Raw genomic sequence first — 72,089 nt, forward strand, 5'->3', positions numbered from 1 at the left:
TTTCAGAAAAACCAATCAGTTCAGGGATTTAACAAGATATGTTTCTGCATTGGTGTAGCTACAGCTTTCTCAAGGTGTGTTTGCTTCATAATGCATAAAAGCAAAGATACATTTCCTTTAAGGATCAGGCAAAAGGCCAGAATCCAAGCAGAGTATTACAAAATCTCAGCAAAACCAGAAACAGGAGGCAAAGATAATAAGAACCAGCAGGTATATATAGATTGTCCAGTAGAAGAAACTCTTTTGTGACCGGAGCTCAAAAACGAAAAAGACGATCCATGCAGGTTTTCTCCTTATTTGTGCACCAAACACAAGGGATCACTTTCAGGGATAAGTCACCATTCAGACCAGAAACCATCAATATTTTCACTCCTGTCCTAGTCTCCTCCACTCACTGCTTATAAGAGACATATCCAGACATAGGGCCACATTTATCACTTTTGTGCGCCTAAGTGTAGTAGTTGCGCCTAAATTCGGGCGCACTGTTTTGCCAGATTTATCACAAGCTACAACCATCTGTGATAAGTTAATTTCCTGCCTCTTATTAATCACTTTACTTTAAAACAGTTTAGGCGCAGTTTAGGCGCAATATTAGATTCGAACACTTACATGTGATCCTGCTACAAGCTCCTCTCTGCTTCTCCCACAGCCCAGAATGAAGATAATACTCACAGCAGCACCCAGGTGTGTGACACCCAGCACCCAGTGACCTCCTCAGCAGGGGCTTCTCCTGGAGGGGATCCCCCAGTGCTGGTCTCCTGCTGCACCCCTGTAATTCTGGCCAGTATCCCCCTCAGACACTGTGCAGAATTACATGGGGACACTTGTTTGTAGTATCTGCAAGCTTCTGCAAACTTGTGCAAACTTCTCTTGCTCTTGCTGTGAGCTCAGCGTTTTGCAGAATATTTTGTAAATAGAAGGTGATGACCTGTAAATAGTCTGCAGCTCCTGTCTGTAATGTATCTAATTGTATCTATTATATGTTCCATTGTCTGGCTGAGCTCTGCTGCTAGAAATGAGCTCTTCTGCAAAGGGGCTCAGTGCTTTCTTCTCAGATAACGACACCTTCGGGCTGGAGTGTTTTTGCGCCCGTTTTTGCGCCTAAATGCAAAAGTCGCACGTGATGAATATCATTAGGCGCAGCAAAACATCTGGAATTAAATGATAGATGAGGGAAAGGTGGTTATTTTAGCTGCGCAACTAATTTGACGTTTAATCGCAAAACGGGCGCAAAAACGGTGCGCCTAAACGAAAAGGCGCAAAAACAACAGAAAAAACAAGTGATAAATGTGGCCCATAGTGTAGACAGTTTTAAACTTTTAAAACTTTTATTTCCAGTTCTACTCACATATGTAGATAAAAAAATGCGCATATCACAAATGACTCCACGAGGACGCCAATCCTTGCCCGACCCAGGGTTTCGCCTCTGTGCTTCTTCCGAGGCATGTATAGATTGCCTGGATCCACCAGGAGCAGCTCAACCAAAACACTTCCTTAGGACTGCTGAGAAAGGGTACTGAGCTGTCTATCAGTCTTCCACAAAACATTACAACTGAATGTGGTGCTCACCCAGGAAACAGATCCACAGAACCTTGCTCCAGAGGCAAATTGGAGACTTCTAAAATTACCCTATGTCTTTTCCCTTCACACCTGCTCTATGTGGTGGCTAAAGCTGACATATGATTATGTCAATTACTACATGGTCCTGACATCACATAGTCGGTCTTAAAGATCCATTGGTACATTGCATCTACTTTAGATATTGTTTTCCTACAGTTAAAGGAACTGTGATGGTTATGTCATTGCAAGTCCTTCTACCTAAAGAAAAGTATATAAGTTGATGCTTATTCTCACCCACCCTTTGTTACAGCCCTGGTGCTGATACATCATGGGCTTGAGAGCAAATAAAAAATGGAAAGAAAGCAGATGAAATATAAAAGGTCAGCATGTATAAATATGATATTCAGTTAGCTAATGTTTGCTGTAATGGAAACTTGTGTTTGTATTGTATTTTGCTTAATGCCCACAGATACATTGTTCTATACTTTTACTTAAGTTGACATGTCTTAAATTATGGCCTATATTAGATATTTGTAAAAAAAGAAATAAAGAAAATAGGTGTAACACAGAGCTGGAGTTAACACAGACAGAGACAGAGTGCCCTGAGACCACAAGTGCAATACATGAATACAAGATAGAATGGGCAGTTTGCTCTCTTTGTTGTGACCTGGCTCTTGCAACTATTCTTGTCCAAGTATCAAATTGAAATATATAAGGGGTACCAGGAGGCAAGGCAAGGGCTCATCAGATATAAATTCTATGCAGACAGAATACAAGTTAGCTTGGACAAGTGTCAACTATAGCAAGCACTGAGGAAAGGATCTCAAGACCGTTTATGTTATCAAAGCAGGTTAACCGTGTTAAAGATATTACACTGGACTCGGACGCCATCTTACGTATTGTCGGACATTTTAAAGATTCAGCATTATTTCACATAACTTTGTGAAATAATAACTAAGTTTGGGTGTTTCCCTCCTGTGAACAAAGGCTTAGTGCTCACTAGCAGCACCTAGTGGAAGGTATCCAGGCGAGCACCTGGGAAGTTTCAGTATTTGCATGTAGCCAATAGTATTACATTCCTTTGTGTGCTTACATCCAATAGTGTTACATTTCCTGGGTGAGAACACCCAATTATAGTTGCTGCTTTCCTAATTACACGCCTTATGTAAAGTGCCTTATGGTTTTCTATAAATGTGTCAGTCCCACAATAAAGTGTTAGTCTTGTTGCTAACTTCCTGCAAGGACAGGTCTTGTCTTTTCATTCAAGTTAGTCAATTCCAGCGCTGGACACAGACTCATTTAATTTGAAAGTCACCTTACAATGATTAGGGGTTTGAGCCCCAGATATAAATCTATAAGAATTGGCGTCTTCCTGGGTGGCCATACTTTTTATGGACATCTAACCATCGAGGTGACCTCCGCAAGAGTCCAGGCGGCCAGTGACCAGAACTGACAATGAGCGCTCGTCGGGGTAAGTCAAGTCTATTTTTGTCTGCCTTGACTGTAGTTCTGTTTCACTGGCTGAAAGGGACTGGGTAAGGTCATCTCCTTGTGTGATATTATGTACTTTGCCTTACATGTCCATATATAATAGTATGTGCTCGATGATTCCGGCAAAGGATCAGTTGTACGGTGACCGACAGAGACTGGACGTGACAATGTATGTTGTAGAAAAAGGTCTGCAGTGCCCTCTTGTGGATTGTTGATGTAGTTCAGAAAGTTTGTGATGGTGGAGATTTTGTTCATGTAAGCGCGGATAGAATCTGGAAGTTTGCAGAGACAAATTCTGGCCAAATTTACGTATCATTCCTTCGGGATTGATGCGGCCCCGTGATGCGGAAGGACAATGGAGGCAGGAAGGACACTGACAGGAATTTTACAGTTGAGGGTTCTCCTTGATTTCTGAAATATTGTGTGAAGGTCTCTAATTTGTACTTACTGATAGTTAGCGGGGTAGTCTGGAGCTGTATGTACGGAGGATATCTATAGCCCTTGAACAAAATCAGGTATTCCACAGATTCCACAAAATGGGTAGTGAGCAAAGTAAGACTGTAGCTGGACACTGCAGACCTAAAAAGACGACTGACATAGTGTCACACAGGAAAGGTAAAGAGTGGGTAAAAGGAAGTTATGAGGTATTGAAGTTTTTGGGTATGTTAGATGATTCCCTGAGTGTGCAGGGGTGGGAGACAGCACTTGATGAAAATGGTGGCTGGCTCAAAGACAAAAAGTGGCACACCCAGGCAGAAGGTTGTTTTGATGTAAGTAGAGAGTTAATGACAAAGGAAAGTGGATGGGGTTGATTACTGGAGACTTAGACCAGTGCCTACGGACGGACCAATGGCAGAGGGACAGGAATCCTAGAGAGTGCTCATTAAAAAAAAAAAAAAAAAAAAAATCTTTTGGAATGCAGAAGAGCACCCTCTTAGACTCCACCCCCGTATCTGGGGGTTAGAGAAGTGGCGGCCATCTTAAGACAGTATATTGTTTTCAAGTCCCTGAAAGTTAATTGCCTATAACTCTACACTGTAGGCTGGTTGTAGGATAGCAGCCGAGTCACCCTTGAGGCATCCTGGCGGATGTTTGAAATATAAATAAAATGCCGGCAGGTAAATATTTTTACCAATTTCAAACATTTGCTAAGAGTCTTGAGTGTGCAACGCTGTTTGTTTATTTTGTTTATTTTATTTTTAAACTTATTTGATTCTGACAATTGCAGAAAAATTAGTAGAAAAAGTGCTGCAATGTCTCTGGTACCTGCTTTCTGGAGTTGAAAGAGTTAATCAGGGGGAGATCTCTGTGCAGCTGGGCTTTGTCTTATCTATGTCTGTGAGAAGTGGCCTTGAAGCACACAGAAAGCATCTGTGTTGAGTGGGGGAAACAGAGCTGACAATCTAAAAGACTTAAAGGAATTTGCTTGTGATAAGAATACAAAGAGACACAGTCTAGGAAGCGTAGACGGCCCCAACAGGGCGGGACAAGGGGGGTGGTAATGGACAAGGATGTCAGCAAGAACAGTCCCCCTCTTCTGAAAGCCCCCCCCCCCCCAAATGGAGTTAGTGCCTTTCATTGTAGAACTCTTCCCTGTTGGCAAATGTTTTCCTCTCTGTGCCCCTACATGAGGATTGCCAGGACCTATTTGCCTTTACCAGTGTAGTATTCCAGTATATCTGATGCAGATTCCCACAAGGGGGGTAAAACTCCCCCAGCCAGTACTCCATACTACACGGCCCTACAGGGAGTAGACTGGCAGACTAGCCCCTTACTGGATGTTCTCCTTTTCAGTATGCGGAGGACCTACTGTTGTTGTTTGCCAGGATGCATTTATTGACCTTATGTGTTTTCTGTTCCAGAAGGGTTGCAAAGTTTCCTGAGACAAACTCCGGTACTGCCAGGAGAAGGTGGTCTTCCTAGGCCACTGCTTCTCAACCACAGGCAGATACCTGACAGAGGGAAGAAAGCTGGCAGTCCAGAATATGCCCCTGCCCTGAGGCCCTAAGCCTCTTTACATGTTTCTAGGACTGGCCAGCTCCTGCAGCCTGGGATAAGGTCTGCTGCCTCCAGCCTGATGTTGCCCCTTGATAATTGAATTGCCTCTTCTCCATTTGCCCTTAGTCAGGAGGCAATTGATGTATTCTATAGCTTTAAGCTGACAAATTCTGTCTGCCCCGGCCCTAGGCACATCCCACTGGATCAAACTTATGTTTTATTTTGCACTGAGTATCTAGGCCACGCCACAGGTGTCTAGTCCAGGAACGTGGTGGCCTCCCCAGTGGCCCACTATTAAGCCCGGTTAGACTCAGTCGTGAGGGGAGCCCCTCATGTGTCAGTAGCTGCAGCAGCAAGGCCAGTGAGTTGACCCTAGATCACTCAGTTACAGTGCAAACCCCACATACCTTGCACAGTGTCCTCACCCAAGTACAGCCCAAGCATCTGAGCAAAGGCCAGACAGCTCAGACTCCAGTGTGCACTCCTGATCCCCCGTCACACTGATAAGGTGCACAGCTCTGAATCCTTCATTCTATCGCTAGTCTTCCAGGATTCAGAGAGGGGGGAGAGAAGGGTGATTAACCCAGATGTTGAGTTTTTTTCTCATAGATGGCTCCAGGTCTGCAGGAGAAGACAGACGGTTCTACACTGAATATACAGTGGTCAGTGGCGCACATGAGGTAGTACAAGCAGAACCACTCCCTCCACACAGGTCAGCGCAGGAGGTGAAGTGACGGCACTCAGGGAAGCGCTACAGCTGGTGGAAGGTAAAAGGGCAAACATCTATACTCAAGGTATAGTCCTGGGGTCTAAACACGACTATGAACCCATATGGAAGGCTAAAGATTTCCTCACCTCTGCAGGGACCCCCGTTAAGCATGGCACGCTGGTTATAGTGCTCATGGATGCTCTCTTACTTCCACAAGAGGTGAGGATAGTAAAAGTTAAAGCATACACAATTTGGTAACTCCACAAGCCAAGGGCAAGTATGTGGCTGACGGGATGGTGAAGGCAGCTGCACAGATGGAGCCCGGAGACTGTCCTGAAGTCTCAGCGGTGAGTTCTGAGCTAGAAGTTTGATCCACAGGTGTTCCAGTCCCTGGTGGCCCGAGAGTCATCAGAAGTGAAGGGAGTGTGGAGGAAAGCTGGAGCCCAGATGCAAGCTAATGGGACCTGGATGCTGGGAGAGGGTGTGCCTGCCCGGAGCCCTGCACCCGACAGTAAGTCAAGTAGCCTGTGGACACATACACATCCAAAATGGCCATGCTAGTGCTCATAAACCATAAGTGGTTTGCCCGGGCATTACTACCCCTGTCACTAGACTAGTGAAAGCCTTTATAGTCTGTACCCGCCACAACCCGGGTAAGGTGGTAAAGACCCCACAGAAGGTGACACCCAAGCCGCTGTATCCCTTCCAGAGACTGCAGAGATGGATTTTATCCAGCTACCAAAAAGTGGTACGTAGGAGTACGTGCTTGTGTGCATTGATCTCTTTCCAGGGTGGCCAGAAGCTTCTCCCATGACCAAGGCTACTGCCAGAGCTGCAGCCAAGAAGTTGGTGAGTGAGATTTTTCTGCAGGTTTGGACTTCCAGAGACCATAGAGTCTGGTCGCAGAACCCACTTCACTGGACAGGTAAAGACCTAAAGCCTTGTCCCTCCTGGGTGTAGAAGAGGCCCTGCACACCCCTTACCCTTCCCGAATTAGTTGTGGGTTTGAGAGAATAAATGGCACTCTTAAGTTAGAGATCCATGAGGCCATGGAAGCAGGGAAACCATGGAGCGAATGCTTTCCTGCTGCCCACTATTCAGTTGGGACCACCCCCAACAGAAAGATGGGATTGTCCCCCTTTGAAGTATTTTTTGGCTATGCACCCAGACTAGGCCCCTACTTCCCATAGACCCTATAGCTGATGGCAGGAAACCAGGTGGAATATGCCATACAGTTGAGCCAGGCCTTGGAAAAGGTCCGCAAAGTGTTTCTGATTACTTTTTCAGATCCAGACAGAGACCTCAGGACGCATAACCTGAAGCCTGGAGACTACGATGGTCCTTTCCAAGTCCTGCTGACCAGTGCTTCGTCTGTGAAGCTAGAGGGAAGTCAGCACGCTTCCACGCTTACTGTTGCAAACTTACTGATTCTTCTTGCTAGCTGGTTTCTTCTGAGTGACTGTATGCTCAGGGACACCCCAACCATGACTATCACTGTATCTATAGGGGTGACCCGAATATACCCAGGGTAGGAGACTTTACCTACGGTTGGTGCAATAAGACAATGACCTTCTATAACAATGACAGCACAGGTAACCCTGTATTAGCAGTGTCTGATGTGTACCGGATTTGTGGGGATAGGAGAGTCAGGTCAGGCCTAGAGGCTGGGAAGGTGAGTGTACGGTGATAACACTTGTGTATTCCTTCCTCGTGATCCCCAGGGATAAGGTTGATCAGACACATAAAGTAAAGGTGGAGAATCCCAAAGCATTCTGGAGGTCTGAGAGAAGCACCTAGATGACAACGTTTATATGGATACAGTGGGAGCACCAAGGGGGGTCCCAGATGAGTACAAGGCCCACAATCAGATATGGGCAGGTCTAGAGTCCATTATTCCCCAGAGAGCTATGAGTAAAGATGTTGATTGGGTAACTGTTTTTATTGTAATCAACAGAGATTTGTGATTGTATCCGAGATGCTTCCCAGAACCGCACGGCTTTGGACATGATCCTTGCTGAGAAGGGAGGAGTCTGTAAGATGGTGGGAGTGCTTGTCGCATGTACATCCCAGATGACATCGCCCCCTATGGATCCATTACCCATGCACTTGAAGAGATTGAAGGACTGTCCAGGGAACTCAAGAGAAACTCTGGGGTGGACACTTTGTCCTTCACTTTGTAGTTGGGGGATTGGAAGGGTTTCCTTTAAGTGGGGGTGATATTGGGGATTGTGATTTTGCTCTCGTCACTTATTGCGAGCTGTGTGGTCCCCCTCATCAAGTCTACCATGTCCCAGATGGCCGTCCAGGTGGTAAGAACCATGACAGGAGAAGTCCCGGTGTGGAGGATACCGTCTTGTTGAAGAACCAGCTTGTTAATAAACCTATGAACTATGGAAACACAATTATGTAATTTGAGTATGCAGGCCTGTAACCCCCGAGTAGATATTTAAGAAGACTTGGCACTCCTATTGGTTGCGTTTGAAAATTAGTGAGTTTTATTTCACAAGTGTGTAGGCGTGGCAATCCCAAAATTTTACAACGTTTCGGTCTACATACGGACCTTCGTCAGGTACTATATACAGAAAACAAAGTGGATACAAATCAATAACAGTGGAATGGAAATATATACATAATATATACATAATATACATGAAAGTCGGAGATACATATAAGACGATAATGATGCGTTGTTGCCACCTGGCACATGATTGAGGTGAATCTTGTCAAAATTGTGCTCTCCTGGAGTTTCTTGCCAAGGTCAGCGAGCATGAACTACAGCTCCTGGATATGTGGGATAAACCTCATGAGTCTACATTTAAAGACCTAGGGATAGGTCCTACCCAACGGTGACCCGGTTGCTGTGGGTACTTGGGTATGGCCCATCATGTGGTATATACATAGCAGTATACTGGAGGGTACAGTCTAAAGTGGGCACAGCGGTATGCAATATAATGATACATATTAGATATACAGAACGGTTAGGCTCAGGCATTGAATACTCTCTAGGTCAATTAAGCTCAGGTTCTCTATACTTACCGGATTGCATGGTATACAAAGAAGAAAGTGGATAGTTTTAGGCTTTGCGGCACTATGGCCGCTGCAGCGCTGGAGAGGGGGTAGCGGAGGTCCGCTGTGGAGAAAAGCGCTGGCGTTCTGGGGCGATCGCTGTGGTATATAAAGCAGCGGACCGGAAACCGGAAGTGACGTTCCGGCTTCAGCTGTCGGTCGCTTGCGTTCCAGAGTGGAACGCGGAAGATTATCTAGACAAATCAGCGATCGCACGGGGAACGGAGCTGGAGGTAAAGAAAGAAGGTATGGGCTATGTAAATGTATGTTGTGTAAAGAGGAACTGTGTATAGAGTGTAGATAGTGTGTCTGTGAATGACATTTAATGTAAATGTAGAAAAGAAGAAGTAGTGTGCTGCATAGATGCTGGAGAGCCAGAGGGAGTGTTCTGCGTGTGGTCAAAGATTATGTTTGTCACCAGTGTATGTATGATGTATATTTCTATGTGTCGAGAGTATGTCCGTGTGTGGTGTATAGAAAGAGGGGGAAGGAGAGGAATATATACCTATTGCAATGCGGTCTTCAAGTATTCAGGGAATCTGAAAAGAAACAAAGTATAATTAGTGAGTGTGAGATCACAGAGATTAATGCATATTTTGTATCTCGTATTCCCTGTTGAGCCCATTGGGAGACATTGCATTGAGGCGATGTATCCAAAAGGCTTCTCGTCTCAATAGTTGCTTGATCCTGTTACCGCCTCGTCTGGGTACAGGTACATGTTCTACCACCTGGAATCTTAGTTGGGAGATCTTGTGTTTAGCTTGGGCGAAATGGTAAGGAAGGGGTAGTAGGAGCTTGTTACACCGTATGTCAGATTTATGCTTGGATATACGGTCCTTTATGTGTTGGACAGTTTCACCTACATATACTAGGCCACATGGGCACTTGATAACGTAGACTACAAATGATGAGTTACAGGTGAAGTAATCTTTAATGGGGTACGTCGTGCCAGTTCTGGGGTGGGATATTTTATCTCCCCTCAGTACATTATTGCATTGTGAGCAATTGAGGCAAGGAAAGGTGCCATATTTGGGTGTAGACAGGAATCGTTGTCCTGTTTTGTTCTTGGAGGAACCTTCGTCCGCTTTCACCAATCTATCTCTTAGATTGGGCAGACGTTTAAAGCAGGGGCGAAATTGTCGCGTGAATTCAGGTATAGAGGGATGACTATTGGAAAGTATTGACCAGTGTTTGCGTATACTCTTGTGTAACTTGAATATTGTAGGGTGGTATTGGTGGATAAAATTGATACATGGTTCCTTCTTAGTTTCCTGTCTCTCCTTGTGTTCCTGTGTTTTTAGTACGTGTTCAGGATAGCCACGTGTTCTGAATTTGTCACGCATCTCTTGGAGACGTGTTTCTCTTTGTGTGGAGTCGGAGACTATCCTGTGGACCCTCTGCATTTGGGAATTCGGTAAGGCTCTTTTACAGGGATTGGAGTGACAGCTAGAGTAGTGTAGTAGGCTGTTCCTGTCTGTGGGTTTGGTGTACAAATCACTCGAAAGTCTGCCTAGTGTGTCTTTGATAATGGTGGTGTCCAAGAAATCAATTTTTTGCTGGCTAAAATTGATAGTAAACTGTAACTCTGGCCATATGGAGTTCAAGTAGGTATGAAAATCATTAAGTGTGTCTAGGGATCCAGTCCATATACATATAATGTCGTCTATAAATCTTTTCCACAAGATGACATGTGTGTGAAAGTTGGCATTGGAATAGACAAACCGCTCTTCAAAGTCTGTCATGTAGCTGTTGGCGTACGGGGGGGCCACATTAGAGCCCATGGCCGTACCCCTTACCTGCAAATAGAACGTGTCCTGGAACATGAAATAGTTTTCATGTAAGACAAGGGAGAGTAGGTCGAGGCATAGTTTTCTAACCTCAGGGGGATGTTGTGATTCTTCCAGTAGTTTATTAACCGCCTGGAGTCCTTTGTGATGTTGTATGCTCGTATATAAGCTCGATCCACACAAAGAGAAACACGTCTCCAAGAGATGCGTGACAAATTCAGAACACGTGGCTATCCTGAACACGTACTAAAAACACAGGAACACAAGGAGAGACAGGAAACTAAGAAGGAACCATGTATCAATTTTATCCACCAATACCACCCTACAATATTCAAGTTACACAAGAGTATACGCAAACACTGGTCAATACTTTCCAATAGTCATCCCTCTATACCTGAATTCACGCGACAATTTCGCCCCTGCTTTAAACGTCTGCCCAATCTAAGAGATAGATTGGTGAAAGCGGACGAAGGTTCCTCCAAGAACAAAACAGGACAACGATTCCTGTCTACACCCAAATATGGCACCTTTCCTTGCCTCAATTGCTCGCAATGCAATAATGTACTGAGGGGAGATAAAATATCCCACCCCAGAACTGGCACGACGTACCCCATTAAAGATTACTTCACCTGTAACTCATCATTTGTAGTCTACGTTATCAAGTGCCCATGTGGCCTAGTATATGTAGGTGAAACTGTCCAACACATAAAGGACCGTATATCCAAGCATAAATCTGACATACGGTGTAACAAGCTCCTACTACCCCTTCCTTACCATTTCGCCCAAGCTAAACACAAGATCTCCCAACTAAGATTCCAGGTGGTAGAACATGTACCTGTACCCAGACGAGGCGGTAACAGGATCAAGCAACTATTGAGACGAGAAGCCTTTTGGATACATCGCCTCAATGCAATGTCTCCCAATGGGCTCAACAGGGAATACGAGATACAAAATATGCATTAATCTCTGTGATCTCACACTCACTAATTATACTTTGTTTCTTTTCAGATTCCCTGAATACTTGAAGACCGCATTGCAATAGGTATATATTCCTCTCCTTCCCCCTCTTTCTATACACCACACACAGACATACTCTCGACACATAGAAATATACATCATACATACACTGGTGACAAACATAATCTTTGACCACACGCAGAACACTCCCTCTGGCTCTCCAGCATCTATGCAGCAGACTACTTCTTCTTTTCTACATTTACATTAAATGTCATTCACAGACACACTATCTACACTCTATACACAGTTCCTCTTTACACAACATACATTTACATAGCCCATACCTTCTTTCTTTACCTCCAGCTCCGTTCCCCGTGCGATCGCTGATTTGTCTAGATAATCTTCCGCGTTCCACTCTGGAACGCAAGCGACCGACAGCTGAAGCCGGAACGTCACTTCCGGTTTCCGGTCCGCTGCTTTATATACCACAGCGATCGCCCCAGAACGCCAGCGCTTTTCTCCACAGCGGACCTCCGCTACCCCCTCTCCAGCGCTGCAGCGGCCATAGTGCCGCAAAGCCTAAAACTATCCACTTTCTTCTTTGTATACTTCTTTGTATACTTCTTCTTTGGTATAGAGAACCTGAGCTTAATTGACCTAGAGAGTATTCAATGCCTGAGCCTAACCGTTCTGTATATCTAATATGTATCATTATATTGCATACCGCTGTGCCCACTTTAGACTGTACCCTCCAGTATACTGCTATGTATATACCACATGATGGGCCATACCCAAGTACCCACAGCAACCGGGTCACCGTTGGGTAGGACCTATCCCTAAGTCTTTAAATGTAGACTCATGAGGTTTATCCCACATATCCAGGAGCTGTAGTTCATGCTCGCTGACCTTGGCAAGAAACTCCAGGAGAGCACAATTTTGACAAGATTCACCTCAATCATGTGCCAGGTGGCAACAACGCATCATTATCGTCTTATATGTATCTCCGACTTTCATGTATATTATGTATATATTATGTATATATTTCCATTCCACTGTTATTGATTTGTATCCACTTTGTTTTCTGTATATAGTACCTGACGAAGGTCCGTATGTAGACCGAAACGTTGTAAAATTTTGGGATTGCCACGCCTACACACTTGTGAAATAAAACTCACTAATTTTCAAACGCAACCAATAGGAGTGCCAAGTCTTCTTAAATATCTATTCGATGGTCTTGTATCCTACTTGAGCACCCGGACAAGACAACAAAGCAGAGAGTGACGTGTATTATCTATAAATAAAAAATGTAACCCCCGAGTGACTGGCCTCCAGGGGATCTGGTGAAGAGTTAACAAGTCCAGCAGGTAAGGGTTTAGCCTACCTGTATGTACCTGGAGTTTGAGGAGGTCACTCTGGACAAAAGTTACAGGCCATGCAAAGCTCAAAAGGGGGGAATTGTTAAAGATATTACACTGGACTCGGACGCCATCTTACGTATTGTCGGACATTTTAAAGATTCAGCATTATTTCACATAACTTTGTGAAATAATAACTAAGTTTGGGTGTTTCCCTCCTGTGAACAAAGGCTTAGTGCTCACTAGCAGCACCTAGTGGAAGGTATCCAGGCGAGCACCTGGGAAGTTTCAGTATTTGCATGTAGCCAATAGTATTACATTCCTTTGTGTGCTTACATCCAATAGTGTTACATTTCCTGGGTGAGAACACCCAATTATAGTTGCTGCTTTCCTAATTACACGCCTTATGTAAAGTGCCTTATGGTTTTCTATAAATGTGTCAGTCCCACAATAAAGTGTTAGTCTTGTTGCTAACTTCCTGCAAGGACAGGTCTTGTCTTTTCATTCAAGTTAGTCAATTCCAGCGCTGGACACAGACTCATTTAATTTGAAAGTCACCTTACAATGATTAGGGGTTTGAGCCCCAGATATAAATCTATAAGAACCGTTAAAAGAACCGAGGCAGCAGAATAATGGTTGTGGTGCTGTTCAATCAACATACCCACCAAACGTAAACCATTGTTCCCATTAGGAATGTCAGAGTAAAACATTGACACAATATAAGTGCATCCTCAACTGCTGAACTAAGGGTACAGCCAACTGTCTATGCTGAACCTGTTTTTCTAGCATTACTCTATGAACAAACAATGGAATTAGAAAGACATAATTTATACAATAGTTGAGAGAATCTTGAAAAAAATGATTCAATGTAAATAGAATTAATTCAATAACCTTTTTCCAATAATTGTGGAACTTCAAATAGTAAATTTTAAAGGGTAGTTCTACAAAAGTAACTTATCCATAAGGTGGCTTGGAAAACAGCTAACTCCACAGATAATTACAACAAACATGTAAATTATGTAATGAATGATCACAAAAATCACAGGGCAATGAAAAAACAGTCTACAGAAAAAACAAGAAAAATCTGTATATAATGGTGCACATTCTCCATTCTTTAGTGTGTCAGGTTGGATGTCGGAGCCCCTTGACACAACGGGCAACATGGCAGCTGCTATGGCTGCTACCACAATACATATGCCCCTGCAATTATCACAATAAACAGGGCTTGGTAGATAGGGCAAGTCTGATAATCACAAAATAAGGTGAATGGCCTAGGACAGGCCTTGGAAAAATCAGAATAAAGAAAAAATCCACGAATACTGCACCTGATGTGAATGAGTAGGGGGAGGGGGACATTACCGGCATGGTTTCAGCATATTGGGTTTTGTTCTTAAATTGTTTTGGTACATCCATATTAATGGACACCAGTGCATTTCAGATTTTTGATGGGGATTAATTACTTTAGGAAAATCTATTCAATTGATGCAATTTAGGTCTAAATAAGGAATAACAGTTTATAGCCAGTATATAGTCAGCCAGCATTTCCCCAGTATATCAAGCCAGAAGCCGGCACACCCAATATTATGGCTGCGATGTCCGGCGTCAGAGCCTATGATGTCACAGTATATGGTTGTTAAATTCCACCTGCACATTGGCCTTTAAATTCTTCGGGCATGCTGATGCCAGTATCAATTGCTGGTGTTACCCAAATGCTGAACCCAAACTTCTGGCTGCGGGTAAAACGTTTTAATATTATGAAATATATGCATAGATTGTGAGTATTAGTGAGTTGTTTAATATCTTACAGGCAGTACCCGGGTTACGTACAAGATTATATAGAGTTTATTTGTAACTAGGATTGTTTGTAAGTCAGATGTTCTTAAGTAGGGGACCACCAGTATCATGTTTACTAACTTAACACCTAACATATATTAAAAAATCTAAACCAAAGACTGCATAACTTTGCATGTCTTCTTCAAATGTTGCTTAAACCTCCAGAGAGTCAAACATAAATCTTGCATATTAATCAGAACAGCAGACAATTCCTTTTTTTGGAAGCAGACCACATAAATATGAAGTAAGAAAACCATGATAAACTAAACATGAGTGGACATATGGTTGTTTAGACAGAAAATTAAAATATGTTACATGTTACACTCAATCAAAATGACATTTCAGTCCTAAATCTTTTTAAAGTACCGTCTCCTGTTTTGAATTTGGTGCAGTGGCCTCTAAAAAAAATTCTGGAATAAAAAAAAAAATCTGGAATTGTAATATTTGTAAAACAGTGATTTGATCAGATACTAGTTTTTGTCAACAAAAATTCTTTATATAAGAACAGAAATGTACTAAATTTACTAGAAATTTACGACTTGTGATGTAGTGGTATTGTCACATGATGGTAGGTGTTTGGAGAGAGCTCATGGGCTGAGCCCTCTCCATAGCCAGTGACGATTTACTGCATATTGCATTCACTGGTGCTAAGTCTGTGATCGCCGCCATCAAAGCGATGTGGCTTCGGTCGTCATCAAGTGGCGATCTGTTACCATGACAGCCTCAAGTCATAAAAAGACTGTCTAGTCTTAACCCTTCTATTACAATGTGTGATTTGCACATTGTAATAGATGATGTAGAAAATTCCCATATGCTGCCATTTTGTAGTATGGCAGTTTATGATAGCATCAATCAGACAACCTAGGGTTAATTAAAAAGTAAAATAATTATTTAAAAAACATAAAAATTCAAGTTACCCCCTTCCCCTAGAACTGATATAACTACAAATTAACAGTAAAAAAAATAATAAACATATTATTAATTGTCATGTCCCAAAATGTCCAATCTATCAAAATATAGTAAAGGTTATTCCAGGCGTTTAACCCCGTAACGGAAAATAGCAGGAAAAAGTCCAAAATTACACTTTTTTTACATTTTGAAAAATATAAAAAGTTTAATAAAAAGTGATCCAAAGGCCGTACAGTCTTCAAAAGGGTAGCATTGAAAACATCATGTCATCCTGCAATAAATGACATCACACACAGACCTGTACACTAAAGTATGAAAAAGGTGTGTTAGTTAGTGCCAGAAGATGAAAAAATTAAGAATTTTGATTTTTTAAAATGTGTAACATTCTAAAACCTATATAAATTTGGTATCCCCCTGATCGTACTGAACCAATTTCACAGTGCACAGGGAAAACCGTAATATCCAAGCCCACAAGTACATAGTGCAATTGCCTCTTTTCTTCAATTTCACTGCATATAGAATTCCACGGCATGGAATATAAAATCCTGTCACTGTGAAGTGCAATTTATTACTCACACAGCTCTTTACTTGAAAAGATGAAAAAGTTATAGATTTTTGAACGTGGGAAATGAAAAATGAAAACTCAAAAATGAAAAAAGGGCCTGATCATTAAGGGGTTCAAAGTTTTTTAAATAGCAAGTGTTAAGCTCAGAGTTTCTGTTGCATTCTCCTTTTTAGGAGAATGTAATGGGAATTAACAACAGAAAATGAACAGAATATTGCTGGTCACCTTTTGTCTCCCACTGACTTCCATATATGGAAGGTTATCTCCCATTACAATTCCCTTATACTGATTTAAAAAAATTAGCTACTGAACTATTTGTCCACTAAGGAAATGTTAACTGAGCATGAAAGCTTGAGGAATTTTACCCCTTAATGACCTGGCACTTTTCCATTTCCATTTTTCCCTTCCCCACCTTCAAAAATCTATAACTTTTTTTCCATGTAGAGAGCTTTGTGATGGCTTGTTTTCTGCGTAACAATTTACACTTCATAGTGACGGTATTTAATATTCCATGCCGTGTACTGGGATGCGGCAAAAAAAACAAATGCAGTGAAATTGTTGAAAAAATGCATTTGAGTCATTTTCTGGTGGGCTTGGATTTTACATCTTTCATTATGCACCCCAAATGACAGATCTCCTTAATTCTTTGGATCGGTGTGATAATGGGGATACATTTACATACATTTACAAAAATTAAAACCTGTACAAAGCAAAATCTTCATTTTGCCATCTTTGGGCACTAATAACTTTTTCAGACTTTAGTGTAGCTGTGGGTGGTGTCATTTTTTGCAACTGACATTTGCAATACTACCATTTTATGGACTGCAGAGTCCTTTGATCACTTTTAATAGAATTTTGTACATTTTTCAAAATGGCAAAAAAGTGGTCGTGAGTGTTACTGATGGGTGTTTGCTGCTTTTACAGATACGTTACACGTTGGTAAGTGGTTAAGTAATTTTGTATATCATAAAAACATCTACACAATTTCTTCTTACTCCTTACATGATCCTTTATTAACTCCTTAACGCTCTGCGCCGTAGCTCTACGGCGCAGAGGTATAAGGGATGTATGAAGAGGGCTCACGGGCTGAGTCCTCTTCATACAAAGGTGGGGGTTTTTGCAAAATGCATAAAACCCCCACCGCTAATAACCGCGGTCGGTGCTAGCACCGATCGCGGCTATTAACCCCCCCGTTGCCGCCGGCAAAGTCGCCGGCGGCATTTAAAAGACGGCGGCGCGCGGGCGCCGCCATCTTTTTTTCGATCGCCACGCCCCCGAACGTCATCGGGGGGCGGCGATCGGTTGCCATGGTAGCCTCGTGTCTTCTTTTGACACGAGGCTATCTGGCAGCTGCAGATTCGTTACAATGAGCCAGTGGCTCATTGTAATGAATGTGCTGCAAAAATGCCATATATTGCAATACAGAAGTATTGCAGTATATGGTAGCAGCGATCTGACCATCTAGGGTTAATGTACCCTAGATGGTCTAAAAGATAGTGAAAAAAAAAAGAAAAAAAAAAGTTTAAAAAATAAAAAAAATTAATAAAATATTAAAAGTTCAAATCACCCCCCTTTCCCTAGAACGGATATAAAACATAATAAACAGTAAAAATCAGAAACATATTAGGTATCGCCGCGTCCCAAAATGCCCGATCTATCAAAATATAAAAACGGTTACGGCCGGCGGTGACCTCCGAGACGGGAAATGGCGCCCAAATGTCCGAAATGCGACTTTTACACCTTTTTACATAACATAAAAAATGAAATAAAAAATGATCAAAATATCGCACAGACCTCAAAATGGAAGAAATGAAAACGTCGCCTCATTTCGCAAAAAATGACACCTCACACATCTCTGTGCGCCAAAGTATGAAAAAGTTATTAGCGTCAGAAGATGGCAAAAAATTTTTTTTCTTTTTTGTACACATTCGTTTAATTTTTGAAAATGTATTAAAACACAATAAAACCTATATAAATTTGGTATCACCGCGATCGCACCGAACCAGAGAATAAAGTAGGCGTGTTATTTGGAGCGAAGAGTGAAAGTCGTAAAAACTGAGCCCACAAGAACGTGACGCACGTGACATTTTTTTTCAATTTTTCCACATTTGGAATTTTTTTTCAGCTACGCAGTACACGGCATGTTAAAATAAATAACATCACGGGAAAGTAAAATTTGTTACGCACAAAATAAGCCCTCACACAGGTCTCTACACGGAAAAATGAAAAAGTTATGGATTTTTGAAGTTGGAGAGCGAGAAATCGGCCGAAAAACCCTGCGTCCTTAAGGGGTTAAAGGACACCTGTCATCAGGCCTATGTCACTATTTCTGTCACCTCTACCTGTTGGAGCAGCTCAAAAGGATTCCATCACAGCCTTTACCTAGTCAATTCATACATTAATCATTATTAAATCATATTTTCTTTATTATGTAAATGAGGCTGGTCACATGGTCAGAGCCAGTGATGTCACCCCTGTTACCCCTTTATACCATTTATACCTTTATACCAGGAGCCATTATACCATTATACCTCACACCATTATACAAGCACTGGGGCAAGCACTGGGGGGTGTGGCTGTGCCTCCCACTCATGAATAAATTGGACAGCTGAATATTCTAATGACTCATTGGACATCTCACAGGTCATTTGCATACAGCTTTTAGAGCTAGGGGGATATTCAGCTCCGATTTAACAGAGACCAACTGACTTCATGTAGAAACACTGTTACTTTGCCTCCTAACTCATTTTCGTAACAAGACAACCTCAATGATAGCCAATGATAGACACACATTGTTTTCCATGCATTTCTTGCTAAAGGAGCTAAGTTCATGATTATCTCTGTTGCTGAATGAGCTAGAAGGTGATTCCCTCATTGCTTAAGTTTACAGTCATGGGAAAATGAAGGGATAGGGGAAATGCTTTCTGATGGCATATATATTTAGCTTCAGGGGTTAATTTGCCTGACAGGTTCTCTTTAAAGTCAACCACCCACATTTCATCCCCCCCCCCCTCCCAAGAATGGATGCCCATAATTTTTTGTCAAAATTGCCCATTTTGTTTCCCACATATTTATTGTCTCATACTCGTATTCTCGTTTCACATTGGTGTTTTTTCACATCAGTGATTTTTTTATTCAACCCATTTTGGCTTTTGGACACATACAGATTAGTTTTCTCTTCCTGGCTTCAGTGATTTTTCACTGATGTCTTACTGACCCATATCTTTCAATATTCTTTTTCACACTTCAGATTTTTTTCACTGATTAGTGACCAATTTAGTACCTGTTCTTTTTGAGTTCACTGACAACTTTTCAGTGAAAAAAGCTGAAGTGTGAAAAATAATTGAAAATAATCGGTCAGTAAGACACCAGTGAAAAATCACTGAAGCCAGGAACAGAAAACCAATCTGTATGTGTCAATAGGCCAAATGGGTTCACTGAAAAATCCCCGTTCTGGAGCCGGCGCCAGAAGCATGACGTACTATTACTGCATTTTGCGGGAACGCACCTCCCGCCATGCAGTAGTAGTACGTCAAATGTCGGGAAGCGGTTAAAAAATCTTTTCCCGCAAAAGCCCATCCCCTTATACCTATTTGCCGCATTCATTTCATTCAACTTGTGTAAGCTGCCCCTTCATATACCATCCCCACGATTCCTTCATAAATTATTTAAAGGTTCCCTTTACACTCAGCACACATATATATATATATATATATATATTTATCGGAAAAAACGGCAGCACTCCAAAGGCTTGTGAATAAAAAAGTGTAGTTTATTCCACAGACTCCGGACCCTGGAGGAAACCAACCAGGAGAGGTGGAAAGCGCCATCAGAGGAGGAGAAAAATCCCCACAAGCAAAGATTCCTGTGACTTCAACCAGAAGCCGCAATCTAAAGAAGAAAACTTAGTTGTCAACATTTCCTCAAGGACGCTCAATGAGGTACAACTCAGGGCTCTTAATAAGGGATTGTCTTTTTGTCCTATGAAACAAACAGATTGGTTCCAGTTAGAACTGGACAACATTAAATGATGTTGGTTTATCCTTAAAAAGCAAATTTTCTCCCACAGTTTCCGAACCAGCTGTGGATGCATTTGTTACTGCCGTCCAGAGAGACCTGGACATTCTTAAATCAGAAAAAAACTGTATATTTAGTCACCCCAATATGAGAACAGAGGAGGTTGAAGCATTGAAGCATCTTACCCATGATGACAGTCTGGTTATCAAACCAGCCGACAAAGGCGGGCGATTGTCATCATGGATAAGGATCTGTACATTAAAGAGATTGAGAGACAGTTGGAGGACAGACACATATACCAGCAAGTGTCGTCTGACCCAAGGTTCTCTATTGAAAAGAAATTAAAGACTATGATTAGTGAAGCTATAGCTGGGGGCATTATAGATGAAGATATGAGGAAATACTTACTGATTGAATCACCAAGAACTCCTGTACTTTATGTTTTACCAAAGATTCATAAATCCCTTGTTAATCCACCCGGTAGACCTATTGTTTCTGGGTCAGGGTCGATATTTTGCAATATCGCTATTTTTTTGGATAAAGTCCTAAGAAGTTTTGCGACGGAAGCAAACTCTTATATACAGGATACCTCCGATTTTTTGTGTAAACTTAAGAATACTGAACTGCCACCCAATACTGACATCATTTTGGCTTCTTTCGATGTTGTGAGTCTCTACACATCAATAGACCACACCCGGGGCATAGCTGCAGTAGAACATTTTTTGACAAATTCCTCCTCCTACTCCAGCAATTGCAATAATTTCATAATTAATTTACTACATGTGATACTTACATGCAACTACTTTCTGTTCAGGGACAGCTACTACATCCAGACCCAAAGGACGGCTATGGGTTCAAATGTTGCTCTAACTTACACAAACATTTACATGCGTTATTTGGAGGATCACCACATCTTTGTATCACGCCACTTTAGACGCGTCCTCAAGTGGTGGCGATACATAGATGATGTGTTTGTGTTGTGGACAGGTAATGTGGAAGCACTGAAGGTATTCTTTGACTTCTTAAACTCTATTGACCCCACTGTCAAATTTACATATGTCTGTTCTAGAATGGAAATGCAATTCCTTGACGTAACAGTACGATTAAGGGAGAAACAGATTGACACTGACTTATTTGTGAAAACAACAGACAGGAACAATCTACTGAGGTTTGAGAGCTGCCACCCGAGACGAATGATCAGATCCCTCCCATATAGCCAGATGCTACGGATCAGGAGGATTGTGGACGATGAGACTTCTCTAGAGAAGAGTCTGGATACCATGGAGGCCAAATTCCGCGACAGGGGATACCCTTCACATATCTTGACACAACACCGAAAGAGAGTTATGGACAAGGAAAAACACGAAATACTGAAGAAGACACCATGTAGGGAAAATAGGGATAGACTGACGTTTGTCTCCACCTACACGGAATCGAGCAATGCCATCTCGAATATTATTAGAAAACACTGGACTATATAAAGAATGGGTTGAAACAACCATCCCTGTTCCAGACCCCTCCCCTCTTTTCATATAGAAGGGTTAAGAATCTTAAAGACGATTTAGTCAGATCAGACCTGAGTCCTACAAAGAAATCCCAACAGACATTCCTTTCTAGAGGTAGGAAGGGGTGTTTTCCATGTCTCAATTGTGTCAATTGCAAAACCATTGTAAAAGGCGACATGTTCACAGACAGACGTACAGATAAAACATACTTCATAAGATACTACCTTACATGTAGTTCTTCGTACGTCATTTACTTGCTGGAATGTCCCTGTGGGTTGTGGTACGTCGGTGAGACAAGCACAGAGCTCAAATTGAGACAAAACAAAATTTTTCAATGCACTTTTTGTATCAATTGTTCTCGGTTTCCAAGATCTCTGTTTGTTGTTATGCAACAGGAAGCTTCATTGTGTTCTTCCTAGATAAACATCAGTCCATGGTCGTGAGATGCCACATAGTGAATGGAATGGTATAACACACAATGGGGCAGATTTACTTACCCGGTCCATTCGCGATCCAGCGGCGCATTCTCTGCCGTGGATTCGGGTCCGGCCAGGATTCACTAAGGCAGTTCCTCCAATGTTGACCAGGTGGCACTGCTGCACTGAAGTTGCCCGGAATGCACTGATCTTCACCAAGCCGGACGGAGTGAAGGTAAGCGCGAGTCCCGCAGCACTTTTTTTTTTTTTTTAATGCGGCGGTTTTTCTGAATCCGCCGGGTTTTCATTCGGCCACGCCCCCCGATTTCTGTCACGGGCATGCCAGCGTTGATGCACCACAATCCGATTGTGTGCGCCAAAATCCTGGGGCAATTCAGGGAAAATTGGCGCAAATCAGAAATATTCGGGTAACATGTCGGGAAAACGTGAATCGGGCCCTTAGTAAATGACCCCCAATGTAATCAAAGCTGTAGGATGCATGACAATGGACCGGTGTTTATCTATAGGAAGTAAACATAAAAGCTTCCTGTGAAAAGACAGCAAGCTGAGATCTAGGAAACAGTGAGGAATTCATACAGAAAGTATACTGGAGACATATACATTTAATACAAAATTAATTATTTTGCTTAAAGTGGACAACCCATTTAAGCTGAATACATTTTCTGTCCCTTGATCAGTTTATTTTTTAGTGCCTAGATTATTCTAAACATTTTGGCTTCAATCCATAAATATATGTATAAATAGAGAAGCAGCCTTGGTAAGGTCATTTTCACTAGTAGTATTCTGTCTTCTCTGCACACGGGCAATGTATTTATTTTCTTGTAGAGTTATACAGTTTTGCACCATAATCTTTGACCAATCACTTATACTATTGATTTACCCCAATTGATTTCCGTTTCGGAAAATTGTTTAACTTTTTCCACCAATTGGATACCTTTCTGATCTGCATGTTCTGAATTTCTAACACATAAGAGAATATCATCTGCATAAAGCAGTACTTTTTCTTTACTTTCCCCATAACCAAATCGTTTTATCCACCCTCCCTCCCTGATAACAAGTGACTCAAAAAATAGAGCAAAGGAGAAAGTTTGGAAAGTTGTTTGGGATAATGCCCCCAAAGGCTCGACTTCATTTCTTTTGTGCATCCCACCGCCTAAATTGGGGAAATCTACTGCTAGACTGTTGCTACATATACTGAGCGCAGCGAAAACTTTAATCGCTCTATACTGGAGGAGGGTAGCTCCACCTCTGCTCTTAGATCTACATTCTCGCATAAGACAGATGCATAAGACAGATTTGATAGACCCATTGGTATGTTTTTTGAAATTTGGTTTCATACTATTGTTTGAAATAGTTTAACTATTTACTCACAGATGAGAATTACTGAATTGATTGTGGAAACACATGTCAACAGCACACAACAGAAGATATCTCCATATAGGCTTGATCCTTGCACTGACACTCCATGAAGAATGCTTGAATCTCTCTCTGTATTATTGTTTGGAAATTGTTTTAGGCTCCTGTGTGACCTAATGATAGTATTATGACAAATGTGCTTCTACCATTAATCATTGATATGTTACTGTATTAATGGCTATTCCTGTGAACTTTAAAAAATGGAAGTTGAAAAAACTCTGAACTCTGACTGGGGACAGCATTGATTTGTTTCTCTTCCCAACTTCTGTACAACCTCCTAAAAAGCCTGCAGAAGAAGATAAACTCTCCCCTGTCTAATGTCTTAGATGTGTCCAGAGACAAGATTCTCTGGACAATTATAGCAATAATAGCTTCATACACCGATGGAAGTTACTCCCAACCTAAGAATGATGACTCCCTCCTAATTTTCTATATATCTCAAACAGGAATCCATCTAGTCCTGAACTTTTACTGACCTCCCCTGGCGCTCCTGGTGGCCCACACCGCCGTCTGTGTCCCAGCGCTAAACAGGTGGGCGGCAGCAGTGACCAGGGGAGGTAAATATAAGTTTATTTCTTTCACAGAACTCCATCCTCAGCCCACCTGTAAAGGGAGCTAATAGAGATATCTGGACAAGATGTGTACATATAAGAAAGTGTCATTGGTAGACATAAGAAATAGGTTCTAATTATTCACAATCCAATACAGTTAATGATATATACCAATAAAGTTAATTCACAGTTGAATTCAAGGTTTGGCGAGGTTATGATGATGTTACTAATAAATGTGAAATTTTATTTTGTTTAAATAAATTAAACAACCTCATTAAAATATTATTGGTTATTTGATTAGTGCTAAGGCGGAAAACCTGTCATGCCAAATATATGTAAGAGTTTTATTATGAAAAAATCTAAAATAATCAATTAAAAATGTATTTTAAGGAATGGCATTCAATTATATAATTTATTATTTTTAGGTTTATTTTTTTCAGAGCTCAGATTTCAGAGATTTTCCTCTATAAAATACCAAACAAAAATGCTTAAAACTAGTGTTTATAGCATAAGAAGAACTATGAGATCTGAGGTCTCTCAACTATAAATGGTAAAATGTAATTTCAACAAGCATCTTTCCCAAGACATTTGATAAAGTTCTTGGTGCAGAGAAACACTGTAATGCACAGAGGGGTTTTATTACCTCTATCCATTATACACATACAGTGAGTGATCGTGCTACCAGCCATCTGTCATCAATTTCATTTGCATCATCAACACCTGCCATCCTTATTTTCTACCTTCTCTTGTAATCCAGATTTTTACATTGATTTAATAAAATTCTGGAATGTTATTGTTTAGAATCAATCCATTTACAGTCCTCCAAAGAGAATTTCATTCCATAACATTCAGTTTGTTTTCTAATGATATTCTATTTCACAAAATGGCTTAATTTCTATGTCAAAGGGACATAAATATGCTGTAGGTGCCGCATCAGGTAATGCTGAGCTATGCAGTGTGCCAGCATCAGTCATTAATCATATCATGATGCATTTTGCTTTTTAACTCTTGAAAGAACCCAATAATCACTCAATTAATAAAAAAATATGTGATGGGTTGTTCAGCTATTTAATTGTTTTACATCTATTGTCTAACCATGGTGAAATGCTTACTTTATGGAGTTGAGTTTATATGTCTTAAGAAATGTCATTATTTTCATGATTTCTACTACATTACTATTTCACAACATTTTTGAAAGTATGACCCTATTGTAAGTTGCAAGAAAATTGTTAATAACTATGAATAACTGGCACACGATTTTCACAGTCAATGTATAATTTTGTTGTAATAACTGGAAAGGAGATTGAGAAAATAGGCTTAATAGCACAGGGTTTGTTTGTTATCATTTATATATTATTATATTTTTCCTCTAAACCCCTTCCTTATCCAATCCCTTCCCTTCCTTGGTTGAACTTGATAGACATGTGTCCTTTTTCCAACATATAAACTAGTGGAGGCTCCTCTATAAGGGTCATAACTGTTTATCATTGACAATTATGTAAACCACCTTATATCTTTTTTTTGCAGCTGGGGCAATACTATATAAAAACAGCTGAAGGAAATGTATCATAGTATATGTAAAGACTACTCAGATGGGAGTGCTTTGTTTTAAAACAACCCCAATCAACATTCACTACATTTACTATCACTAGGTTCATATGTAAAATATTATTTACAGCCATATTAATGGAAGAATTCAATTTGTGTTAATAATATTGAGATTCCCAAAGTAGCAAGAAGCTATTTTAAAAATTTTTATCGACTTAAAATTTAGAAATTATTGAGATCACTTGGATAATGCCACTGTATCCTTGCAATCAGCAGCAGAAGCCACAAACCAGTTGTAGTACTATTAGAACTTAGTAGCAGCAAGGGAGTGGACAGTTAAAAAGTATAATTTTATTACGATACTCTATTTCATATACCAAAATTAATGCTCACACAACTTGACGAAAACATGCCCCTAAGGCACCCTCATGTAGACATACGGAATACCTTTTACCAAAATCTTAGGCACCCACATAAAGTAATTACAAAGAAACTAGCAAACGGTAAAGACAGCTGGATAGTATAGGAGTATATCCACCCTACCCTAAAGGTCGTCTCGATGTCAGACCCATATAGGATGCTGCTTACCCATATATTTTGTGGATGCTAGTATCAGAACCAGGGATTGGAGGGAGTCCTCTCTTCCTCTTCAGGAGTTAGAAAGGGGAGGGTGTGATGCCAGCAGACTCACCCTAGTCCCCGACAGCTCCCGCCCTTGCAAGGGCAGTCCCAAAGTACTTTCCCTTGTACTAAATACACATCACACCACCCTGATGTGTTTCCACAAAAATTTTTATCAGAAGAAGAAAATCCAATCATAAAAAGCCCTACAAATAGTGAACAGACTTGTTTTAGTTCAAAATCCTTCAATACAAAGTCCCCCTTTATCAGGGTTAGAACACTTAATCATGCTTACTATGAGGTGGTAGTACAGCTCAAGATATGTTGAGCTGTATATATTGTTCAGACTGGGAAGGAGTGCCTTCACCCATTGGTAGCGCCATGTGTCCACACTGTGTTGTTGGCGTGTGAATGATAGAGTTAGACTTAAAAAGTAAATGAAGGTATAATGCCATTTAAAAAAATAATTACAAAAATCCCCCATTTCCAATATACTATGATTTATTATAAATGACGAAAATCTGACAAATAATATTGCTGTGTCCACAATCCACAGACCCTGTGCCGTAGAACAGGCCCTGGTGTAGAACTATTTGGCACAGTAGGAGGGGTGGAGTTTAATTATATACTGGTACACAATGTGCCAGTGTATGATAAATCCCCTACAGTTTGTTTTGCAACTTGATGAACTCTAAAGAAAAATCTAAGAAAATAGCTAAATTATAGTTTTTTTTCCAGATCCCAAAGAATGAAAACTACAAATGTTATGAATACGTACATTCCGGAGTATAAGACGACCTGGTGTATAAGACGACCCCCCTACTTTCCTGTTTAAAATATAGAGTTTAAGATATATTTGCCGTATAAGACTACCCCTTTTCCAACGCATACAAAACACCGCTAAAAATTTAAAAAAAAAACAGATTTGAATTTAACATGGTCCTTTTTTAATTTAAATTCTTATGACATGCAGGTATATAGCAGGAAAACTGTCACTCATAAACATAAGGCATACAACAACAACATTACCATTACAGCACAGCCCCCAGTAGTATACAGCACAGCCCCCAGTAGTATACAGCACAGCCCCCAGTAGTATACAGCACAGCCCCCAGTAGTATACAGCACAGTCCCCAGTAGTATACAGCACAGCCCAGCCCAGCATTAAAAAAAAAATAAACTTATATACTCACCCTCCGGTGGCCCCAATGTGCTGCGCTGCTCCCCCGATGTCCGCGCGGCTCGTCTTCAGTGTTCAACGCCGTCTTCTTTCTTCTGCTGGCCGCCGCCATTGATCTTCCCCGGTAGGCGCCCAGTATGAAGCGCCGCTGCTGACGTCATACTAGGAGCTGCCCCGGGGAAAAACATGGCAGCGCCCAGCAGAAGAAAGAAGACGGCGCGGAAGACTGAAGACGAGCCACGCAGACATCGGGGCCACCGGAGGGTAAGTATGCGCCCATACACCTCTATCTTTTTGAGGCACATCGCGGGTGTTACCGGTAAGCCTTTGCTGCAATATGCAGCACAGACTTACCGGCTATGGAGAGGGCTCAGCCCGTGAGAGGGCTCTCCATGCAGCGCGATGGGCTATGGATTACCGGAGTATAAGACGACCCCAGACAAGACAGAAGATTTTTCTGTCTTCAAAAGTCGTCTTATACGCCGGAATATACGGTAAATGTATTCCAAAGTGGTTCTAAAAAAAAACTAAAATTATACAATTTAGGTGGAATGGATGATGGAAAAATGTAACACATGTGGCTTCCAAAAAAGTAAAAAATTGTAAGAAGATACGGAAAGGAACTCAATAACGTATATTATTGGAGAAAGTGCTCATAGTGTATTCTAGGGAATGATATCTGCAAAATTGTGTACATTTTAACGTTACAATTAATAACCATTTGATGAAACCAAAGGTGTACCAGAACCATGTTATTGTATATGTAAAAAATAGTTAACCGCTAATAAACTAAGAACATAGAACAGATTTCTGATGCCCTTAACTACTATGTGACGGAAGCAGGAGGCATCACCTTTATATACATATGACACATATGTATGTGTGTTGGCACTTTCTATTACTGTTTGCTTTTTATTGTTAAGCTATGTGTCTGTTATATCGCTCTCACCTATGTTCATTATCGTATTGCAAAAAAAATAGATAAACAGATGTTGTTTTTCTTAATAAAAATGTCATTTACTGCATGCATCAAAGCTATTCCCAATAAATTAGTAATAGATGCATCTTATATGGAACTGGCAGCTGTTTTTATATGACTTGTAGGGCCATGAGCAAGGTAATTACAATGACATTTAAACCTTTAGTTGCTGTGGTGCAGTAAAATACAGTGAACGGTTAATATTATACATTGATTGCATGACCAATGAGACATGAAAAATAATCAAACGTTATTTAAAAAAAGAATAAAATAAAGAGTAAATTGAGATCATCGCAGGAGGACAGAATGTTTGCCTTACTTTGTAGGACAATGTTGTCTACCTGAGCTTCAAAGAAATTAACCTTGGCTGTTGTTCAGGGTTCTTTTGTAAATGTAAAATACACTCACCGGCCACTTTATTAGGTACACCATGCTAGTAACGGGTTGGACCCCTTTTGCTTTCAGAACTGCCTCAATTCTTTGTGGCATAGATTCAACAAGGTGCTGGAAGCATTCCTCAGAGATTTTGGTCCATATTGACCTGATGGCATCACACAGTTTCCGCAGATTTGTCGGCTGCACATCCATGATGCGAATCTCCCGTTCCACCACATCCCAAAGATGCTCTATTGGATTGAGATCTGGTGACTGTGGAGGCCATTTGAGTACAGTGAACTCATTGTCATGTTCAAGAAACCAGTCTGAGATGATTCCAGCTTTATGACATGGCGCATTATCCTGCTGAAAGTAGCCATCAGATGTTGGGTACATTGTGGTCATAAAGGGATGGACATGGTCAGCAACAATACTAAGTAAGGCTGTGGCGTTGCAACGATGCTCAATTGGTACCAAGGGGCCCAAAGAGTGCCAAGAAAATATTCCCCACACCATGACACCACCACCACCAGCCTGAACCGTTGATACAAGGCAGGATGGATCCATGCTTTCATGTTGTTGATGCCAAATTCTGACCCTACCATCCGAATGTCGCAGCAGAAATCAAGACTCATCAGACCAGGCAACGTTTTTCCAATCTTCTACTGTTCAATTTCGATGAGCTTGTGCAAATTGTAGCCTCAGTTTCCTGTTCTTAGCTGAAAGGAGTGGTACCCGGTGTGGTCTTCTGCTGCTGTAGCCCATCTGCCTCAAAGTTCGACGTACTGTGCGTTCGGAGATGCTCTTCTGCCTACCTTGGTTGTAACGGGTGGCGATTTAAGTCACTGTTGCCTTTCTATCAGCTCGAACCAGTCTGCCCATTCTCCTCTGACCTCTCACATCAACAAGGCATTTCCACCCACAGAACTTCCGCTCACTGGATGTTTTTTCTTTTTCTGACCATTCTCTGTAAACCCTAGAGATGGTTGTGCGTGAAAATCCCAGTAGATCAGCAGTTTCTGAAATACTCAGACCAGCCCTTCTGGCACCAACAACCATGCCCCGTTCGAGGCACTCAAATCACCTTTCTTCCCCATACTGATGCTCGGTTTGAACTGCAGGAGATTGTCTGACCATGTCTACATGCCTAAATGCACTGAGTTGCCGCCATGTGATTGGCTGATTAGAAATTAAGTGTTAATGAGCAGTTGGACAGGTGTACCTAATAAAGTGGCTGGTGAGTGTATATTGAATATATTACACTATTAACCTCTTAATGACTTGTTATTATTAATAAATCACATATTCATTAAGGGAGCATGGAGAAAACTCACAGGCCGAGCCCTCTAAATACAAGCATAATACAGGAAACACCCTCCATTAACACTTACAATCGGTGCTGGTACCGATCATGGGTGTTACACATTGTGGTTTATTTACTAGGCTTTATCGCTCCCTATGATGTCATAGGTGAGCGAGAATCAGTTTTCATGTCAGCCTGGAGTCTTTATAAGACTCGAGGATCTGTCATTTTTGTAGATCTAAAACAGTGTGCCAGTGACCAGATCTATAGCAAATTCTCCATATAATGCAATACAGTGGAACCCCTAAAAGTTCAAATAACTTCCCTTTCTGTTGAACTGACAATTTTTTTTTTTAATTTATACAGAAGGTCTTTATTTTTTTAAATGTATTAACGCACAATAAAACCTGTTTAAGTTCTGTTTCCCCGTGACTGTACTGCCCCAACAAATTTTGAGAGCACTGTGAAAGCCATTAAAACTGAGCCCAAAAGAAAATGACACAGAGGTCTTTTTCATCAATTTCCTCGCATTTGGATTTTTTTTGCCCACTTCCCAGTACATTGCATGTAATATTAAATACTGTTACTATAAAGTACAATTTGTTATGCAGTAAACAATCCTTCACACAACTCTGGGCCAAGTCATTAAGTCTTACATTACTGTAGTATGGCAGTATATGATAGGATCGATCAGACAACCTAGGGTTAAAGTACCTTAGAAAGTCTGAAAAATAGTAAAAATAAAAATAAAAAAAAAGTTTAAAAAAATTTATAATAAAAAAACCTAAAAATTCAAATCACCCCCCTTTCTCTAGAACTGATATAAATATAAATAAACAGTAAAAATCATAAACACATTAGGTATCACGGCATCTATCAAAATATAAGAAAGTTTTTTCACTGCGTTTAACACCGTAACGGAAAATAGCGCCCAAGTTCGAAAGTGGCAATTTTATGCCATTTTAAAAAATATACAAAAATTCTATAAAAAGTGATAGAAAGGTTGTAAAGTCCTAAAAATGGCAGCATTAAAAACATCATAAAAAGTCGCAAAAATTACTCCACCCACAGCTCCGCACACCGAAGTATGAAAAAGTTATTAGCGGCAGAAGATGGCAAAATAAAAAAAAATTTTGTACAGGAGGTTTTAATTTTATTAATGTATGAAAACATTATAAAACCTATACAAATTTGTTATCTTTGGCACCAACCCAAAGAATAAAGTAGACATGTCATTTTAGACGCATAATGAAAGCCGCAAAATCCAAGTCCACAAGAAAACAGTGCACCGTTTTCACTGTATTTGGATTTTTTTTCCCGCTTCCCAGTTCAAGACAAGGAGAATTAAATATCATCACTATGAAGTGCAATTTGTTACACAGAAAACAAGCCAGCACAGAGCTCTTTATGTGGACAAATAAAAAAAGTTATAGATTTTTGAAGCTGGGGAGTGAAAAAATAAAAAGGACCAGGTCGTTAAGGTGTTAAACTGCATACAGAATTGCTATTTTTACTCATGAACTCCCTATCTTTTCCCAATAAAAAATAAAACTAATACGGTATACCCTATGGTAGCCTATAAACATTTTATATGGAGCCATAAGTTGTATTCTATGTTTAGCATAAAAGTATTTAAATCTATCCATATCTGGTACTGGGTAATAGGTGTACCACCACTTCATAACCTGGCACAGACCCTGGGTAATTTGATATTTATATTTAATAGTGTTTAGTTATATTCTGAGCTTTCCAGTATTGGTTTACATGCATTTGTGGACCCACATTGTTTGGAGCTCACAATTGTGTTTACATTTTGGATGTTATTATTTGATTTAACCTAAGGTCATCTGAATAGTATTATTGGCATAATGAATAACAGATTATATAGATAAAAAAACTCCATTTTCGGAGGAATTCTCTGAAGTTGGACTTGTGTTACCTAGAATCATGGTTGTCCGATCATTGAAGATCTCAGAATCCTTACATTTCAGTATCTCCAGATGAGCTGTCAATTTTTGCTTTTCAGTGTGTAATGAATAACATAGTATAAGGTTATACTCCATCTGCATAGTAAGAAACTCTGTAAAAAAAATTATAGGTTCCCATAATTGCCGTTATTAAAAATTCTTGCAAAAACAAGCCCTCTATTTGTCAACCAGTGAAAAAAAAATAAGGGATTTGTGATGGAAAAAACTACTCTATCTTGAAGGCTTAAAGGGATATTCTCATCTGAGCATTGATATTTAATATTATTTATTTGCCATATACATGCATTTCCTCAACTGCATGTTATTAAAGAAAATTTACTTGTGAGAAGATAAATTTCCTATAACTGTAGGCATGTTGTTCCTTAGAAATGAGATCTGCTGCTGAAGTGATGGCACAAAGAAACAAGTAATTTTTGCATATGGAATGTGTGGGAGTTTTTCCATGTCCTGTCCTGTGGTAATGATAGCTGCCTATAGCTGCGCATTGCGTGGCCAATGCTTAAAGAATGCAGAGGTGGTCATATCCAAGCACAGTCTTCTCTTTTCTAAGGGAAAACATAGCTACATAAATGGAAAATTATCTTCATACAAACAGTCGCATTCAATTGAAGAAATGTATATGTATGGCAGATAAATTAAATGAAATGTGAATCCCCAGATGAGAACACCCCTTTAAATTCCATATCATTAACCATTTATCGACCGGTCCTTTTTCATTTTTGCATTTTCATTTTTCACTCACCACCTTCAAAAATCTATAACTTTTTAAATTTTCCATGTAAAGAGCTGTGAATGGGCTTATTTTCTGCATAACAAATTGCAATTCATAGTGACTGTATTTAATATGCCATGCTGTGTACTGTGAAGCAGGAAAAAAAATTCTGAATTATGAAAAAAAACACACTTGCACCATTTTCTCGTGGGCTTGTTTTTCACAGCTTTCACTGAGCGCCCCAAATGACATGTCTCCTTCATTCTTTGGGTCAGTACAATCACAGAGAAACCAAATTTGTATAGGTTTTACAAAAATTAAAACCTCTTGTATAGAAAAAAATTCTTCTGGCGCTAATAACTTTTTCATACTTCGGTGTACCGAGCTGTGGGTGGTGTCATGTTTTGCAACTTTTTATGACGTTTTCAATGTTCTAATTTTGAGGACTGTATGGCCTTTTGATCACGTTTTATTGAATTTCTTATATTTAGCAAAATGGCATTTTCGACTTTGGGCGCTATGTTCCAATATACAGGGTTAAACATCTGGAAAAAAAAACATTATTTTAAAAAATATTTTATTATATTTTGATAGATAGGACATTTTGGGATGCGGTAATACATAAAATGTTTATGATTTTCACTGTTTATATTTATATCAGTTCTAGGGAAAGAGGGATGAGTTGAATTTTTAGGTTTTTTAATTTAATTGTTTTAACTTTTTTTATTTTTTCCTATTTTTCAGACCCCCCTAGGGTACTTTGACTCTAGGTTGTCTGATTGATCCTACCATATACTGCCACACTACACTTTGGAAGTATATGGGGATTTTGCACATCCTCTATTACAATGTGCAAATCGCAGATTGTAATAGATAGCCTAAAACATGACATTCCTGGGTATTTGTGTGACCCCAGGCTGTCATGGCACAGATTTATGCTCCCTGATGACATCACAGGGAGCGACGATCCGTCCCAAGATGGTAGCGCCCACGTACCACCTGCTCATCAATGCCATCGGTAGCTTTGCCGGCGGTGATAAAAAGGGTTAACACCATAAATCGGTGCTAGCAATGACCGCGGGCGCTAACAACGGGTGTTTGCTCCATTGTACAGCAAACAGCCGCTGAGTATGAAGAGGACGTAGCCTGTGAGTCCACTTTATACTTCCCCCCCAGCTACAGGGGTATTCCAGTAATCAGCATTATTCATATACAAATGGGTCCTCTAAATATAAGCTAATATGTAATTAATTTAAAATGTTGCTCTCCTTAGCAGAAAAATGCTGCTGGCATACACAGACTCAGGACAGATCATGGCCGCTGGTCACACATCAACATCACATGTTCTTCACCTGCCTGGGCAGGTCATGTGATCACCACTATGCTTGGCTGTAGTTGGTTGGTTGCTGTGCATCCAATATGGCCAGTGTTGTGGTGAGACCCATCTCAGTGAGGTGATGTGCAGTGATGACAGTTACACATCATTACTATGGTGACAGAGCAAGAAAACCTGTTACATCATCACTGGGAGCAGAGAGGGAGGAGGAGTTACTGAGAACTAAAGGATCAAGGGACATGTAGTTGCCAGTGGTGGTGATAACTCTGCCTACTTTACAGAGGCCACAACATTTTGTGAATCATAAAATCAAACTATTTAAGCTCCATTTTGTGACTAATGACATTGAGTTTTGTTATATTCATTTTTTTATAGCATTATGGGTTTTCTTGGAATACCCCTTTGATATATTCCATAGCTAAGCATGTATGCACATTTTATACCTCATGCTAAGTTTTCTTTTCAACCAATTAAAGCCAAAACTTATAAGTTGGACCCAAACTGTGAAAATGTAAGTGACTTGCCTCTGGCACAATAACATCTTTTTACTAAATTAACCTCTTTCCTTTTAGGTACTGTAAACAACTGCTTAGAATATCTATAGTGTTTGCAGATACTGTTATCACTTCTATTTTAAAGACGATAAAACTCTTTGGTGCGCTTTTATGACTTTATTTATGACACGCACTAAATTCAGCTAAATTCTCACTTAGTTAAATTCACTATTAATATTGTTGTCCAATGTTGAATGTACAGGCAACGGATATATTAAAGATGTGTGAGAACCTTAACTTCTAAGAATTTATGGATACTGTGGATTGTTTTACCCTAATGTCTATTCTCAGCCAGAACCCAATGCCATCAGAGAGTTGGGTCTTTAAGTCAAGCTAAGGCATTAGCTTGCACAGACATGCCAAAGAACAGAAAATTCCTCTCTTGCAAGTATTGCACTGTAGTGGCAATGGGACATGAAAGCATAGTTTACATTACCAAAAAACATTTCAGGGAAATTAGCACAATTGGATCTTGTGTAGAATGATAGTGTTGGGTGCAGTTTTGCTGCATATTATGAGAAAGTGTATTATAACCATAGATCACAAGAGCCACCCTTGCTCATAGAAAAGCAGTTTGGCAAGATTGCACACCTCTAGCCACCTCTTTAGGAAGCTTAACAAAAGAAATCACTAAACATATGGCACAATCCAAGAAGTCGAAACAGCAGCTTGGCCCAGAGGCAGCTAGAAGAGTGTTGATGCTTGCAGTTTGCAAATGTGTGTGTTTTAAACATAAAAATAGCAAAATGTATTATTAGGAGCAGGAGTATAATGTTTCACGGTTTTGAGATTTTTAGATTCTATAGAGCCATACTGTTAGTTTTTTTTTACATTGTATATGCCTGTATTAAACATATAACAGTATGAGGCCTAGACTCTTCCTAGCAGCCCCTTATTGTCTTGTATTATTAAAAATGCATGCATATATTTGATAGCTACATAAATAACACTTACTTTCTGTATTAACTATGTTTAGTAGGAAAATGGGCACAGTAGGATGTTTTTTTTTTTTACTATAGGACTGTAAAAGCCAAGACATATTAAAAGCATTCATGTTATTGAATATCTACCATACTAATGTTTTGTAACTGTTTAGAAACTTGGCTAATGCTGGAAATTGCAACTTTAGTTAAATCAACACTGTCTCTTAAGGGTAGTGACAGAACTCCTAAATAATATCTCTATGGCTCTTGGATTGCCATCTCTTCTTGCTTTGGTCACCGTTGCACCCAAAGCTAAACAGAGCATTCACATAATACCTCCCTCACTGGAAACACTTTGATCAAAAAGAAAGTTCATAGCAGATATTAAGCAATCAGTTTTACTCAAGGTAGACTAGTCCTTGTAACCAGGTCCTGAGGAATTGCTCTTCCCAGAGCCGGCCACGGCAAAGTGGGCAATTGCCCAGGGTCCAGCCCCCAGAGGGTCCTTCTGATCCAGTAAAAAGTTTATATATTATCTGTGACATGTAGTGAGCTGGGTACATGTATGCATCCATTGCTGTGTGCAGAGTCCCTGATCTAAGCGGCTGTGCTGGTGGTCTGCTTTACAACCCCTCCTCCCAGGAGCTGTCTGGACTGTAGGGTTGTGGGTGGGGGAAGGTGTCTGCTGTCGACAGAGTCTCTGTGCTTTCTGAATTGCTGATCTGACATGTGTGCACTGTCTGATGACCACCTGCTTCACTTCATCCAGCAGAGCATAAAAAGTAGGTATGTAAAGTGTGTTATGTGACTGTTTATATGTGTAATTTCTTTGTGTTGTGTATGTTTAATGTCTATACTTGTAAATTGTGTACATGTTGAAACACATGTATAATGTCTGCATAATTGTATGTCTTATGTATATTTCATGCTGTTTTGTAATATAACATTGGATTTCTAAGTAACATATTAAAGTATGAGGTCAGACACTGATATTTCTGGTCTTCTGCTAGATTTCTGGACATAGAGCAGCAGACCCAGCCACAGCAATTTCTTTGTGTCCAGTTTAGAGATGAAGCTGCTTTCACAAATTCCGTCTGTATTGCATTTAAAATCCCAATCCAGAACGAACAGGCAGAGACTAAGCCTGATAGCGTTTGTGTTTTAGCAGAAAACACTGGGCACTTGTTGGCAATTGCATATGTTTCTATTAAAACACATATGCAATTGGGCTTACAGAACGTGCAAGGGTGTGGTCACATAGTGTGTTCTTGGTGTTCGTTTTTAAATGCACTGAAAACGCATGTGTTTTTGCATGTTTACCCTGTGTTTGGCTGGTTTGAATCTGCTTTGCTTCAGTTCTGGAAGTGTAAGCAGCTGTGAAAATTAACGGCTGCTTACACTTCAAGTTTAAATTAAGAAAAACGGGTACAAACCAGCCAAACGCATGCTAAACATTCAAAAACGCACCAAGTACAGTCCAAGAATGCACCGTATGATCGCACCCTGAAAGCAGCCACAGGCAGCACTCACACAATGCGTATGTGTTTTGACCTAAGTGCCTAAGAGTATGGTGAGTAGACATATGTATTTTGCCTTTCAGCATTAATGGTTATGATTAACATTTCTAAACACATTTTCAAACTAACAGAGCCTATGAGTTAAAGTGCAAACACAATGTAAATGCATTATGTGAACTCAGCCCTGGTATAATTTAGTCTGGCGTCCGTGCCGCCCATCAGATTCATCAATCTGATGTATCCATCAGGACATGGGTGGCGTGGGCACTATCATACACCGGCGCAGGAGCCGGTGCAGATGACTATGTAAAGAGATGTGAGGAGGGTAAACAGTGAGATGTTGGCTGCATTTGTGGCAATCAGGCAGGTAGATTTTTAAACTGCATATTCTTTTCTAAAGCACTATAGTAGGTTTTGGGGATATCATGTTTTCTGTGTGGGTCTAATAGCTCGTAAGGTTTCTAGGTGAAAATCTTAGGACTGGTTCCCTTTAAGGTAGCAATGGAGAGTTTTTACCACCCTGCAAATTTTACTAACATATTCCATAAATAGAAATGTAGAGCGTACTGTAGGTCCCTTTGGAGGGTCACATGTCAATGATGATTTAGTGCTGTAACATTTATGGTCCACACTGTCAAAGTCACAACTCTGTCCATAATTTTAGGGTAAAAATCTGCGAAATGACACAATACACTTAGAAATCCCATCTCCCGTAATGTTCGGCTTTGGAGTGGGGTCTCCATTATTATCGTCTAGTTTCTGTACTGTATTTGTATTCTCCTCTGTGGTCTGTATTAGTTATCATTCAAATGCAGTATTTGGTTTCTGGGGGAGCGTTTGTTGCTGTACCATGTTTTTTGGCGCCTCTAGGGTTACAAGTGCAGCCCCTCGAAGTTGAGTGGTTTGACAGTGCGGCCCTCAAGCCCATAAAAGTTGTGCACTCATGTGGTAATGTATAAGACTATTATTAAAATGTATCTATAAAATAAGTGTAGGACAAATCATATGTCATTTATGGTAATTGTGTGCATTTCAATGGTCCTCCCAATCTTTCTACCCACTTATATAAAGGTGGCATAATGTCCTCATTTTAGTAAAAATGATATTTTCACGAAAGCTTGTAAAGTAAATTTTGTTGTCTGGGGTATAATAAGTTCGCCTCAGCAAGTGACTTCATATAGTCTCATGCTCAGTCTGTACACAGGTGGGGTTCTATGTTCAACCATTCAGGTGTCCACGGGAGGAAGAGGCTGTATTCACATGTGGCATTTCTTGGTACATTTTAACTGCAATGGGAGGAGCTTTGCCAGAATGCATCTGCATTTTTACTGAAACGCATGTGTTCTGGAAAGGTGGTTCTGGTAGTAATTCCAGAACACATGCGTTTCAGTGAAAATGAATTTGCAGTCTCTAATGCAGATAAAATGCAGTTAAAACACACCAAAAACACCACATGTAAATGCAGTGTCAATATAGCAAGATGTATAGATGCAATTGTGTATTGAATTTCAGCATTTTGGGGCACCAGATTTCATTTTGCCCAGGTCCCCATTTTGCCTAAAACCAGCCCTCCTCTATAAGCGGCAATTTTGGCAATATAGAGTTATAAAAAGTATGTTAATAAATCTGGGATTCTCCAGTTATGTCACCAGAGCGCCTTAGAGAGTCTTTTCTTATCATTTATTTCCTTCTCTGTTATGCTTCCAGTCCCACCTGTCCAGAGTACAAAGAGCAGGTGACGTCAGGGATGTCCTTAAAATAATAATAACAATAATAATAAATCTTCTAGCAGGGCATCATGGCGTCTGGTGGGTATTTACTTGCTGCAATGAGGTGGTTATAGCTTAATGGTTCAGAGGCTTATGTCTGGCTTTTATTGACATTTATGGTCTGATATTATATCTTAATGTATGTGGTTTTTTCATTTGTTGTATGGCCCTCCTAGTAATTTACAGTGTCCATGTTTCTTGTTATTTTGTTTTTATATGTCCTTTTTTACTGGATTTTTTTGACTGTACATTTTGATGCATTATGATATGAACTTACCGGTAATAAAGATGTGATACTGTTTTTCTGAATAAGCTCTCTTATGAAGGGTTTGATAGGGATTCACACAGTTTTGGTGGTTCTTCGAATTGTGAGCAGTACTATGAATTACTATAAGATTTATCCTGTGGAACATTGTTTTGGGTTCTAATAATAAATCTTGGTTCTAATATTTATATCTATGTTGATTTTTCAAATAAGCTTTATAGGTAATTACTTTATTATAGCTGTAAATATTTTTGAAATATTCTTTGCTATTCTGCGGACACTTTGGCTATGAGAAAAAAACACATGTCGGCTGCTTGAGTCCCTGTCTAAGGCCCAGGCTTTTCCCTTAGTGGAAACAAGTCACTGCAGCTTAGCTCCCATTCATTAGGATGGCAACTAATGTGCAGTAACCAGCTCTGACCACTACATAGAGAATGGAGCTGTTTGCTTCCCATTTCATCAGCAGCTGAGAACAGCAAATATTTAGGTACTAGTACTATATAATATTCTGGACCTTTGCTTGTTGTGAAAAGAACTCTCCCCCCCCCCCCCCCTTTAAGTCACTCACTCCATAGCTTAATTGTAAAAGTGAAAATATTAAATAAATTAAAGCACAAATTGGCAATTGCCATAATTATACTGACCATAGCAATAAAGGTAACAAGTCACTTATATTACACAACAACATTTAAATGCTATAAAATTAATCATGGAAATACTGTTTTTCTGTTTTTCTACCATTCCACCCCCAGAAAAAGTAGAACAAAAAGTTACGTCAATAAGGCATAGAAGTCAAAAAATCATGTCATTGAAAATTGCATCTCATCCTGCAAAAATGAAGCCCTTATATTTTTATGTCAGCCAAAAAACCATACCGTGTATACTCAAGTATAGGTCGATCAAGTATAAACAGAGGTACCTAATTTTAACACTGAAAACTGGGAAAACCTAATGACTCTAGTATATAGCCATTGCTTGCCCCTTAGTAAATATCCAGCCAGCATGGCCAGCCTAAAAGAAACCCAAAAATCTCTGTACTCACCTTTCTGATGCCCCCTGCAGGTTCTCTTTTGTATTCAGCTTTGGCTAAATCTTCAGTTCCCTGCACGGTCCCATCGCATATACCTTGAGGTCAGACGGTTGTTAACAACATAGTTTATGCTGATGGTGACGTACACACTATGAAGTCAGTGAGTGGCTTACATCATGGTGTATGCAATGCAGTGCATGGGGACCAGAAGATGGAGCCAGAGCTGAAGACAGAAGAGGACCTGCGGGGGGCGTCAGAAAGGTGGGTACAGAAGTTTTTTTTTCATAGACTTGAGTATAAGCTGTGTTAGGGTTTTTCAGCACATGTTTTGTGCCGAAAAACTTGGCTTATACTCAAGTATACACGGTATAGCTCATAAAGTAGGCCAAAAATAACCACATGCCTTTGGGCAAAACGTCCTGTGGCAGAGAAGGGAATGTACATGGAATGTATAAATTGTGTGGAGGTATATCTGGCTACACTACAGGTTTAATTTTTATGAGAAAAAAGGCACCACTCTATATACAGTATTCACATCTCCATGCCTTTATTTCTGTGGGTCAAAATGTTTTTTGCAACCCCTGACTCTTTAAATAGTGATGTTTCCATAAATGTGTCCCATTCCAGTGTTTTCCCGTTACTGGAACCTCAGAAGTCCTATCTAAATCTGTGTTCCAAAAGCCAGATAGCTCCGTCCCTCAAATATCACAGATAACAAAGATTTGCACATATATGGTGAGAGCTCAGAAGTTTCCCCAGGTCTGTCATGCAGCAGACCCTGCCAGATTCCTACATTTCCTGAAATGAAATCAAAGAAAACTATAGCTTTTTTTTTTTTTTTTTAAAGGGGTATTCCGGGAATATGAACTTCTGACACAAAAACCCATAATGCTATAAATAAATGAGTACCACAATACTCAATGTCATTAGTCACAAAAAGGAGCTTAAATAGTTTGATTTTATTATTTACAAAATTTATGGCCTCTCTAAAGAAGGTGGAGTTATCATTAAGATGGCCACCACTGGAAACTACAAGTTCCATGATCCTTTAGTTCTCAGTAACTCCTCCTCCATCTTATGCTCTGCTCCCAGTGATGATATAACAGACTTTCTTGCTCTGTTACCATAGTAATGATGTGTAACTGCCATCACCACAACACTGGCCATACTGGATGCAATGCAACCAACCGACTACAGCCAAACATAGTGGTGATCACATGACCTGTCCAGGCAGGTGCAGGACATGTGATGTGGACATGTGACCAGCAGCCATCTTCTGTCCTGTGTATGCTTTGCGACGGACCGCGCGGAGGAAATTAACAGACTCATTTAAGGGCCAGTAGCATTTTAATTCTCCAGTACAGTCTAAGTCACCAGCATTTTCTTCTAAGGGGAGCAAAATTTTAAATAACAACTAATTACACAATAGCTTATATTGTACTGACTCATTTGTATACAAATTATGCTGATTCCTGGAATACCCCTTTAACCATTTTTATTGTTAAACGAAGTCAGGGGTTAACACAGTATGTAGGAGCAACCAACAAATTACATGATCATACTTCAACTGTTCACTTTACATATATAATAAAATACATTAAACATTGTACGATTACCATGTCTGCAAAGAACCTTGTTAATAATCCAGAGATTCCTAATACTTTCCTCTGTTTCGAGTGCTCTCTTGTCTACTGACACCCACCGAGAACGGAGCCAGGAAGGTGCGACTCTTCGGACCCTCCTTACTCAGTTAACCCCTTATAGAAATTCATCACAGGTTGTCCCACAAAAGTACTCCGTACAAGTAGCCAAGGTTATAGCTCTCCTGACTTCATACCACAAGCAATACTAATAACAATGGTAACCCAACCCCCCACCCTCCCCACTGGTCCCCTGGCAGAAGAGAGAAAAAAAAAGGGAAAAAAAGAGAAAGGGAGAAGATGGGTGCTACTCATTTTCCTTCCATTTTTCCCAGATCTTGATTTTTCTTTCCCCCTTATTCCTCTTTCTGAACCATAGTTCCTCATAAGTTTTTACTTGTAGGGATAGCTTGAACCAGACGTCCATCATGGGGTACTCACTTGCTCCCCATTTCCGAGCAATACATACCAATGCAATATTGAGAAATTTAATAATAAGATTTTTATGTCCATTCACCCCATCCCCGTCTTTTACCAGACCCAATACCGCAGTCTGGATAGATGGAGTAAAGTCAATTTGCAGCACATCCGAGATTCGTTGGAAGACCTCTCTCCAAAAATTGAGAATACCTGGGCGTTGCCAGGCCAGATGAAGGAAATCTGCACCTATTAACAAGCATTTCCAGCATCTGGAGTCACTTCTTATATTCATTTTATTTAACACCAGTGGAGTGTAATATATTTGGTGAATAAAAAAAAAGTGTATTAATCTATAATTCCAATTAATAGATCCAATCTTGGATCTATAGCTTGACCTGCAAAAAAAGACCCCTTGCACATCTTATATACACTGAAGATACAGTTATATAGCGATACAAAAGAAAATATTTCCAAAGATTTATATATTTTTGGAAACTAATTAAAAAATATCAGACCTTATGTAAATTTGGAATCTTTGTAATTGTATTGACCCACAGTGAACACCATATAAGCAACTGCAATTTTTATTGTCAATTCTACCACATGAAGTTTTTTCCAGCTTCCCAGTATATGAGCTCTATCCAATTATTCATTTTCCCCTAGCTTCTGTCTTATAAAATGGAAATCAAGAATTATTGAAATAAAACTGTCTGTGTGCACATGCCGTTATATGTATTCCTGGCCACGGGCCAGAACCAGAGAGGAGAGGCATATGGCAGTGAACGCATGTAAATCAGCATTCCAAGTGCCTATGTGTTATTGCATATCTGAGCAATTACTATTAATACTGTATTAGGAAGGTGTATCAAGCTAGCTTGTTTATACTTACAGCGGTATTCGCAGTTCGACAAATTAAGGTTATTGTTTGTATGATAAAAAGTTATACAATTTTCCAATATACTTTCTGTATCAATTCTTCACGGTTTTCTTCTTACTTTTTTATTTACATCAAGGGTTAACTTGCAATAACCTATAGTGTTTTGTTATATAAATTCTCTTTTATTACTGTTTCTGTATAGACTAGCAGAAAGGGTTAATGTGCAATGAGACACATTTCTGACTGTGTATCTCTCCGAGTTGTCAGTAATTTTCCAAAGATTGCTTTGCAGAAGAAAACAGACTTGTTTACCAGACAAGTAGACAGCTTGACCTCTAGAATGACAGGTGCTGTTTGGAACTTGTTTACACTTGCTGCCATAGAATATTATGGGGATTCAATGTAAGGAGAACGCCTAGTCCCAGTCCATAGTGTCTTGCAGTTAGGAAACAGAGCTTTGAGGAGAAGACTGTCAGACTACCTGAGCAACCAGAAGAAGAAGCTGAGATGCTGGTACTTTGCCAAAGACCATGGGCTTCTAGCCTGGGACCATGGTACCACCCTTCTGAGAAAGAGAGGGACAGTTAGCCCAGGTTTTTCCTCAGCATAAAGCCCTTCTCCTGCCACAGAGGAGATTGGAGAAGTCAGCCCTTTCATTTGCTTGTATTGCTTTGTACCTGATCTTCTACAGTAAAAAAGGAAAGTGTTCATTGCAGACCCTTACTCTCTTATTTCGCATTGGGGTGCACCATGCCTTACCATCCCTTACTATCCCTTCCTGAGAGCACACATGGTGACACCTCAATGGTGCCTGGTGGACCAATCATAGCTTTTGGCAACCACTAATCTGGGCACTGCATATATTAGGTAAATACAGGTGGATTACACTTGAATTGTCTTTATTCTAAGAATTAGGAGGATAGGTTTATGCCAGATGCTTCTAATTAACAGCCCCATATCATTTATTTTTGGAATGAGTGCCCACCTCTATAAAAGCAGATGAATTGGTGTACTCAAGGCAATAGCAAGGACAAATTCATCAGCAATAATCTCACTTAAGTAATTGTTGCTGTCCATCACTATTTAAAGGGCTATACATATGATACATCAGCTGTAATAATATATGAGAAACCACAAACAGTTATTGATAAATGATTATTATACCAATATTAAAATCAAAATCACACAGACATTAGACTATTAAAATCATATGGCAAATGTGTGTGTGGGTGGGGTGGTGGGGGGGGGGGACCCACTAGCACCAATACATTATAATACATTTCTAAACAATTGCACAACATAAAATGGAAGTGTAATGGTACTGGTGCGGTAATTCAACTTTAAATAGGTATTAACTAGAGATGAGCGAACACTAAAATGCTCGGGTACTCGTTATTCGAGACGAACTTTTCCCGATGCTCGAGTGCTCGTCTCGAATAACGAACCCCATTGAAGTCAATGGGAGACTCGAGCATTTTTCAAGGGGACCAAGGCTCTGCACAGGGAAGCTTGGCCAAACACCTGGGAACCTCAGAAAAGGATGGAAACACCACGGAAATGGACAGGAAACAGCAGGGGCAGCATGCATGGATGCCTCTGAGGCTGCATAATCGCACCATTATGCCAAAATTATGGGCAACAGCATGGCCATGACAGAGTGACAGAATGAAGCTAGATAGCATCTAAAACATCCAATAATTGACCCTGACACTATAGGGGATGGCATGCAGAGGCAGCGGCAGCAGGCTAGAGAGTGTCATGGCGACATACCCTAAATGGACTCAGGCTTCAAACCAATGGGTGGCAGAGAGGAACCAAAGGAGGTGAGCAAGAAGCGCTCAAATAATATCGGTACATGATAAAAGTTTGCCAGTATATTTTGTGGATTACACAGCAGGGTGGCGACAAAGTTAACATAGAAGCCATGAAAACAACCCAAAATTCTGCCTGACACAGCTCGTTTGATAAGGGGACGATGTATGGAGGCAGTGAACTAGTAGTAGATTAAAGGTGCTGCAGTTAAAACTATGTTAGTTGGATCTTGGCATGGAGCTGGCGCTCCGCTGCCAGGCGAGCTTTCGCCAATCCAAGCCCCTGTCTCTAGGCTACTCCCCAAACAGCACTTCTAAGAACCTTTTGTATAAGATCAAGTGTAGTAGCGTTCTTATAAGTTTAGGATATGCCGGGTGAGGGGAATGTAAACAGATGCGCAAGAAGCGCTGAAATAATATCCCTAAATGGTAAAAGTTTGCCAGTATATTTTGGGGATTACACAGCAGGGTGGCGACAAAGTTAACAACTTTGATGTGGAATCCATGAAAACAACCCAAATTTCTGCCTGACACACCTCGTTTGATAAAGGGACGATGTATGGAGGCAGCTATATGGACGACTTTTGGAGGTAGCAATGGAGACAACGTGTGGAGGCTGCTATGGAGACAATTTAATTTGGATAGTGCCTGTATGTGGCAGTCCCAAACATTTTTCAAACCAGAGGAGCAGGTAGGTGGCCCTCCAGTAAAATGGGATAGATTGAGTGCCTGTATGTGGCAGTCCCAAAAATGTTTCAAACCAGAGGAGCAGGTAGGTGGCCCTCCAGTAAAATGGAATAGATTGAGTGCCTGTATGTGGCAGTCCCAAAAATTGTTCAAACCAGAGGAGCAGGTAGGTGGCCCTGCAGTAAAATGGAATAGATTGAGTGCCTGTATGTGGCAGTCCCAAAAATTGTTCAAACCAGAGGAGCAGGTAGGTGGCCCTGCAGTAAAATGGAATAGATTGAGTGCCTGTATGTGGCAGTCCCAAAAATTGTTCAAACCAGAGGAGCAGGTAGGTGGCCCTGCAGTAAAATGGAATAGATTGAGTGCCTGTATGTGGCAGTCCCAAAAATGTTTCAAACCAGAGGAGCAGGTAGGTGGCCCTCCAGTAAAATGGAATAGATTGAGTGCCTGTATGTGGCAGTCCCAAAAATTGTTCAAACCAGAGGAGCAGGTAGGTGGCCCTGCAGTAAAATGGAATAGATTGAGTGCCTGTATGTGGCAGTCCCAAAAATGTTTCAAACCAGAGGAGCAGGTAGGTGGCCCTCCAGTAAAATGGAATAGATTGAGTGCCTGTATGTGGCAGTCCCAAAAATTGTTCAAACCAGAGGAGCAGGTAGGTGGCCCTGCAGTAAAATGGAATAGATTGAGTGCCTGTATGTGGCAGTCCCAAAAATTGTTCAAACCAGAGGAGCAGGTAGGTGGCCCTGCAGTAAAATGGAATAGATTGAGTGCCTGTATGTGGCAGTCCCAAAAATGTTTCAAACCAGAGGAGCAGGTAGGTGGCCCTCCAGTAAAATGGAATAGATTGAGTGCCTGTATGTGGCAGTCCCAAAAATTGTTCAAACCAGAGGAGCAGGTAGGTGGCCCTGCAGTAAAATGGAATAGATTGAGTGCCTGTATGTGGCAGTCCCAAAAATTTTTTAAAACAGAGGACCGGGTAGGTGGCCCTCCAGAAAAATGGAATAGATTGAGTGCCTGTATGTGGCACTCACAAAAATTGTTTCAAACAGAGGACCGGGTAGGTGGCCCTCCAGAAAAATTAAATGCATAAAGTACTATAGGTAGAGCCAGTGGGCCCTGTCAAAAAATAGCCAGTTTCCTCTGCTTTACTGTACAAAGAGCAGGAGAAGGAGGAAAATGAGGAGGAGGAGGAGGAGTGGATAAATTATTCAGGTTGAGCTTCCTTCACCTGCTGGAGATTGGAAATTAGGAGAAATCCATGCTTTATTCATCTTGATAAGCGTCAGCCTGTCAGCGCTGTCAGTCGACAGGCGTGTACGCTTATCGGTGATGATGCCACCAGCTGCACTGAAAACCCGCTCGGACAAGACGCTAGCGGCAGGGCAGGCAAGAACCTCCAAGGCGTAGAGCGCCAGTTCGTGCCACATGTCCAGCTTTGAAACCCAGTAGTTGTAGGGAGCTGTGTGATCATTTAGGACGATGGTATGGTCAGCTACGTACTCCCTCACCATCTTTCTGTAAAGATCAGCCCTACTCTGCCGAGACTGGGGACAGGTGACAGTGTCTTGCTGGGGTGACATAAAGCTGGCAAAAGCCTTGTAAAGCGTACCCTTGCCAGTGCTGGACAAGCTGCCTGCTCGCCTACTCTCCCTCGCTACTTGTCCCGCAGAACTACGCACTCTGCCGCTAGCGCTGTCAGAAGGGAAATACTGTTTCAGCTTGTGCACCAGGGCCTGCTGGTATTCATGCATTCTCACACTCCTTTCCTCTCCAGGGATGAGAGTGGGAAGATTTTGCTTGTACCGTGGGTCCAGGAGAGTGAACACCCAGTAATCGGTGCTGGAATAAATTCTTTGAACGCGAGGGTCACGGGATAGGCAGCCTAGCATGAAATCTGCCATATGCGCCAGAGTACCAACGCGTAAGAATTCACTCCCCTCACTGGCCTGACTGTCCATTTCCTCCTCCTCCAACTCCTCCAACTCCTCTTCTTCTGCCCATACACGCTGAACAGTGAAGGACTCAACAATGGTCCCCTCTTGTGTCTCGCCAACATTCTCCTCCTCTTCCTCCTCATCCTCCTCCACCTCCTCCGATATGCGCTGAGAAACAGACCTCAGGGTGCTTTGGCTATCAACAAGGGAATATTCTTCCCCCGTCTCTTGTGACGAGCGCAAAGCTTCCGACTTCATGCTGACCAGAGAGTTTTTCAACAGGCCAAGCAGCGGGATGGTGAGGCTGATGATGGCGGCATCGCCACTGACCATCTGTGTTGACTCCTCAAAGTTACTCAGCACCTGACAGATATCAGACATCCACGTCCACTCCTCATTGTAGACTTGAGGAAGCTGACTGACCTGACTACCAGTTCTGGTGGAAGTTGACATCTGGCAGTCTACAATCGCTCTGCGCTGCTGGTAAACTCTGGATAACATGGTCAGTGTTGAATTCCACCTCGTGGGCACGTCGCACAACAGTCGGTGAGCGGGCAGTTGGAGGCGGCGCTGCGCTGCCCTGAGAGTGGCAGCATCTGTGCTGGACTTCCTGAAATGCGCACAGATGCGGCGCACCTTCGTGAGCAAATCAGACAGATTGGGGTATGTCTTGAGGAAACGCTGCACTATCAGATTTAACACATGGGCCAGGCATGGCACATGTGTCAGTCTGCCGAGTTGCAGAGCCGCCACCAGGTTACGGCCGTTGTCACACACAACCATTCCCGGCTTGAGGTTCAGCGGTGCCAGCCACAGATCAGTCTGCGCCGTGATGCCCTGTAATAGCTCTTGGGCGGTGTGCCTTTTGTCGCCTAGGCTCAGCAGTTTGAGCACCGCCTGCTGTCGCTTAGCGACGGCACTGCTGCTGTGCCTAGAGCTACCGACTGATGGCGCCGTGCCCACGGATGGTAGTTCGGAGGAGGAGGTGGAGGAGGGGTGGGAGGAGGAGGAGGCATAGTAGGCCTGAAACACCTGGACCGAGGTAGGCCCCGCAATCCTCGGCGTCGGCAGTATATGAGCAGCCCCAGGGTCAGACTCGGTCCCAGCCTCCACCAAGTTAACCCAATGTGCCGTCAGCGATATATAGTGGCCCTGCCCGGCAGCACTCGTCCACGTGTCCGTGGTCAGGTGGACCTTGTCAGAAACGGCGTTGGTCAGGGCACGGATGATGTTGTCTGACACGTGCTGGTGCAGGGCTGGGACGGCACATCGGGAAAAGTAGTGGCGGCTGGGGACCGAATACCGAGGGGCGGCCGCCGCCATGAGGTTGCGAAAGGCCTCGGTCTCTACTAGCCTATAGGGCAGCATCTCCAGGCTAAGCAATCTGGAGATGTGCACATTAAGGGCTTGGGCGTGCGGGTGGGTTGCACTATATTTGCGTTTCCGCTCCAGCGTCTGGGGTATGGAGAGCTGAACGCTGGTGGATGCTGTGGAGGATCGTGGAGGCGACGATGGGGTTTTTGTGGCAGGGTCCTGGGCAGGGGGCTGACTAGCAGCTGACACAGGGGAAGGAGCAGTGGTGTGCACGGCCGGAGGTGAACGGGCTTGTTGCCACTGAGTGGGGTGCTTAGCATTCATATGCCTGCGCATACTGGTGGTAGTTAAGCTAGTAGTGGTGGAACCCCTGCTGAGCCTGGTTTGGCAAATGTTGCACACCACAGTCCGTCGGTCATCCGGTGTTTCCTTAAAGAACCTCCACACTTCTGAAGATCTAGCCCTCGCCGCAAGAGCCCTCACCACGGGAGCTTCACTAGTTGACAGTGGCGCTGATGCACCAGCTCTGGCCCTGCCTCTCCGTCTGGCCCCACCACTGCCTCTTCCAACCTGTTCAGGTCGAGGACTCTCCTCCGTCTCAGAAGCACTGTGTTCACCCGGCCTCTCAACCCAGCTTGGGTCTGTCACCTCATCATCCTCCGATCCCTCAGTCTGCTCCCCCCTCGGACTTCCTGCCCTGACAACAACTTCCCCACTGTCTGACAACCGTGTCTCCTCATCGTCGGACACCTCTTTACACACTTCCACTACGTCAAGAAGGTCATCATCACCCACAGACTGTGACTGGTGGAAAACCTGGGCATCGGAAAATTGCTCAGCAGCAACCGGACAAGTGGTTTGTGACTGTGGGAAGGGTCCAGAAAACAGTTCCTCAGAGTATGCCGGTTCAAATGCCAAATTTTCCTGGGAGGGGGCAGACTGGGGGGGAGGAGGCTGAGGTGCAGGAGCTGGAGGAGTGGCGATTTCGGTGACATGGGTGGACTGCGTGGAAGACTGACTGGTGGTGGACAAATTGCTCGAAGCATTGTCAGCAATCCACGACATCACCTGTTCGCACTGTTCTGGCCTCAACAGTGCTCTACCACGAGTCCCAGTAACTTCAGACATGAACCTAGGGAGTGTAGCTCTGCGGCGTTCCCCTGCTCCCTCATCAGCAGGTGGTGTCTCACCCCGCCCAGGACCACGGCCTCTGACCCCTGCAGTAGTTGGACGCCCACGTCCCCGCCCTCGTCCTCTACCCCTAGCCCTCGGGTTAAACATTTTTAAAATGAGAGTTATAACTTTATTTTTTTTTTTACTTTTTTTTGTTTTTTTTTGTGTTTTTTTTTTTTTTTTTTGTGTTTTTTGTTTTTTTTTTAGTTTTTAAAACCAAACAATGCTATCCTATTGCTATGGCTATTTTCTAGCCAAGTATCAAAGGAAGCACAGTACTATGCCAGATGAGATGACACTGAGTTATTGCCTAATAGAAATCCAACCCCTACTGAATTTTGCCACTTCGGCCTTTGCTATGGATATGTGCGCCACTAAGCGCAGAACACAGCGGTCGCAAGTCTCACTACAAATTGCTCAGAATTGGCAAGTACATGCACTGCAGAAACTACAGCCACCAGCAGATCAACCAGAAATCAAATATATAGAACGCTACTGTAGGCTTCAAGAAGCTGTTTGTATTCTCCTATGGCTATTTTCTAGCCAAGTATCAAAGGAAGCACAGTACTATGCCAGATGAGATGACACTGAGTTATTGCCTAATAGAAATCCAACCCCTACTGAATTTTGCCACTTCAGCCTTTGCTATGGATATGTGCGCCACTAAGCGCAGAACACAGCGGTCGCAAGTCTCACTACAAATTGCTCAGAATTGGCAAGTACATGCACTGCAGAAACTACAGCCACCAGCAGATCAACCAGAAATCAAATATATAGAACGCTACTGTAGGCTTCAAGAAGCTGTTTGTATTCTCCTATGGCTATTTTCTAGCCAAGTATCAAAGGAAGCACAGTACTATGCCGGATGAGATGACACTGAGTTATTGCCTAATAGAAATCCAACCCCTACTGAATTTTGCCACTTCGGCCTTTGCTATGGATATGTGCGCCACTAAGCGCAGAACACAGCGGTCGCAAGTCCCACTACAAATTGCTCAGAATTGGCAAGTACATGCACTGCAGAAACTACAGCCACCAGCAGATCAACCAGAAATCAAATATATAGAACGCTACTGTAGGCTTCAAGAAGCTGTTTGTATTCTCCTATGGCTATTTTCTAGCCAAGTATCAAAGGAAGCACAGTACTATGCCAGATGAGATGACACTGAGTTATTGCCTAATAGAAATCCAACCCCTACTGAATTTTGCCACTTCGGCCTTTGCTATGGATATGTGCGCCACTAAGCGCAGAACACAGCGGTCGCAAGTCTCACTACAAATTGCTCAGAATTGGCAAGTACATGCACTGCAGAAACTACAGCCACCAGCAGATCAACCAGAAATCAAATATATAGAACGCTACTGTAGGCTTCAAGAAGCTGTTTGTATTCTCCTATGGCTATTTTCTAGCCAAGTATCAAAGGAAGCACAGTACTATGCCAGATGAGATGACACTGAGTTATTGCCTAATAGAAATCCAACCCCTACTTAATTTTGCCACTTCAGCCTTTGCTATGGATATGTGCGCCACTAAGCGCAGAACACAGCGGTCGCAAGTCTCACTACAAATTGCTCAGAATTGGCAAGTACATGCACTGCAGAAACTACAGCCACCAGCAGATCAACCAGAAATCAAATATATAGAACGCTACTGTAGGCTTCAAGAAGCTGTTTGTATTCTCCTATGGCTATTTTCTAGCCAAGTATCAAAGGAAGCACAGTACTATGCCAGATGAGATGACACTGAGTTATTGCCTAATAGAAATCCAACCCCTACTGAATTTTGCCACTTCAGCCTTTGCTATGGATATGTGCGCCACTAAGCGCAGAACACAGCGGTCGCAAGTCTCACTACAAATTGCTCAGAATTGGCAAGTACATGCACTGCAGAAACTACAGCCACCAGCAGATCAACCAGAAATCAAATATATAGAACGCTACTGTAGGCTTCAAGAAGCTGTTTGTATTCTCCTATGGCTATTTTCTAGCCAAGTATCAAAGGAAGCACAGTACTATGCCAGATGAGATGACACTGAGTTATTGCCTAATAGAAATCCAACCCCTACTGAATTTTCCCACTTCGGTCTTTGCTATGGATATGTGTGCCACTAAGAGCTAAACACAACGGTAGCAAGTCCCCCTGCTAATTCCTCACAAAATGGTAAAAGATGCAAATTAAAATAAAAAAAGTAGAACGTTATTGTAGCCCTAAGAAGGGCTGTTGGGTTCTTTGAGAATCACTCCTGCCTAACAGTAAGCTAATAGAACACCCTAACGCTTTCCCTGAGCAGCAGCAGCTCTCTCCCTAGCGGCATCCAGAGACAGAATGATCCGAGCAGCGCGGCCAGCGGCTAGTCTATCCCAGGGTCACCTGATCTGGCCAGCCAACCACTGCTATCGACGTGTAAGGGTACCACGTCATGCTGGGTGGAGTGCAGAGTCTCCTGGCTTGTGATTGGCTCTGTTTCTGGCCGCCAAAAAGCAAAACGGCGGGAGCTGCCATTTTCTCGAGCGGGCGAAGTATTCGTCCGAGTAACGAGCAGTTTCGAGTACCCTAATGCTCGACCGAGCATCAAGCTCGGACGAGCATGTTCGCTCATCTCTAGTATTAACCTTAATGGTAATAACATAAACCAAGCCTGTTTTGTGACCCTTCACCACACATTCCAACATACATTTTGGAGAGTTGAGATGGAGCCTCTGGATGAGGGTCAATAAAGCAAGACCAACCAATAGGGGAATAACACTAAATAAATTACCTTCATGTGATGCTTCATTCCCATCAAGACAGACGATGCCACTGTTCACATCACCAGACTGCACTGCCTGGCGTAGAAATAAACACCATGGCATATGTTGAGATGTGGTATGAGTGGTGGTATGATTGAGTTTGCATGGGCCCATGCAGGTGTGTATATGGATGTAAGTATGAGTGTGTTTACACTGTTGTTTGTTCATTTACTTCCCAACTAGTTTTGCATTTTTATATTTTTTATGTCATATTGACATTTATCTAGCAATTGGATTGTATATATATTATATATTTTATATATATTTTTTCATACATTCTTGTATCATGCTTATGATCATTGTATACATGTAATAGGAATTAGTTAGGGCATTGTTTTTCATTTCTTGTTTGTCATTCATTCATTTACTTATTTATTAATTTATTGATCTATGAATATATAAATGTATTCTTCACTTTGTACATCTGATATGGCTCATGCAGGCTTACACTTCTTCATCAATTTATTCTGCCAGGTATTTATATGTGGGTGCCGCATCATTCGGGCACCCTTGAGGAAGCCGCGGTGCGATACGCATCTTTTTCTGGGCCTCATCCCCACACTTCACTTCATAAGGTAATACAAGCACAAAAATTTTTTGGGTGGCAGATGTACAATATATAGTGTATAGGTAGCTTTTAGCTCCATATCAGCCATCTTGTCATCTTTGTTGGCCTAAATTTGTCCAATATATGTATATATTCAATTTTTGTCCTTTCTTTTCTGCAGGTTTTGTGTGCTAGCGGGACGAATGCAAAGTTTTGGGTACTGGCAGGATGAATGCAAGGTTACAGACACTGGCAGGACTCAGAACAGTAAACAGGCTCCTAACCATGTTGGGTAACTGGCTCTAGCAGGACTCCAATACTGGCAGAAACAAGGGAAACAGGATTCCAGCATTGGCAGGTGCACCACAAGTCAGTAGACCCAGATCCGGCAGAGGTGCACAGAGAAAGTCCAACATAAGTCCCAGAAGACACAAATCAGGTAGACATGTTCAGATTGTCTGGTGCAGGAGAAAGTATAATCTGCCATGGGTCTCCTGAGTAGCAACCAAACATACAGCTCCAGTATGCCACCCCCAGCAGCTGACTGGCCATAGTCCTGCACCATTCATCCCCAGGCTGATACAGTCCTGAACACTATTATGAATCATCCAGCTTTCCAGAGATACTGAAAGACAGTTGGGAGTGGCTGCCACTAGAGTCAATCCAGTCCAGTCAGTCCATCCAAAGAACAAATAAAGAAGGAAACTGAAAGAGTGAAATAGTGACAAACAAAGACGACAGATCATTTTCCAAAAATTTGGGTAACTTCCATGTATGTGAATATTAGGGCCGATGTTTCATGTGTTGTACAAAGCATGAGAAAGTCACATTTCTTGGTGCTGAACATGAGGCAAATTATTTCAAAAAGTGGTTGGGGCAGGGCACATGGCAGACCAGCCAAATTTACGATAACCTGTGCTGGAAAACTGGCATGGGTAACAGCTGAAATATCTGCATAGGACCTGGCATAGATTTCAATACTAATTGAAGAGGGTTGATCTGGGATTACTAAGAGGTCAGAAATACCACTCACAACTAAGTCAACTTATGTGTTGCATCACCAGGGTCGGTTTCAGACAAACTGGGGTTCTGGGCAAAACTAAAAGTGGGGCCCCAAAATAAAACTAGTTTATGAACAGTCACAGTCAGTAATAGGCTCCCTTTAGCCCTGCCCAATAATAACATTTGTAGTTGACAAACAGTAGTGTAGTAAGGCAATCTGTAATATGGGATTGTAGGAAAATTTTATAGGATACAGATGATAGGTAGAAAGATGATAGAAAATAAATATGAAAGGTGATAAAGATTTATTGATAGAGGATAGATAGATTTATATATGTATACATATAAATTAGATTATATATAGATACAGTAGCTAGATAGATGATAGATATTTACAGTAGAAGAGAGACAGTAGATGGATTGTAAATAGAAGATATATAGATAAATAGACAAAAAAGCTAGATAGATAAATGGTTATATAGACAGATATATACATATGAAATAGACAAATTATAGGAAATAGATAACTAGACAGATAGATGATAGATAAGTTATAGATGACAGCTGACAGATGATAAGCATCTTCTCCTGGGAATTCAACCAAGGGGTAGTAAAGGAGTAATACATCCTCTTCCCACAAACGTCCACATGCAGGGGCCCCTTGGACCCTGTGCATCGCGGTGGGACCAAGAAGAGTCTCCATCAATGGATACTGGTTTTACAGTTGTAATGGTGGAGATCCCAACAAGAGGCATGGTACACATTATTTATGGCTGTGATGAGAGTGTTCCACATGTAGATGTGAGTGTCCTATAAATGTTAAAAAAATCTAAGTATACTAATTGACCTAATAGGAATGGAGCATTCAGAAAATAGGAGAAAATCTTACAGCTTCTTAGCTCATACAGATACTTGATACCGAGGGTCCAAATACCTTTTTATGCTTTGCATTGTGCCAGACATTGGCTCATGGGGCATATGTTCATAGTCAATATATGGTCAATGTCACAAACTTTCAGTCCTCTAAGATTACATCTACATCTGTAAATAAATTTTATGGAATGTGGCATAATACATGAATGCATAGGTTGTGCAGGGGATATGATGAATGATTGTGTATTCTTTCAACCCTGAAGAATTGGTAAAGGTTTCCATGAGGATAATATTTATGCAGGACACACACTTGGCAGAATTACCAAAAAAGGTCTGTGAATTCAAAAAAGGTTTGGAGTAGGCCATTATCATAATGGTTTTTAACCAATATATCAGACATGTTCTTAGACCTTTGGGCTGCAATGCATAGGTACGGTGCTAGAAATTGTGGTCCGTCAAGAGAATTGCCAAAATTTTATTCATCTATGCCAATCGGGAATTGATACAAATCTTACCTGTATATTTGTTGAAGCAACATAACATGTCTTGTCTTTGCCGCCGTTTAACCCCAGTATATTCCATTTTAACCCCTTAAGGACGCAGGGTATTTTTGCTAATTTCTCGCTCTCCATCTTCAAAAATCCATAACTTTTTCATTTTTCCGTGTACAGAGCTGTGTGAGGGCTTATTTTGTGCGTAACAAATTTTACTTTCCCATGATGTTATTTATTATTCCATGCCATGTAGTGGGAAGCCGCAAAAAAATTCCAAATGTGGAAAAATTGAAAAAAACTGCATGTGCGTCATGTTCTTGTGGGCTCAGTTTTTACGACTTTCACTCTGCGCTCCAAATAACAACTCTACTTTATTCTTTGGTTCGGTACAATCGCGGTGATACCAAATTTATATAGGTTTTATTGCGTTTTAATACATTTTCAAAAATTAAACGAATGTGTACAAAAAAGGAAAAAAAATTTTTGCCATCTTCTGACGCTAATAACTTTTTCATACTTTGGCGCATGGAGCTGTGTGAGGTGTCATTTTTTGCGAAATGAGCCGACGTTCTCATTGCTACCATTTTGAGGACTGTGCGACATTTGGATCATTTTTTATTACATTTTTTATGTCATCTAAAAAGGTGTAAAAGTCGCGTTTTGGACATTTGGGCGCCATTTGCCGTTCCGGAGGTCACCGCCGTCAATAACCGTTTTTATATTTTGATAGATCGGGCATTTTGGGACGCGGCGATACCTAATGTGTCTGTGATTTTTACTATTTATTATATTTTATATCAGTTCTAGGGAAAGGGGGGTGATTTGAACTTTTAATATTTTATTATTTTTTTACATTTTTTAAACTTTTTTTTTTCTTTTTTTTTCCACTATTTCTTAGACCATCTAGTGTAAATTAACCCTAGATGGTCTGATTGCTCCTGCCATATACTGCAATACTACTGTATCGCAGTATATGGCATTTCTGCTCACTATACATTACAATGAGCCACAGGCTCATTGTAATGAATATGCAGAAGCCATGTATCCTCGGGTCAAACGAAGACCCGAGGTTACCATGGCAACCGATCGCCGCCCCCCGATGACGTTCGGGGGAGCGGCGATCGGAGGTAAGATGGCGGCGCCCATGCGCCGCCAAATTTAAAGTGCCGCCGGCGACTTTGCCGGCGGCAAAGAAAAGGTTAACACCCGCGATCGGTGCAAGCACCGACCGCGGGTGATAGCGATGGGTCTTTGCTGCGATATGCAGCAAAGCCCATCTCTGTATGAAGAAGGCTCAGCCCGTGAGCCTTCTTCATACACCCTTCATAGCTCCGTGGCGGATATATCCGTCACGGAGCGTGAAGGGGTTAATGGATCCACCCTGAAGACGCCTCCAAAGTTCTTGTGCTTGTTTTTTTAAAGGCTACATCTATGGCACAAATGCACCTCTTTCATATAAAAATTGACCAACTAGAGCTGCTTTGACTGTTTTTCTGGAGTGTGAGTTAATTGATGTTATACTTGATAATTTAAAACATTGATTTGAATATATCCATTAACATCCCTGCTTAGTATAACATCCAAAAATTCTACCCTCAATCTACCAAATTTGAATGTTAGCTTAGTAATGAAGTCATTTTAGTTCAGATGCTGATAATAATCCAGTTGTCCTAATTTACCTCTCACTATGATCAGGATGTTGTTGATGTACCTCTCCCAAAAGATGACTTGGGATTACCATTGAGAAATCCTGAACAACCATCCCTCTCCCATAGTTTCAGGAACAAATAAGTATGTAAGGGTACACAAGCTCTCCCCATTGCTGTATCCTGGATGTGTGAGATATTCATAAAGATTTCTCAATCTGTCTACATCAGAATTCGGGAGAAAATTGTACCTGAAATTACCGGTACTTGCGTCGCATTACTTAAAGGTTTTAGACCATTTTTGGCCAGTTTTCTGACTTGGGGAGTGACTTAGTGTATCAGAAAATTCAGTCCACCAGAAATTCAATGAGTGCACCAGGAAATTCTGCCATGCTGGACCAATGTGAAGAATAGAGGTAAATAGTTGCTTTATGGCCCCCATTTCTAATAGATAATAAATACTCTCATAAATGTATATGCACAACAGTCAGTACAATCATCTTACCAAAGTCTTAAAACTTCAATCAGTCTTAAAACTTCAATCTGTAAATCAATTTGTGAATGTATTCCTAAAAATTCACCATGAAGCTATTCACACATATTCCATGTGGTTAGGAAACTTGACTTTTTGACAACAAAAGATGTAAAACACTTGGAAGGTGTACACCATAAATTTGCAAAGCGAATACATCCATTTGCTTTGAGAGCTGAGGGTTAAGCTCCCTAATCTTGCAATACCTAAAATGTAATCCTGAACTAATCTTATTTTTATATGGCACAAAATTCCTGCTTTCAGCTCTGTCTGTGCATCATCATTAGATTTGGGAGATATGCCAAAGCAACTCTAATCTAATATGGAAATGAGGTGTTGGCCTTGATATTGTGTCATTCTGCTGAATGGAATCACCTGCACCCATCTCTCTTTGGAGACATTTCAAACAGAGTTAGCTCCTTAAACCTTCTAATTAAAATGAGAAATCCCCAAGCTTCCATGACTGAGCTTAGAAAAAGATTATTAGGAATTTAATAGGGAAAATATCACAGCCCAGACCATCTGTGACCCAATGTACGATGAGAATTTAAAGAAAACTGGAAGGAGTAGGCATACACTTCAATGAGCGCTTCAGGAGAATGGCTGTAGAACAGCAATAAATCAACATACTTAGAGTACAGCCTTTTTCAGATTTAATTACTGTTACATAATTATTAGCAAAGCATTTGCTCCTGAAACTGTAAAACTCATTACATCAAAAATCCCCAAGCTCCCTATGAATTTCATAAACTAGTTTGCTTTTTTCAGCTGTGGGAAAATTCACTAGAGTTGATTTCAATTGTAAGGCTCACCTTAGAGAGTCATCCGTGCTCAGGCGCTGCTCTGTTTTCTCATTGGAATGTCTTGACTAGGGCTCTTCAGTGGAAAACCAGGGGCTTCAAGATTTAATAAGAAAAGCATTTCCCTGGCATATGACACAGAATCTGTTTTGCTAGTCTCAAGGTGAATGCTGTTAGACTTTTGCGAACAAACTAGATTGGAATATAGATCAAATGAATATTTAATCCAGAAGCATTTAGGCTTAAAATCTGTGTGATACACCATCTTTCTGTGTACCCTTGCTGTAAGCTGTATATGACTTGTCAGAAGATTATATGGTCATGAGTTCTTAAAAACTGCACTAAGCAAACTCTTTACCAATTGATTGACGATATGTATTGACACTAAGGTATAATAAAATTTCCAATTTACTGTAAGACACTATTTTAAGTGTGTAAGGAAGAAACTCACCATATATCCAATGAACATATGAAATGTAATAATTGCCCAAACACCCAATTACACTGTGAGACTGTTCAACAAGAATAGATGATCCATAGGTGGTCACAATCCAGGATACTACAGTACAATGACGTTCAGCAGGAGATAATCTTTTTTTTTTGTTCTTAGAAGGTCACATTGAAACAGAGACTTCCCCTTGAAGGGAACCTCTCAACCTCTTTTTCATGAAAACAGGTATTGGCAAATTCCCATAGAGCCCTAATAGCATAAGGGAACCCTTCTTTTACCTAAAAAATCCTTTCCACACATATCAATAAAATAAACTTAGTTTCTTTACTTTGCATCCAGACAGACACTGCAGCAAGTCGAATGGGGCCTGGCCTCGATGGCCAAGTCAAGTGGCCCTTCCTGTTCCCCCTCTAAAACTGACACCCACTTGAGCTACGTTGTCCAGCCAGCTGGCTTGCTACTCTGATGCACTGCAACTATGGAAAACCATGGGGAGCTGTAATTATGGGTTACTGAGGGCACTGGGACTATTGGCTATTGTGGGAGCCCTGTGACTACCTTGGATACCGTGGGGCCCTGCGACTATAATTTCTACAATATGGGCCATAACTTGAAGCCATAATTGGCTACTGTCGGAGTTGGTTTACTGTTACTATATTGGCTACTGTGGATGCATAATAATGATCTCTAGGGATTAATATGTGGATCATAGACAAAGCTTGAATCATGTCATGCATACGCTCTGATCTTATATAGGAGCATTTCTAAATTGCTGGCCTTTGAAATCCTCCCATACAGGCTGGTGGAGATGACCAGGTTTAAAAATCTGATGATGGAGGCTGTCCCACAGTATGAAGTTGGCAGGTTGCCACTACCCTTCCTCGCCCTGCACCAAAAGGTTGTGGACAAAATCAGGTGTGCATTGTGCAATACCATTAGTCCAACTGAAAGATGCACAAGTAAGCATGGCCCAGGACATTACATCTCCTGCCCACCGGAGCTAACATAGTGGTAGCTGGACTCACTGGCGGGAAGCACTTTGGCTCACATTCTGTCCTCAACCAGGATTGCCAGACATTACTCTTTACCTCCAGTTGCTTTCATTTTCTCTTCTCCTGCTTTTTCAACCAGTCAGAGCAGCTCCTACACAACTAGTTTTTGCAAAGCCATGGGGAATCGTCAGCAGACCATGCTGAAACTCATCTGTTTGCGTGAAACGTCACACAACCACCCAGGAATTGTGGGCTGGGTTCTAGGAGCAGACAGGTGAGTGGCTGCTGAACCTAAACTTCAGTGAGGTGGTGTGAAACAGCAGTCACAACCTTGAAGCATCTTTGGACCAAAGCAGGTTGAAGCCATTGCCTTGCACATTTGCTGAACCTGGTGTTGCATAGGTTACTGGATAACATAGACGTGAAAGTTATTGACTTGAGTATGCCCCTTTAATGAAATGTTCACAGCAGATGTCCCCCTTTATTGAAATGGCAACAGCAGATGCCCTCTTTAATGAAATGTCCACAGCAGATGCCCCCTTTTACTTTAATATCCACAGTAGATGCCCCCTTTACATTAATGTTCGCAGTAGATGCTCCCCTTTACATGTCTACAGCAGGGCCCCTCTTTACAGAATGTCCATAGCAGATACCCTTACAATGAAATATGAACAGCAGATGCCCCCCTTTAATGAAATGTCCACAGCAGATGCTCCCCTTTACATTCATGTCCACAGCAGATGCCCCCTTTATAAAGCTAAAGCGGGCCCCCCTTTACAAATTGTCCACAACAGATGCCCCCTATCATAAAATGTCCATAGGAGATGCCCCCCCTTAATGAAATGTCCACAGCAGATGCTCCCCTTTACATGTTTACACCATGGCCTCATTTACAGAATGTCCACAGAAGATGCCCCCTGTAATGGAATGTCCACTGCAGATGCCCCTCTTTACATTAATATCCACAGCAAATGCCTCCCTTAACATGTCTACAGCAGGGCCCCCCTTTGCAGAATGTCCACAGCAGATATTCCCCCTTAAATGTCTACACCATTTTTCTTCCCACTTGAAAAAAAGAAAAAACCATGGCTCTGTCTTCTCCTCTTTCAACCTAGCGGTGGTGTATGCACCCAGGCCAAAAGTAAAAAACGGAGCCGCAGGGCTGGGGAGAAGAAACTGAAGGTAAGTATAGACTTTTTTACTGATGGCTGATCTTAATATAGGGCCCACCTATATGAATAGCCGCTATTGGCTGCACTGCTTCCAAAATACCACCAGTATGGTCAGTGGATCACTACCATCCACACTACCATCCACACTCAGGGTGAGCTGGTGCCGGAGCATATTTTCGTTATTCTCCTAAACTGCTTTATTGCGGTTTAAACACTTTAGTAATCTTTATATGTTAAACCGGTTCATCGCACCATGGTTGGCGCTCGGCGCACCATGCACGCGATCGTGCGCCGAGCGCCTAAATAGGAAATGCCGGAGAGCCGCGCGCACGGTCGCGAGCATGGTGCGCCAAGCGCGTACCACGGTGCGGTGAATCGGCTTAACATATAAAGATTACTAAAGTTTTTAAACCGCGATACAGCGGTTTAGGAGAATAACGAAAATGTGCTCCGGCACCAGCTCACCCTGGTGCTCAGTTTTTAAAGATTACACCTACTATTTCATGTGGTAGGTTTCCTTTAAGAATAGTACCCCAATCACTGTGCCCTTGGTTTCTTGTGCTTGATTTCAATGGTTGATTTTTTTAAATTAACATTTGACTAGACAATCCATTTCTGAAACATTTGCCCCACATGATCACATTATTAGCTTGTTTTTTGCATTTTTTTTATTAATGTGTTCTAAATTACACTGTTAATGAGTTCTTATGCTCTTTATACATTCTTCCTTACTGGAATATACATATTGATGCACTGTGATAGTATAATGTTTAACAGTTCGGTAACCGGGTTTTAACTGTAGAACAGCTTCCATCCCATTATAATGAAAACTTGTCCCCAAAGTGGCCTTGATCACTGCTGTGGAATGGTTCTAATTATTCTGTTCTTGCTTGGACACTGACTATTAGAAATTGTAACATAGCAGCACTTTTAAAGTGGACCAACAGCTGCTGGGTCCTAATGTGTCATTATTCCCTTGACAGTTGGATACAATTATTACAAATTAAATATAATATAAGCAAATAGGTGGCCGGAGAGCATCTAGGACATATGCTCACACTGTAGGACTGTCTCCAAATACGGATTAAATAATATCACATTTGCTGGCTGCATTGTAACAGATCAGTTGAACATACAGCTCTAAATGAATGTTGAAATAGACAACAAGCTTTATAATTAGGAAAATATGCCATTTTCCCAATACCCTTTAATTTCATGAGTACATACAGTCTTTATAAATAGATAAATACAGTCTTGTTTTGGGAATGGAATACAAGTGGTGCAGTAGATTTCAGTGCATTAATGTCAACATTTGTTTGCAGTTTTAGTCTGGTAAGTAGAATATATGCATTATTTATTTTAAACAAAGAATATGACATGCTGAGTATAATTTTCTGTTTAACCCTTTAAGGACCTCACCCTTTTTTGTTTTTTCATTTTTATTTTTCACTCCACACTATCAAAAATCTATAACTATTTTTTTTTAACTTGTAAAGAGCTTTGTGTAGGCTTGTTTTCTGCCTAACAAATTGCACTTCATAGTGATGGTATTTATTCTTCCATGCCATGTACTGGGAAGGGGGGAAAAAACTAAAAATGCAGTGAAATTGGTGAAAAAACGCATTTGCAGCATTTTCTTGTGGGCTTGGAATTTACGGCTTTCACTGTGCACCACAAATGACGTACATTATTCTTTGGGTTGGTGCGATCACACGGATACCAAATTTGTATAGGTTTTATAATGTTTTCATACATTTACCAAAATGAAAAACTTGTGTAGAAATTTTTATTTTTTATTTTGCCATCTTCTATTTTTATCTTCTGCCGCTAATAAATTTTTTTAGACTTCAGTGTACATAGCTGTGGGTGTTATTTTTTTTTGCAACTTTTGATGACATTTTCAATGCTACCATTTTTAGGACTGTGCGACCTTTTGATAAATTTTTATTGATTTTTTTATATTTTTCAAAATGGCGAAAAAGTGCCATTTTTTACTTACGGGGTTGAATGCTATGAAAAATGTTTTTTATATTTTTATAGAACGGGCATTTTTAGATGCAACCATACCTAATGTGTTTGTGATTTTTTTACTGTTTATTTTACTATTTATATTTATATCAGTTCCAGGGAAAGGGGGTGATTTGAATTTTTAGATTTTTTTATAACACTTTTTTTTAAAATTTTTAAAATTTTTACTTTTACTATTTCTCAGACTCCCTAGGGTACTTTAACTCAAGGTTGTCCGATTGATCCTACCATATACTATATGGCAGTATATGGGGGTTTTACTCCTTATTCATTACAATGTGCAAATAGCATGTAATCAATGATTGGAAATGAAACAGCCTCAGAACTTCGGAAGACTTGAGGCTGTCATGGCAATGGATCGCCACTCCCCGATGACGTCAAGGGGAGCACTGATCTCCAACAAGATGCCGGCGCCCATGTGCCGCCATCATTTTGAAGCGCCATCATTTTGAAGCCACCAGCAGCTTTGCTGGCAACAATGTGCGGGTTAACACCCACAACTAGCACTGATCGCGGGTGTTACCGGTAAGTCTTTGGTGCGATATGCAGCAAAGATTTTCTGGCTATGGAGAGGGCTCAACCCATGAGCCCTCTCCATGCACCCGCAGCTGACCTGTGATGTGCTATTACGTCATAGATCGTGAAAGTGTTAAAACTAAGCTAACACATAGTGGGGCACATTTACTTCCCCAGTCCGAGGAGTTCACTAAGATCGTGCCCCCGATATCTGGCATGTGTCGCTTCCACGCTCAGGTTCCCCTGGAGTTCACCTTCTTCTTCCCGATGCATGAAATGCATTGGATTATGTCACAATTTAAATGTTAAATCCTGCGCTCAGTCCGAATCAGTCGGGTCGTCCAATGATACGCCCCCCAATTTCTGTCGCATGAAAGCCAGCACAGCTGCTCCAAAATCATGGCCTGGACCTGGACAAAATAGTACTGCATGTTGCGGAAAGTCACCTCCTGGTATGCGGGAAGGTGTTGATAGAGAAGAGAGAAGAATAGAAGAAGGTAGCTCACTCTGAACCCACAACATTGGCTATAGTTTAGGCAATATTTCACCTACAGCAAAAAATACATTAATAAATACATAAATAAAGAATATTTCAAATATTATAGATGTTTATACAGTATTTATTATTATTTTATATTATAACATTTAAAGCTTTACTGCATCAGTAGTTCATAGAGAGTGACTGTGCCACATAGAAAAATGAATATACAAATAAATGAAAAAAACAGACGCATATAAGTGCTTTATAGAGAATAGTTGCATTGATACTTCAGTAATGGTGTGCATAAAATAAGAAAATATAACTGTATGTCAGACCATTATGCAACAAATAATGTAACAAATTCCTGTTACTACTGATTGTTGCAATAAAAGCTTCAAACATTGTTGCATTTGGTAAAATAGTTGTTCATGTTGTGGACTCCACTACCCCTCCATAGATGGCATATGTATGCTTTCATTAAAAAAGAATAAGTGTGCCTATGGGATGCAGTAGAATAACAGAACCACCCTCACGAGATGTACAGAATAAAACAAAATATCACATATATAAAATATGTATTCCCCATTCTACTTTTCTCACCTCTGAAGACTATTTATATAACTATCCAAAAGATTCTTGAAAGGAATGTATCATCAGAAATTGACCTAATAAACCACCAGTATGTTGTCAGAGAGGTTAACATTGTACAGTTTATGTTTATGTCTTTTATAATCCAGCAAGGTGGCATCCTCCGGAGAATAAACCTTAGGCTGCATTGACGGAAACGTGTGATTTCTCCAGTCCCGTATTTACGTGTGGTACGAAACCGTAAATACATGGCGTTTTCCATCCGCATGCATTACATATTTAACCCGTATTTATATGTCCCCATAGACTTCAAAGGGCATACGGAACTAAAATACGGGACAAAATAGGACATGTTCTATATTTTTAAATGGCTAGTATATGGTATGGTATAGCGTAAACAATGGCAATGTAAATGGTTAGACATATTGTCCATTGAAATGAAAGTGGCTGTATGTTACCAGTAAAAAACAGTACATTATGGGTAGCATACAGCCATATTCATATATTCTTGTGCATGCAGCCTTAAATTAAGATGTGATTTGGAGTTAGTGATGAAGTGAAGTTCTCCTCATTTGAGAAAACCCACGCCACTGTAATTGACACCCATGCTTCCTGGGACATCACGACCAGCTCTCCTGAAGTTTGGTGACTGATATCAATCACATCAGAGGAGACATTTTGAGGTGGGGATATCTTCAGATCTATACAATCAGAATCCATGACTTCTGGTTCAGTGCAGAGATTTTGCAACACAGTAGTTTAGGGAACCCCCTCCACCCAGTTCTCCGTCCAACTGCAATCCTGCTACTTGATGCCATCTATCACAGTCATGCTGCTAACAACATACAAGAAGTTTTGGACACTCTGCATCTAACACTGTCTGCAGCTCTGTATAGTCATAAGTAATGATAGAGTCTCTTCAAGCATGTGCCACCTCTCCTGTGGAATGGGGATGAGTGCAATCTTGGGAAATTCCTTTACTGAAATCAGTACAAATGACATTGCGTGTTATCCATTTTATTATATCACTATGAAGGCTGGTCTCCAAAGTGACTTATTTTTGTATATAAAAACACGGGATTTGATAAACATTTAATAAGCCTTCTTGTATCTAACATTCATATGCTTACCTAGTACATGAAAATTATTCCTCATCTTTTTACAATAGTCACCTTGTGAACAGTTGAAATCCCAGAGCTATTGAAAACCTCCTCATATTCCCTGTAACAAAAGCACAAAAGTATAGGAGAAGGCAATTCTTACCATTTGATCACAGCATGGTAGATGGGACTTGGAGCAACAACAGATGGCTGTAAAAATCTGGATGCATTTTTAAAATGATAAAAGTTCTTAATTTAGTCTTTATTGATCACTTTTCTGGTGTACATACTTTAATATGCTGTGTATTCTGCATTTCAGTCCATAAAGTGTAAATCCATTCACTGGTCCTTCTGTTCTTACTCTGCAAAAATATACTGTAAACATAGCAAGATAAATAAATGAAAATAATGTACCCTACAAAGTTTTTTACTTGGGCAGATGTCTACAAACCCTCGGCAGACTTCCATCGCTCAAATGTTCATTTTTTTTGTGCATATAAGACACATAAGGTTGGTTTTAGAATTGCTGTTGCACATAATATTAAAAATATAACTTTTGCTAAATTCTGTAGCTTTTAAAAAGTTTATATTCAATAATGCAGAATTTTGCCATATTAATAACAATGTGGTGCCACTGTTCTATCACTAATGTCTTATGTCTCTACAATGAGTTGTACAGTGGGTGTGGAAAGTATTCAGACCCCTTTAAATTTTTCACTCTTGGTTTCATTGTAGGCCATTGGTAAGATCAAAAATGTTCTTTTTTTGCTCATTAATGTACACCCAATGTGCACCCAATTTGACAGACAAAACAAGAAATGTAGATATTTTTGTTCATTTACTAAACAAAAAAACTGAAATATATCATGTTCATAAGTAATCAGACCCTTTGCTCGGTATTGAGTAGAAGCATCTTTTGAGCTAGTACAGCCATAAGTTGTCTTGGGAATGATGCAAAAAGTTTTGGATCTTTTGCTATTTTTCCTTGCACATCCCCTCCAGTTCCTTCAGGGGGATGGCGAACATTGGTGGATAGGCATTTTCAGGTCTTTCCAGAGATTCTGAATTGTGTTTAGGCCATGGCAGGGGCCGTTAATAATGGTCACAGAGATGTTCTGAAGCCACTGCTTTGCTATTTTAGCGGTGTGGTTAGGGTCATTGTTTGGTTGGAAGGTGAACCTTCAGCTCTGAGATCCAGAGCACTCTGCAAGAGGTTTTCATCCAGGTTATCTCTGTACTTGGCCGCATTAATCTTTCAGTCAATTGCAACCAGTTGCCCTGCCCCTGCAGCTGAAAAACACTCACATAGCATACTACTACCACCATGTTTCACTATTGAATTTGGCAAGTGATGGGCTGTGCCTGGTTTTATCCACACATGCCGCTTAGAATTAGCACCAAAAAGTTCAATCTTTGTCTCATAAAATCTTATTTCTCAAAGTCTGGGAGTCAGTTATGTTTTATTGCAAACTTTATGCAGGCTTTCATATGTCTTGCACTGAGGAGAAGCTTCCGTCTGTACACTCTGCCATGAAGCCCTGACTGGTGGACATTGACATTGTGGAACTTTCTCCCATCTCCCTACTGCATCTCTGGAACTCATCCACAGTGATCTTGGGGTTCTTCTTTACCTTTCCCACAAAGGCTCTTATCACACAATTAATTAGCTTAGCTAGATGGCCAGGTTGAGGAAGAGTTGTGCTCGTCCCAAACTTTGTACCTTGCCACAATTTCTTTTCTGAGCTCCTTAGACAGTTCCTTAGACCTCGTGATTCTCACGTGTTCTGAAATAGATCTCATGTGAGATCTTCTATAGACAGGTGTGTTCCTTTCCTAATCAAATCCAATCAGTTTAATTACACACAGCTGGACTCCTATGAAGAATAAAGCCACCTCAAGGAAATGGACAGTATTTAAGTCAATGATATTTTAGTTTTCCTTGTTGTATACATCAGCAAAATTATGTACATTTCTGGGGTGTTTTCTGTAAAGATGGGGTGCAAAGGGTTCATTAATTAATAAAAACTTTTTTGATCTTTCCAATTGGTTGCAATGAAACAAAGAGTTAAAAAAAATGTAAAGGGGTCTGAATGCTTTCTGTACCTACTGTATCTGACTAAATTAGGTAAAGGGAACTTGTCATCACAAAGGGCATTTTTCAATGATCACAAGTTGCAAAATGGCATGTAATGCTCAATATAAATCATGTTTTGGTTTGTCCTTAAATCATTTTTCTTCTTTATAATCCTTTATCTAATCTACCTTCTTGTCAGAATCCTGTGCTGAGTCCTGGAAAAAAGGCAGGCACTTCAAATCTAAATAGTCGTCTGGACCATTGCATCCCTTCTCCCTCCAGGAATGCTCCTCACTCCTCTTTAACCCAGCCCCTCCCACATCCTCTGTCTTTTCCTCCCTTTCCCTGAAGACAACCTTTTAGGCCCCTTCCACACTTGCGTTGCAGATTTCGTCAGAGTTTGATCAGGGTGCGATCAGGGTTTGGTCAGTGAAAAACGCACATTTTGCATCAGAGTGCAATGAGTTTTCAGTCACAGTTTGTTCAGTGTCTCAGTTTTTCATGCACGTTTTCAATGCAATTTCAATGCGTTTTTCACGTGCAGAAAATGCGCGTGAAATGGACTCAGGACTGAGCTCTTTCTTTTCTATGGCAATTGATGCATTAAAAAACGCATTGCACTTGCACTGCACTTGCGTGTGTCTCAGAGTGCAATGTGTTTTTGATGCATCTCCATAGACTTGTATGGAGAGTTTTTCACGCGTGTGACTTGCAAAAGTAGAGCATGTTGAGATTTAAACGCGCGTTAAAAAAAACACGCGTGTGTGCGTGAAAAAAAATGCAAGTCTGAAAAGACCCATTGGTTACAATGGGTCAGAAAGCAATGCAAGTTCTGCGCATCAATAGCACGCGCAGAAAACGCGCGTGAAAAACGCAATTGTGAAAGGGGCCTTAGACTTAGCACAGGATTTTGTAATCTGTCATCACTAAAAAACGTCCTTCGTGATGACAGGTTTCTTTTAAAACTCTCTTGGCCATAGAGTCATTGCTATGAATTTTCTAATGCCACATTTTAGAGAAAAACTAGCCATTTTCTTTTTGCTTTTTTGCTAATTTCTTGCTCTCCACCTTCAAAAATCCAAATTTTACTTCTCAGTCACATTATTTATTATTCCATGAAAATTCCAAATGTGGAAAAATTGGAAAGAAAACGTGTTTGCGTCATGTTCCTGCGGGCTCAGTTTTTAGGACTTTAACTGTGCACCTTAAATAATATCTCTGCTTTATTTTTTGGTTTGGTACGATCACGGTCACGTTCTTGATCATTTGATACCAAATTTATATAGGTTTTCTTCTGACACTAATAACTTTTTCATACTTTGATGTATGGAGCTGTATTAGGTGTAATTTTTTTTTAAATGAGCCGTTGTTTTAATTGCTACAATTTTGAGGTCTGTGCGACATTTTGATCAAAATGGTGTAAAAGTCACATTTCAGACATTTGGGCGCTTCCAATAACTATTTTATATTTTGATCGAGCATTTTGGGGATGTCTGATACCTATTGTGTTTGTGTTTTATATGATTGTGATTTGAACTTTTATGTTTTTTACTTTTTTAAATCATTTTTTTAAACTTTTTTTAAACTTTTTTTTTTTTACTATTTTTTAGACCCTCTAGGGTACATTAACCCTAGATGTTATAATCGTACATGGCATTTTTGCACAGTATTCATTACATTGAGCCAGTGGGTCATTGTAACGAATCTGCAGAAACCATACAACTTCGGGTCTGACATGGCAACTGATTGCCGCACCTCAATGATGTTCGGGGAAGCGACGATCGGATCCAAGCCTTCACCTACCTGCTGCCGTCTTTTAAATGCTCAGCCCATGAGCCCTCTTCATCCCCCCACCCCCCGCACCTCTGTGTACTACAGCTAAGGCGAGGAATGTCAAGGGGTAAATTGTGATAGCCGAAATGTTTTGTTATTGATTCTGAAATGTGTTTAGAATACAGGATATCAATGAGAGGGCCGACAGTGTGAGGGTGTAACTCAAATTTTGCCTAATCAAGGTAATTCCTGAGTAATTGGCCCACTTTTCCTTTAATAATAAACCATAGGTGCCCAAAAGACCTGAAAACCAAAATAAGAGAGGGGAAATAAGCCTATGGGAAGAAATTAGAAGTCAAACTTGAAGCAAATGACGCACTTTGCAGTTGGGTCCAGACTGAAGAAAATTGGGAGAAAAGAACAGGGTAGTCTCCTGATGTTTACAAGCAGATGGCAGAGGGCCTAAACCTCTAATTTTATCACTTCCAAGAATGGTACCAAGATAAACCAGATATTTCAACGAGAGATCCTATGGTAAAATCACCCTTAACCAAAACCAGTGGTGAGATATTAACAATTTTCCGTGAGGAGGTACTAGACATCCTGAGGGTCCTCAAAGTGAACAAAGCATGTGGATCTGATGAGGTCTGCCCTCACCTACTCAGAAGAAGAGTGAAGAAATCAGGCGTTACCTTTTTGAGGCTGACTGAGTATATTTGATGGTGAGCTTTCGAGAATACTAGCTCTCTTCATCAGACATGATGTTATGCATAAAATGGAAAATTCACAGCATTTTATAAACACTAGGTAGTGATCATCAAACGATATTAAGAAAAACTTTAAAGCAACAGATTGATAAACTCTTCTCTAAAGGCTTCACACTAAGTAACCCAACCTGGAACTCATCCTGAAAGGCTTCACACTACGTAACCCAACCTGGAATATCTGTTAGATAGTTTTTTTTATATCCTTTGATGATCACTGCCTAGTGTGTATAAAATGCTGTGGATTTTCACCATCAAATATACTCTGCCTCAAAAAGGTATTGCCTGGTTTCTTCACTTTTCTTTTGCTCTCCATGGCTAACACGGTACAAATTTACACTACTCTCACCTACTCAGACCATGTGTGAGTGAGCTGTGTAATGTACTGGCCTTCAGTTTAAAACAAGAAGTATTATCAATGTTCTTCAACATCTTGTGCATAAGACTACTGAAAAAGACTAAAAAAATAACTGGTCACAATGACTACATGACTTTTGCTTTGACATCACATATCATGAAGTTATTTGAAAGGGTACTAATTACACACCTAAGAGGGGCTGTCATGGGGCATCTGGGACACACTCTAGTTACCAACAAGTGGGCATGGACAATGCAGGCTGTTTATGCTACACAAGACCTACTCTCATCTTCAGTAAGAATTATGTACTTTTATTTCTCTAGTGCCGTCAATACAAAAGAACCAGTAAAAATTAAAGAAAAAATGAAGTCAGTATAAATGCATTCCACCCAAATCTACCTGATGTACAATCATCAGCAACAGGGGAGCATCACAAGGGACTATACTGTCTCGTACACATCAGTCTTTAGATACAACTACTGCCACATACAAAAATTTTCTGATGTAGACTGCATCCGCAAGAGCAACAATAGGGAATACAGGAAAATTATCAGTAATTTTGTTGAGTGGACTAAAAGAAAGCACCTGGTTATCAATATATCAATGTAGGTGGAGGAACAAAACCAAAAACACAGAACCAACCGTAGTGATCAAAGGCTGAGAGATGGATACTCAGCACCTACAAGTATCTGGAGGGTATACTGTTCTTTGCTGTTACCTGTTACCTTTGCTGATTCCATTGCTATAAACAACACTCTACACTGCATAATTCTACAACAACATAGTATCATAACAAATCATTATCGCCAAGTGTGTTGCCAGACTTCAAGATTAAATTATTCCTTCATCCTGAACACAATCAAACTTTACAATCAAATAGTGTCAAAAACACTACACGCATACAGTAGTATCCTATTATTTACTTTTTATTTTGTATTGTCCATTCAGCAATGTACAGTTTACCTTTCTCTAAGATATGGCTAGCCTGGAGAAGTG

At 40.9% G+C, this 72,089-nt stretch overlaps 1 long non-coding RNA gene across 1 annotated transcript; it reads left to right on the forward strand.

The window, feature by feature from the left end:
* The first annotated feature begins 20,016 nt into the window (after positions 1-20,016).
* On the forward strand, positions 20,017-54,141 carry LOC140134200 (uncharacterized). Its single transcript, XR_011856116.1, has 3 exons — positions 20,017-20,171; positions 53,377-53,477; positions 53,631-54,141. It is a non-coding gene; the product is annotated as an uncharacterized lncRNA (long non-coding RNA).
* The last annotated feature ends 17,948 nt before the right edge of the window (positions 54,142-72,089 follow it).

Source organism: Engystomops pustulosus, chromosome 5 (genome assembly GCF_040894005.1).
Source record: "Engystomops pustulosus chromosome 5, aEngPut4.maternal, whole genome shotgun sequence".
NCBI lineage: Eukaryota > Metazoa > Chordata > Amphibia > Anura > Leptodactylidae > Engystomops > Engystomops pustulosus.